Source organism: Babylonia areolata, chromosome 26, assembly GCF_041734735.1.
Source record: "Babylonia areolata isolate BAREFJ2019XMU chromosome 26, ASM4173473v1, whole genome shotgun sequence".
In the NCBI taxonomy this organism is placed as follows: domain Eukaryota; kingdom Metazoa; phylum Mollusca; class Gastropoda; order Neogastropoda; family Buccinidae; genus Babylonia; species Babylonia areolata.
Window position 1 is genome coordinate 34,638,352 of NC_134901.1, and position 69,620 is coordinate 34,707,971.

At 41.5% G+C, this 69,620-nt stretch overlaps 2 protein-coding genes across 3 annotated transcripts in view; one reads left to right on the plus strand and one right to left on the minus strand.

The window, feature by feature from the left end:
- Positions 1-10,512, minus strand: part of LOC143300652 (malonate--CoA ligase ACSF3, mitochondrial-like) — a 15,466-nt gene extending 4,954 nt beyond the window's left edge. The window contains exons 1-6 of one of the 2 annotated variants that reach the window (XM_076614479.1): positions 10,439-10,512; positions 8,167-9,049; positions 6,481-6,672; positions 5,062-5,240; positions 3,638-3,783; positions 23-142 (exon numbers count right to left, since the gene is read on the minus strand). In XM_076614479.1, the coding sequence (XP_076470594.1) occupies positions 23-142; positions 3,638-3,783; positions 5,062-5,240; positions 6,481-6,672; positions 8,167-9,049; positions 10,439-10,446 (1,528 nt within the window). In that variant the 5' untranslated portion in view covers positions 10,447-10,512. Of the gene's footprint in view, positions 1-22; positions 143-3,637; positions 3,784-5,061; positions 5,241-6,480; positions 6,673-8,084; positions 8,117-8,166; positions 9,050-10,438 lie in introns of those variants that run through there. The other variant, XM_076614480.1, reaches the window with a different exon arrangement.
- A 13,148-nt stretch (positions 10,513-23,660) lies between these two features.
- LOC143300597 (ubiquitin carboxyl-terminal hydrolase 10-A-like) lies at positions 23,661-60,672 on the plus strand. Its single transcript, XM_076614374.1, has 15 exons — positions 23,661-23,719; positions 25,191-25,561; positions 26,276-26,445; positions 30,238-30,326; positions 31,500-31,618; positions 32,855-32,898; positions 34,124-34,188; positions 35,424-35,502; positions 36,720-36,757; positions 43,961-44,041; positions 50,750-50,884; positions 52,776-52,847; positions 53,393-53,537; positions 54,509-54,574; positions 56,043-60,672. Exons 1-15 carry the CDS (start codon positions 23,717-23,719, stop codon positions 56,243-56,245), a joined length of 1,680 nt encoding a protein of 559 aa, XP_076470489.1. The 5' UTR covers positions 23,661-23,716; the 3' UTR covers positions 56,246-60,672.
- Positions 60,673-69,620: the final 8,948 nt, after the last annotated feature.

Sequence of the window (69,620 nt, forward strand, 5' to 3'; positions counted from 1 at the left end):
ATTCACACAACAGAAATCCTACCTGGGGTGACTGTAGTTCTCTTGGCATTCCCTGTCGCAATGACATCATAGCCATTCTTGGCGTACACGTTGGGTTTTGCAATGCGTACCTCCACAGAAGGAAATGGTTTGCCAACACAACCTGGGGAAACAGCACACTTTGTATACAGGTATGCTGTTCTGTTTACAGCCTCTACTTATATATATATATATATATATATATATATATATATATATATATATATATATATATATATATATATATATATAAACTTTGTATACAGGTATGCTGTTCTGTTTACAGCCTCTACTTATATACCGTGAGCAGAAAAGGTATGTGGGAGATCATGAAACGTCTAGGATGCCCCCCAAAATTCCTCAGCATGGTCATCCAACTACATGAGGAACAGCGTGGACAGGTCAGACACAGAAACGACCTTTCGGAGCCCTTCCTAATTGGAAATGGAGTGAAACAAGGTTGTGTCCTCGCGCCGACCCTCTTCACGATCTTCTTCAGCATGATGCTCCAACAGGCCACTGAAGATCTTGGCGACGACGACGGTATCTTCATCAGATACCGCACTGATGGCAGCCTATTCAACCTGAGGCGGCTACAGGCCCACACCAAGACACTGGAGCAACTCATCAGAGAGCTTCTGTTTGCCGACGATGCTGCCCTCGTCGCCCATACAGAAGCGGCCCTGCAGCGTATAACGTCCTGCTTCGCAGAGGCTGCGCAGCTCTTCGGCCTAGAAGTCAGTCTGAAAAAGACGGAAGTTCTCCACCAGCCTGCCCCACGGGAAGAATTCCACGCTCCTCACATCAACATCGGTGAGACAGAGCTGAAGTCGGTCCACCAGTTCAGCTACCTAGGCTGCACCATCTCGTCTGACGCCAAGATCGACAAGGAGATCGACAACAGACTTGCAAAGGCAAACAGCGCATTCGGCAGGCTGTACAAGAGAGTGTGGAACAACAAACACCTGAAGATAGACACAAAGATCAGCGTGTACAGAGCTGTTGTACTGCCCACCCTGTTGTATGGCTCCGAAACCTGGGTCACCTACCGGCACCACATACGACTGCTTGATCGCTTTCACCAGCGCTGCCTTCGCACCATCCTCAGCATCCACTGTAGTGACTACATCACAAATGTCGAGGTCCTGGAGCAGGCAAAGACTATCAGCATCGAGGCAGTGCTGCTAAAGACCCAGCTACGTTGGGCAGGGCACGTGTCCAGGATGGAGGACCACCGCCTGCCCAAGATCGCGCTGTATGGCGAACTGTCCACTGGCCACCGTGACAGAGGAGCACCCAAGAAGAGATACAAAGACTCCTTGAAGAAAGCTCTCGGTGCCTGTCACATTGACCATCGCCAGTGGTCCGCAGTAGCGGCTGATCGAGAGACCTGGCGACGCACCATCCACCAAGCTGTCTCCTCCTTCGAAAACAACCGCAGGGCCAGCTTTGAGGACAAACGCAGAAGGAGGAAGAACCACGACGCTGCAGCCGCGAACCCAGACCAGACTTTCCCTTGCAACCGCTGCGGCCGACTCTGCTTTTCCCACATTGGCCTTGTCAGCCATGAGCATGCCTGCATCAGACGTGGACAACGCCCTTCCTAGATCTTCGTCAGCGAAGCCAGGCCATGATGAATGATATATATATATATATATATATATATATATATATATATATATATATATATATACATAAAGCAGAGGCTGTAAACAGAACAGCATACCTGTATACAAAAAAAGAACCCATGTATATATGAATGAATGCATATCTATTTTCACACAGACAGTGTTAAAGGCACATAAATGTTGATGTTCATGTCATAATTGAATAAGGAATTTGTCTGAGATGCACTAGTTTTATTCTTCATGTATGTTTATCTATTTCTTACCAATTATCAACATACAAACACTTTCCTTATGTCAATAGTGTTTCTTTATAATATTTACTAAAATTATCTTTTTGATTTGGCATGAAGTTATCTACTATTTCATGATTTGTACCTTCTTTAGCTGGTTATCAGTCTGATAAAAAAAAAAAAAATAAAAAATCCTTTAAAAGTAGGACCATGGAGATGGCTGAGAGACTTGAGTGCTACTATTGCTGGAAGCACAAAACCAGACGAATGTTAAATTATCTTTTTGTGAAAATTTGCTTCAATCATATTTCTTTTTTTCTTTCTTTTCATCTCAGCCAAACAACTGATGACCCACTGTGCCACTGTGGGTCCGTGCAATGTAACTTGTGTGTTCAACCAACTGCGTAAAACATTACTGTGGGGTCAAGGTCAAAATCTAAAGCTGAGTTTCAGTTTCAGTTTCTGTTTCTCAAGGAGGCCTCACTGTGTTTTGACAACTTTATATACGCTACACAACATATGCCAGGCAAACGCCTGACTAGCAACATAACCCAATGATCAGGCCTTGAGTCCATGCATTTTTGCTTGTGTAACTATCAGAGTGAATTTCTGCTGCATAATTTGGCACATGTTGCCATGGGTTCTTTTTCAATGCACCAAGTTCATGCTGCACATGGGGATCTCAGTTTATCATCTCATCTGAATGACTAGACACTCAGTTTGAATTTTCCAGTCAAACTTGGGAGGAAAGGGCAGGACCAGGATTCAAACCCAGACCCTCAGGGACACAGTACTGGCAGAGAAGCATCTAAACCATTCGGCCACCTTCCTCTTGTAGTGGTGAGAACAATTCCGCTGGCCAGTCGTCACAGGCACTGAGGCTTCAGGTGCATTGAACCAGTCTCGCCAGTCATCCTACTTCAACGTTCTCCACAGACACCACCTTATGCAGTAAAGCCATGTACAAAATGCCAGTACCTACACACTGAAAATGACCACAGATGTACATACTGTGCGGTTTCACTCACACCAGCGATTCGGGGCCCCGACAAGGGGTTGGTCACAGTCATTCCTTACTTGTGCGATATCACTCATACCTGCAATGCGGGGCCCTGACAAGGGGTTGGTCACAGTCATTCCTTACTTGTGCGATATCACTCATACCTGCAATGCGGGGCCCCGACAAGGGGTTGGTCACAGTCATTCCTTACTTGTGCGCTATCACTCATACCTGCAATGCGGGGCCCCGACAAGGGGTTGGTCACAGTCATTCCTTACTTGTGCACTATCACTCATACCTGCAATGCGGGGCCCCGACATGGGGTTGGTCAGTCATTCCTTACTTGTGCACTATCACTCATACCTGCAATGCGGGGCCCCGACAAGGGGTTGGTCAGTCATTCCTTACTTGTGCACTATCACTCATACCTGCAATGCGGGGCCCCGACAAGGGGTTGGTCAGTCATTCCTTACTTGTGCACTATCACTCATACCTGCAATGCGGGGCCCCGACAAGGGGTTGGTCACAGTCATTCCTTACTTGTGCACTATCACTCATACCTGCAATGCGGGGCCCCGACAAGGGGTTGGTCACAGTCATTCCTTACTTGTGCACTATCACTCATACCTGCAATGCGGGGCCCCGACAAGGGGTTGGTCACAGTCATTCCTTACTTGTGCACTATCACTCATACCTGCAATGCGGGGCCCCGACAAGGGGTTGGTCACAGTCATTCCTTACTTGTGCACTATCACTCATACCTGCAATGCGGGGCCCCGACAAGGGGTTGGTCAGAGCCATTCCTATCTCAGTCATCCCGTAGCGCTCCAGGAGGCGATGGCCTGTGATGGACTCCCATTTCTCCATCACCGGCTGTGGAAGCGCTGATGAACCACTGACCATGAGTCTGGGGCAAAGACGGATGAGAGAAAATAATAATAATAATAATAATGGAATGAGAGAAGCAATGGGTAAACAGGAAACCAAATAAATAAGCAAATATACGAGTTTGTACATAAGCAAACAAATAAGTTGATGAATTAATCTAATGAGTCAACTGTTTATTTTTAAGCACTACATAAATGATAATAATGCAATGATCAAACTTTTTTTTGGTATCAGCTTAACCTCTTCAGTTCTTCATGACAGAAATTTCCGTCAAGTTCTGATGTACTTCAAAGTGCCCCACAATGGATAAATTAGTCTTCGACATAGCAGGAATTTTCCAACCTCATTCTCCTTTGTATACGTCACATACGTACCTAACATTTTAGCACTGCACAATACAACCCAGGAGATGTAACACAATACAGAACATATTGATGAGTTGAACAACGAATTGGTTCTCGCTCAAAGGTCATGTTGTCTGGTGCTTGGGTTTTGGAATGGCGAGGGTTTCCTTGTTCCAGGGAGTGGAAACAAAAACACAACACATCATCATATAATAATCATGTGCACAGGGTGTCATCTGAAAATTCAAAAACTTAGGACTTGTCCCAGATCAAAGAAAATCAACAGGACATTTTGAAAAACTAAAGGACAAAATGTCTGGATGCTTAGGAAAAAATCACTTCTTTTTTTTAATCTTAAACTTTTGAGTTACACACTCATTTGCAGAGCAACCAACAGTATGGATTGTTACTGGCAGAGTTTTGCAGAACTTAAATAAATAAAATACACTTTTTCCAAGTGGTATTTTGTAATTTAGGAGTCCGATCTGAACCTTAAAGAACCTCATGTTTCTGGCTTGATCAGCTGAAATGGACAGGACTTAATGAAATATGTGGTCTAGGCCACTGTGCTCTGCTGATTATTCTCTTTGTCCAGGTGTGTGACCATAGAGAAGTCTTTGTTTACTTCACTTTCACCAACCCCAAGCAATCAGAAACTTTTTCCCCACTTCCAACAGTGGCTTTTAAAACTGAGCTTATACTGCCCATGCAACAATTTGATTTTTAATTCAACAGCATGGTTATCGTATGGACGGTCATCAGAGTCAGTTGCTTTGAATGGGGATTCGCTGTCACAGTGCACTGTAAGCAATGTTCTTAAATCCATAAAAAAGCATATTACACAAATCCTTGCTGGTAAGATCGTAGACATGACTGCCGTTTCTGACTTGGCAAAAAATCATTCATATATGAGATACCAATTTGATTGAAAACGTTTCAGCCATGTTATATACCTGATGCGTTCCATGCAGACAGACTTGATGTACTCGCAGGCTAGTCTTGACCCCCGGCCCCTGTGCAGATGCTGGTCGTAATGCTCTATGAGTTTTGCATAAATGGTGGGCACTGCCATAAACACGTTGACACGTACCCCGTCTGTGTGACTCATTGGGTTCACCAGATTGTGCCACACCTGCAACACAGATACAAATTAAGTAAATAGGTCAACTGTGTGTAACATATAATGCATGCATGAACTACGATGAAGGAAGTATAGCAGATGGTTATTGGACGGGTGCAGTGGCCAGTTATTGTGCTGGATTCTCAACCAAGTTTCCTGAGTTTAATCCCCAGTTTCGGCGCACCTGGTGGGTCAAAAAGTGGAAATTTTTCCAATCTCCCAGATCAACATATGTGTAGATTTCTCAGTGCCTTGTGCCTGAATCCCCTTGTGTGTCTATGCAGAAGATCAAATAGGCATGTTGAAGAACCTGTCATCCATATGTCAGCGTTCAGTGGGTTATGGAAACACGAACATAACCAGCATGCACACCACTGAAAACAGAGTATGGCTGCCAACATGGTGGGGTAAATACTGTCATACATGTAAAAGCCCACCTGTGTATAGAAGTTGCAAGCCATGAATGCAGAAGAGTACTGTTGGAAATGTGTTTACTTCTGTTCCAGGTGACTGCTGAAATATATATGTATAAATTTAAAATACTTAATCATATACTTTTGTTCTTCCAGATAGGCTATTTTCTTTCAGGTTTTTTTTTTTTATAAATTAATAAACAATTTAACTGATTTTAACCTTCTGTTTTCATTAATGGTTTCATATATTTTGCTTTTTGTTGAACTGAATAAAAGTGTAGGTCAAGTGTCTGGCTTAGTTCTTTGAATTTACCATATTATCATTGTGATCTCTTATTCTGGGGTATCAATTCTTTCTCTCGTCTTTCATGGCCCTGAGCTAAAATATTGTTTAAGAAAAGTAAAAAGAAAGAAATGAGATGCCTATATTCTTCAGATTTTATTCAGATAACTTTTTATTACAAAATTATTAATACTCAGTTCAGTAACAAATAGTTATAAATCTTTCGATTGTAAAGTGGAAAAATCCTCTGAGACTGGCTCTTTAAGGGATGATATATAAAAATTTTTTTAAATGCTATGATGAGAAGAAAAGAAAAAATAAATGCCAGCCTATGAAAACAGACAGAGGAGAACATCAATATGTATGCTGGTGAACATGCTGGTGAAGGTGAGATGCCACTGACAGGGTAGCACTGACACTCTCTATAACAGCATTTGCGGAATTTCCGAAAGACAGACGGACTCGATAAGACAGATCATACAAATACACAAAGCAAATCCCAAACGCTTCCCTTTGAGAAGCAGGCGGTTATAGGACAGGACTCACAAATGCACACCTGTTGCGGGTCGAATTTGGGCAGCATAAGGCAAGAGGCTCCAACGTGCAGTGGCGTCATCAGTGCGTTGATGAGACCATGCACATGATGCAGGGGGAGCACATGGAGAATGACGTCCCTGGGTGACCACGTCCAGGCAGACACCATGTTGGCAATCATAGCTGACAGGTTGCCATAGGTGTGAACCACTCCCTGGACACACACACTGTTTACATGACACTGTTATTGCATGCATTTCCAGTGCTCGACTCATATATGCAATGAGACATAAAAATCGTAAATCTATTGATGGAAAAAGACTGGCTTTATGTTTGTTGCTGATCTGGACGTTCATACTGAAAAGGAAGAATTCAAACTACCATTGTCAATATGGACATCATACAGATAGCTTTACTGATCATCAAAGTTGCTGTTGTCAAAACTATACTTAAAGCAAGAAACAATGCAAAAAGAAAATAGACATTTTGTCTTTGCCAAGTGCAAACCAAAGTCAAGATCAAAGTCAGCCAAAGTTTTTAACCCTCAAAGTGCTGGATATAATAAAACATACATACAGAAATCATGCTTAAAACAAAGGGATAGTTTGCCTCCGCTACCTGTGTTCTGATTTGGGGCATTTGTATGCTTATCAGTAAGAATAAATAGGTAAACCTATACATTTTTGGAAAGTAGAGTGAATGAAGAATCAGATAAAAGTAAGAAAAAGGCTGTACCTTGTAAGTAGTTGGAGATATTCCACAGGATATAAACAACAAATTTTGCACACTTGTTTTCCAAAAACGTCAACCACAATGTTTATAGGTATTTTCACATCTTTTACAGAGTCAAAATCTCAAAATTGGCATTAAACTGTGCAGAAAATGTTCTGGCTGCAGAATCATGATATGAATATAACTGAAACAATGAAATTATAAGCATTGTATTATTTGTTTGAGACACACCCACCGACGCCACGCATGCGCACATCTACAATACTTTATGCAATCACAGGCAAAAACAGAAATAAATGTTTTCTTTTAGCTCATGTTGCTTTCAAAAGCAGCAAGAATGCTTTAAATCAAAATAATTTCCAGTTTTCTAGCTTGATTTGGTCAAGAAATCGCAACAGACCCATGCCTTACCCACTTTACCACCCCTCCCCACCCCCATCACCCACCCCCCAGTTTTTGTGGCTGGAGACACAAAACTGAATGAACAACAAGCAAGCCAGCATGCCCAAGTGTCAAAATAACAAAGCCGTTTTCACCAGATCCCTGTCAGCAAATGAATCATCACTGGTCACAAGGTCACTCAGTTCCTGAGCTTTGTCAACTTCAGTGTCACTCATTGTTTACAAAAAATACGAAGATCTGGACTTATAAACTCGGTCAAAGTTTGTGCAAACACAAGCAGGGAGGCAGTAACACCAGAACGAGGCAGTTTTACGAAGGCTGCCGAGTATAGCACGATCATGGCCCATCACACTTTACCGGGAAAGCCACGATCGTGGCTCATCGCGCTCTCCGGGTTAAAAGCCAATCTGCTTTCCATCTTTTAGATCTCCTCTTTAAACAGTCTACCTGCTTTTACCCTTTTTTGTTTTAAAAATTAAACAAATCAGTTACCTTTGGTCGACCTGTAGTTCCACTGGTATATATAATCTGAGCACCTGTTTTTACCCTTTTTTGTTTTAAACAAATCAGTTACCTTTGGTCGACCTGTAGTTCCACTGGTATATATAATCTGAGCAGGATCATTCTTGAAGTCATTGTTGAACTGATGCAGGTCATACCATCGTTTTGGTCTGGTCTTTTTTGCCTTACCAATCATTTTGCTGGTGGTTGCCTTATCAGAGACAAACCACTCATTGACCTCATAGTCCTTCAACAGCTCACTGTCATCAATCACACGGAAAGGAAGATTCAATTGCTCTGCGATAGGAAGCAGCCTGTCAGCAAAGCACTGTGATGCAACAAGTGCTGAACAAGCTGAGTCCTGTACAAAGTACTCCAGTTCAGACTCTGGGTGTGACTTGCACAAAGGTACTCCCACACCCCTGGACATCCCTACAGCAAACTGTGTCACAACACTGCTCACATCATTTTCACACAGATACCCAATCCGTGCATGCTCAAGAGTGTCTGACTCCACCCGGCAAAGGTCAGTCAGATCTTTTGACAAACGAATGCTGTGATGGAGAATGTCATCGTATGTGAAACATCCAAAGCGGTCCAGGATGGCAGTTCTGCCCAAGTGTTTTTCAGCTGACAAAAACACTGGGGTGGCAATCCCAGATTTGGAATGGTGTCCTGCGCGGACTAATGGCACTGTGGTTTTCGAAAATGTTCTGATCAATGTAAAGCAATGTGCTGGCTCCCATCCTGTTTTAGCAGTCACTGCAGATGACTTTGATTCAGGTGAAATAGTATTCCACAATGTTGGTGTTGACAGTGCTGTGGAGCTGCCTTTCTGGAATTTTCTCTTAACTCTGGAATGGATAAGGCAGGTGTGGAGTTTGGAAGATGACTGGTGATGACAAAGTCTTTTAGAGACTGCCAGACAGCCATGCTGGCTTCCCAATAACACCCACCTGGAACATTAAAACAAAATGTATGATATTACTATCGCTAGCAGAAGTACACCAGTAATAAAACTGTGCATTCTCATGATATAATAAAATCACTTACGTTTGTGCTCCAAATCAATCTCTCTCTCTGCCTTGGAAAAAACCTAGCAGTTTTGTCATCATGGTTCAGAATAATACTGTTTGTTGCTTTGACATTCTTCCTAACTGTAGGGTAAAAGATGCCACACATGTAAAAGCCCATTTGTCGTACATTCCAAATAAGTCAACACCAGTTGCTGCCTAGTTAAAACAATTTATATTACTCTCGTCTCCACATTCAATTTTGATTCAAGCATACATACATATATGGCAGATAAGTATCTTAACCATTCTGCCACCTTCTACCAGAGAGAGAGAGAGAGAGAGAGAGAGAGAGAGAGAGGTTTGATATTTTACCCGCATCTGAGGTTCCATCTCCTGAGTACATCCCAAATGATATTAACAGTGTGAGTATGACTAGAAAATAAAGAAGTAGTAATACTAATACTAATAAGTAATACTGTAATTATGTAATAGTAGCTAAAATATAAAGAACTAAAAACCCAAGCACAATACTAGCAAAGAACATGAACAAACACATATGCACACTCTTTATCAGTAATACTAATAGTAGCTAAAATAATCTGAGCTAAAATAATAACTTAAAACCAGTACATAAAACAAGCAAATGAGCATTAATAAACACTTATGGCAAGTTATGCACACTGTCCTATATTAATCCAAGTTTCAGAGTTGATTTTTCATCTTGGTCCACATAAATGATAATAGATAAGCAACAACAACAAACACTTAACAATCAACATTCATAAAATTAACTAACCACTCATTAGCTTAGCTAGAAACTTATGCAGGCATGCACGTTTCTGTCATTTCATTCGTCAAATATTTCCATGTTTTGTTTGTATCAAGCGTGACTGAAGTCAAGAGGACAATCTGTTCTTTTTTAGCGCATGATTTGGTCTGAAGGTTCTGCAGTGTGATTAGTGGGAGACGTTCAAATTTCTTCCTTTTCTGATGAAAACACTGCAACTGGATAGCAGTCATGTCTTGATGAGTTTCAACTGATACGCTACATCACATCTGCTCATTAAAGTATGAAAAAATATAAAAATAAAATAGAATGATATAAATATATAAATAAATAATAAAAAGAAGAAGAAACTGATTTGGTATTTGACACACGCAATAACCAAACTCGCTGCCATGCTGAAGCTGGGAATGAAAATTGCACCAGTGAATCATACCCTGACAGATGCTAGGTTACGCCGGTTTTTTGCATTTCTGTGGGGACAAGCTATGCCCTGCATACCTAAATACAATTTCTGAACGAATGTATGGAAAATAAAAACTTACAAACTCATTTGACGTTCAGGTTGTCGTTTGACTTTCGCGATGTCAAAGTTCAAAACATGCTAGAGTGGTGTCCCTTGAGCGAGTTGTACGGAGCACAGACACGTGTGTGTTCGTTCTCAGTTTAGTTTAACGTCTTTTCACTGAAAGTGATATTAGACGAGGGTAGGAAAAATAATCAAGGGGGGGATGGGAGGGTGTGTGTGTGTGGGGGGGGGGGGGGGGACGCATGCGAGTAAGTGAAAGTGTGCGTGCGTGCGTGCGTGTGTGTGTGTGTGTGTGTGTGTGTGTGCGTGTGTTACATATTGAAAATGATTGATTTAAGTTTGTTGTTGTTGTTTTTAAAAAGCATAACAATATCACATATTTCTCATGAAAAACTAACAAACTATACAGCGAACCAACTGGACTATTTAACAAGGAGCTGAAAAAGTCTTGCATTAGCAATGGACTGCTGAAGATTGTCAACATTGAAGATGAATTCAGTTCAGGGATGTGAGACTTTAACATATCGCAAATTAGTATATGATTGGCTGTTATGTGAGCACCACAGATGCAAGAAACATTACTGACATATTTGGCCTAAAAGCAATTCATTTTCCATCTGCAGATTAGAGAATGATTTGCCTCTTATGAAAATTATTTTGGTAATGTTTTCCCATGAAACCATTCTGTATATTCTTATGTAACTCCGAGTTACCGGTGTGTTTTTCTTCACACTGAAATTTTGACCATTCGACTTTTTCTACCATGGTGTAACATTCCTGTAGTGAAAGCGAAATATTTATTCCTTCAGTCTCGGGAACTTCTAGCTCCTTTTTTTTTTTTTTTTTTTTTTACCCAAAACGTCAACTTGGCTTTTTCATTATAGTAAAAACCATAATGAGAAGGAATCCAGCAAAAGGTTATGTAAGAACCTCTTAGTAAGAGTTCGTGAATCAGATCAGTGAATGATTTCAATAATGAGTTCATACCTAACCCGCGTTTATTTCGGCACTCACACACTGGCACCGTCACACACACCGGCACACACACGCACACACACGCGCACGCACGCACGCACGCACACGCACAGGAGAACTGAGATGAAGAATGATGAGTGCACAAAATACTCGGACTGCACAGCTTCTTTGTTTTTAATTATCACCGGCTTATGAACAAAACACACAAGATAGTGTTTTTGGCAAAACCCGTGATTGTTTTACAAATTGATAAGTCTGCATTCATTCACATCACACGCCCTACATAAACTGAAAAAAAACAAAAAAAACAAACAAACCGTGGCTCAGTGGCTCCATCTGTACCTCCATCTGCCTGATCTGTGCAACTCTCTCTCTCTCTCTCTCTCTCTCTCTCTCTCTCTCTCTCTCTCTCTGGCACATACACACACGCGCGCGCGCACACTGGCACACATGGTACACTGGCACGCACGGCACACACCCGGGCGCACGCGCGTGAAAACGACATCATGATTAAACACTGAGGAACAATAAACATATAAGTATTACATATAAAAAGCATATTACATATAAAAGCATTTCACATATTCGCTATAAAACACTGTAATACATAATCACTCAGTATAATTATGATGATTAGTATAATCAGAAATAATGTTGAAAGACATGAACGTAAACATTGCATATGTATTGCATATCAAGTTCATCCTGCACAGTTGGCACATTCACCAGTACTGCATATTGTCATACTTTTTCAGCTGAATAGATGAAAACTTAAAGTACAACTCAGTATCAAAAGTATTATTCATTATAGTTTCACACGTAGTCACATCAGTGGAAGCCGGCACAAACACACGCACGCGCGTACTGCACTCACAGAGAGAGAGAGAGAGAGAGAGAGAGAGAGAGAGAGCCAACACAAACAAAAAAGCCAGAATACAGCTACATGTTGTTGTTTTTTTTTTTGGGGGGGGGGGGGGGGTTAAAAATATGTTGCATTTTTTTCCCGTCTACATTCATGGGAAGGAAAGGAAGTGTTGGACCCCGCCAAACAAATTATTATTGTTTTCTTCTCTTACTTCCGGTATTGTGTTATTTCCATCCTCTCTGGGACAAAACTTATCTCCTACCTTGGACCTTGGAGTGAAATGCCCTTAGACCACTGAATTGCGAAACCAATCTTTGCTTCCACAATACCCTGTAGATAATTCAGTATCTCATCCCTGCGTTTTATGTGGTCGTTGTCCGGGACACACAGTCGCTGTCTCAGGTCTGGATCTTTCTCTCTGTTCTCGTAGTCATGCGAAATGCATGGCATCAGTGCTTCCGTAGAATGTATGATCACACGTGACATACGGAAACTGAATGTCTTCCACTGTCTAGAGTCTCTGGCGGGGGCAGTGATGTATTCGTAACTGATGTCAATGTCTCACACCAGGTGGTGTGTTCTGGGACAGGCCAAGACCATGTTCTTTAACTCTTTTTGGAGGCACTTGCTGAGCAGCTTCCGAAAAACGCGCTATGTTCTTTGCACAACTCAAACAACTCCAGAACACTCTTCTTGCCACCGAGACAAACGATTTTCAGTTTGACAAGAGGTGTCTGTGGCTTGATGGCATTAAACAGTGGGGAAAGACGGTCAACAATGACAACATTCCACTGACAAAGAGGGACACGATGATACAAGTTTGCCCCAAGCAGCTGATGATAACTAAGGGACTGATGTTCCTCTTTTGGATTTCCATTCCATTTGTCTGAGGACCAGACTTCGCAGTGGACACCGCCTGTCTGAGGTGTCAGCGAGTTCCAGTAACAAGGCATCACTCATACTGCCCATGCTCAACTCGAGCCCTTGAAGAGCAGGGAACTGGGAAACCAACACAGCAGTAGGTGCCTTGGAGAGTCGTGATGCTATCGTGATAAGTTCTTTGTCTGTTATTTGACACTCTAACAATGCCAGGCTTTATTTGACACTCTAGCAAAGCCAGGCTCTTCACCAATGAATAGCACTTCTTCCCCTTTGAGCATGAATAGAAGTGAATTATTCTGTGGCCTTCGTGTGGGTCTGAAGGATCCGAAGGCAGTTCAATAGTGAACTTAGTGTCTGGGGTCAGTCTGACTAACAAATCTGACACAGACAGACAACGTGTAGGACCTGACACGTGACAGGGCCTTTGATAAATCCTGAACAGTGCAGAGAACCACGTTTTTGAGAATCCCTCTTTCAGCAAACTCACATAGCACACTGAAGGCCTCACGTGCTACCCAAAAATGGTTCAGAAGGACTGTTACATGCCGGTAAAACCTGCTGTATCTTACGGCCATGACTGTGTCTCTGACACTGATGGCATTCAGTGTTCTGGCTGCATCACACGTCCAATAATCTTCAATCAAATTAAGGGTGACGTCATTCCACACAGTAGGACGGTGCATGGTGGCTGACAGTCGGGAACAGGTGGAGGCCAGGGCACCACGGTTGGCAACTGGAAGCACCTTGAACAGGTGCACTAACACCACGTCCGGTAAGCTGGTGAGGTTGAGTCCGCCATGCTTGGTCTGTCCACTGCTAGCAGCTGTGTTTCCACTAAAGGAGTCCGCCATTGGTGAACTGCACATGTGACGTCCTGCACATAGAAGGCTGACTCGTGTTAAGCTGCATGATTGTATGATAGGGTTAGGAAGAAAACGATTGTGTTATTTCCGTTGGCAGCACATTGATATGACAGGTGGACAAAGATTCTTGATTTTGAAACCTGCTGGTGTATTGGAAGGGAACAAGGTGATTTCAGGAGGGGTTTGACGCTATACTGACCTTGATGAATTTGACAGGAACAGATAGAGTCTACTGACCCACCAAAAACAAACAAACAGACAATAGAAAAGACATCAGTCTCTATTTCTGAGTAACAAGAAACAGTAATCACAAACTGAAGACAGTGAGAGTGAAATTAAAAAGAGTGGCTATTTACCCCTTGAAAGGACAGTAGAATCTAGGAAGGTGTTTGCTTCGGTTTGGCTTGCTAGCAACTGAGGTGGACATTTAAAACTTCAGACATATTTATGCAGTTCCCGAGGCGCTAAAGAAACAGGGTAAGAGAGAGGGAAAAACGAAACAGAGAAAGAAAGAGAGGAGAAAAAAAGATGAAATATTACAGTTTTAGGTCACTATAACAAATGAAAAACAAAGCATGGGCCATCATATGGATTCAGTACTTTGTCTAGTTGGGAAGAGCGAGAAAATATATTGTATTAGTGGTTTTTATAAGCGGGGCATGACTGGTAACACCATATCGAATCTTTACAACACACAAAAAAGCAACTACTACATAATTATGTTAACGAAACGTAAGACAGCTGAAAGCAGCAGTAGAAACAACAACAACAACAACAACAACAACAACAACAACAAAACAAAGAGAAAACTCCCTGTAAATTGTTCGAGTGTGACATTGCAAACAATGAGATGGTGTTTCTGGTGTGTAACTGCTGGAAATTTACTCAAACGTTTTCTTTGTTCTGCACACAAACCGTTTGGCAAAAATAACGTCTAGTATGTGGTATCTGAATAAATCACAAAAAAAGAAAGAAAAAAAAGGCATTTCTAAACAGAAGTACCCATTGGTTTTACTTTGCTTTTCTGTAATTTTCATGTTTAAAAATGTTATTCGCTATATGGACACAGCAAAGAAACTGCCATTTTTAGAACTGTCAGTGACACACTTGCTGCTATCGTCACATGCAAATGCATTGTTCAAGCAGTAAATGAAACAAGACAGTCCACATAAAGTAGATTAGCTAAATATGCCCGCCCCCAGCCCCCTCCCAACCCACACCATAGACACTAGAATTGATATTAGTGTCTATGCCCCACCCACTTCCTCTGGCTAAGAATCAAGCTTTAATTTTCTGTCCAGTTTGGGTGACTTTATACTATCGCCAGTCAAACACATTTCAGATACCACCTGTGCTCTGGCCGTAGTTCAACTGATCATTGAAGTCCAGTGTGCCGTTTATATAGCTATCATCTCACCACTACCACCACCACCATGTTGTTGTCATGTTTTCTATGGTTTGTAAGTGTCTCGTACAATTGAACGGGAAAAAAATATATAGGAAGCTGAGTGAACAGAGTGAGCGGAGTTATAGTGCTTCAAATGCTCATCGCCGGTTTGTCCCTAGCTTCACTCGAAGGGAGTCAGTCCTTGGAGAAGGACGGTGGTAGAACCAGCGCTTAGCGGCTGATGTTCGTTGTTCTTTTTCTTCTGTAAACGACTTTGTGTCCTCCAGTAGAACTGTTCTTCATGTGTGTTTCAATGTTAACACCCGTTGTTCGTTTACGGAACACTGTGCGGTGGCCAGTGGCTGACTTTTGTCTTGTCCCGTCAGTGTTTCTCCAGTTGCCTGGCGCGCGTCTTGAGGTGTTGTGCCTCCGTTCGAATCGTGGGGAAACGTCACGTTGCTCTAGGTAGGAGCTTGTGTTCCAGTCTTGTTTATGTATTGTTTTCCTCCGTCGTGGTTCATTGTTACGTTTGTATTTTCTGTTTCCTGTTTGTTGTGACCTTTCTCTTGTCACGGTTTATTGTGAAAGTTATGAGCCTGTGAAGGGGCGATGAGTTGTCACGTGTTGCTAAAATGTTATATTGGAAATGTAAGGAATAAATATTGAAATTTAAGAATTGAGGAGGAGCTACATTTTTTGACATGTCTGCCAAGTGGGAGTTTTTTCAATGGAAGGGGGTAATTTTAGATATCTTGCTTTTTACATGCTCAAGACAATTTTATTGGATATTTTTGTTAAGGTTTAAGGAGCTCGTCCAACTAGAGGCCACGAGTTAACATCGGGAGTGAATTTATGCTTGTGGATAACAGTACTGTTGTATATGGTAAATGATGATTTGTTTTATGACATGTGAAATACTGAAAGAAAGGGAGATAATTATTAGTCTATTTTTACGGCGTCGAGGCGGCGAGGCGTGCGGAAAAAGATGCCGGCAACCATTGATAATGTCATTCACTTTAAAATTAAAAAAAACAACAACCTATAAACGTATGTTTTCCATATTTGAAAAAAAGAAGAAGAAGATATCTCTCGAAACAACTATTCATCAATGGTTTTGGGCTGCCGATGCGTCTTCCTGTGCGCTCCTCGCTGGGTGCTGCCAGTTTTGTAGATGTTTTAGTTGTAACATGGTGGTTCCAGACCACCCGCCTCTCGGAGCCGGCGACGGATCCGCTGAGGTCTCCGCTGACGTTTCCATACTGGTGGCCTGTCTTCCGTCCGCCAGCATCACAAACACTCCTATGTTCATGTGTTTAATTTTTTTTTTTTTTTTTATCGTGGAAAACAAGACCATCCTGTGCTTATAGTGATGGTGGTTTGACATCTCATTTATCAGTGCCCTTGTGGAAAAAAAATGTGAAGACTAAAGCTGTAGTTCTGCTGCCGTTTTTTTTTTTAGTGGTTGTTATTGTTTGTTTTTGTATGCTCTTGATAATTTTTTTTTTTTTTTTATTTACATACATATACAGACATATACACACAACTTCATTAAATGCATTACATATTTCGTTTCTGTGTGGGCTTGTTGTGTTGTCGCGTCTGTAGTGGGGTATATTGGGGAGGGTGCACGTCCGCTTTAGCACGCGTGACAATCCTCTCTGCCCAGTCCAAACCAATCCATTATCCTATCTTCATTCTGGATAGTGTCATGTATGAAATATGCCCCCCACCCCCTCCCAACCCCCACCATAGACACTAGAATTCTATAGAAACTAGAATTGAGATATTAGTGTCTATGCCCCCACCAACTTCCTCTGGTTAAGCTTTAATTTTTTGTCCAGTGTGGGTGACTTCATACTATCGCCCGTCAAATTTCAGATACCACCTGTGCTCTGTCCATTACAACTGATATGTAGTAATTGAAGTCCAGTCTGCCGTTTATATAGCTATCATCTCACCACCCACCTCCACCAACGTCCATACTAATATCATTCCTCCACTCTACCCAGTCCAAACCAATCCATTATCCTATCTCCATCCCTGGATAGCGTCATGTGTGAAATATGCCCCCCCATACCCCCCCCCCCCCCCCACCCCACCCCCAGGCCTCCTTCAACTTCATCTGGCGAAGAATCAAGCTCTAATTTTCTGTCTAGTCTGGGTCGTGACTTTGTCCTATCGCCAGTCAAACGGATTTCAGATACTACCCAATCAACAGTACAAGGAGGAATGTGAATAAAAGACGCAAAAGCCATCGGCCAACAATCATGTATAATAAACAGTGTAACACTGGGCACGAGTGCTGGAAACCTTCAGGATCAATAAAAAAAAAAATATATATATATATATTTATAAACAAATATGCACACATACACACACACGCGCGCACACACACACACACACACACACACACACACACACGCGCGCGCGCGCGCACGCACGCACACGCACACTGACACAAACACGCACACATACACACAAATTCAAAAATTCTCTTTTGATTCACATTCATTTACGTACAGTCGAGCATGTTCTCATACACATACACATATACAGCACACATACTTTTTCATACTTTCCCCCTATCTTAAACGACTTTAATGAATATCATGTATGTTAAATATCTTACCACCACACACACACACACACACACACACACACACACACACACACCACCTGCAACTACGACATACCTGCCTGCAGGACGCAGTACAGACAGATGTCTTTCTTCCCCCGTACCATCCCGGAATGGAATACACTGCCCCAGGAGGTTGTCACAGCAGAGTCGCTGGACTGCTTACCAAGTCTAGACTCGCCTCCTGCCTATGACACAACAGAGTAGACTCAACCCCCCCCCCCCCAAACACCTCACGTCCCCCACCCCCACCCCTCCTCTCTCTACCCTCCAACACTTCTGTTTAGGTCCCCCCCCCCCTGCCCCCCCGAACCCCCATCCTCCACCAGCCAGCAAGTCCACCCACCCCCACTCTTTTTTTTTTCTTTTTTTCCCCACTGGTAAGTAGTGTCGAAGAAGGCCAGGGCTGTGCCGGTCGGGTGTACTGAGTGGGGGTAAGGGAAAGGAGGGCCGACAATGGAGTGTGAAATATTATGTGCTGGGAAAAACAAAACAAAATACACAAAGAACCCAAACAACTTATGTAAAAACATGAAAATAAAACAAAGCTGGGGTACGTAAAAGAAATGTTTGCATCTGGCGTCATAGTTAGTCAGGTACAATCTAAATATATCATGAACTGGACTGTCACAAAGAAAAACCGGCGCTAGCTGATCGCTGGTCAGTCCCTGAATAAATAGATATTTATGTCCGTGGGGCTGACCACGACCGTGACCTTCGAAAAAGGGCCATGGCCGGCGGGCTGACACAATGTACTGTGGAGTCTCCCGTCGGACCGACGGATGAGTAGGTAGGCAGGTTTATCTGTCGGTGTGTGTCCTCATATGGGAGAAGAGGCCGATTCTAGATGCGCACTACTTCCTACATGTGTTGCAAGGGAAAACGTCTCCGGAAGTTGAGCCCTGCTTCCTTCGCTCACGCTTCTCCTTAATAGCCAGCGTTCTCTTGTTTTCAAACGTTTTTATGCCACTAGAGCACAGCATCCTCCAGCGAGAGCGGTCAAGAGCATCAGTTTCCCAGGAAGCGAGGTCTATGTTACAGCTAGGCTTTGATGTTTGTCTTCAATGTGTCCTTGAAGCGTTTGCAGGGTCTTCCAAGTTCGCTGTGGCCTTCCTTCAGCTGGCCATACAAGAGCGTCTTCGGGATCCTGCTGTCTGTCATGCGGGCAATGTGTCCTGTCCAGCGTAGCTGGCACTGGATCAGCAGGCTTTCGATGCTGGGCAGGCCGCTCCTCTCTAGGACCTGGAGGTTGGAGACCCTGTCTTGCCACTTTATGCCGAGGATCTTTCGTAGGCATATCTGGTCAAACTGCTCAAGTTGTTGAATGTGACGGCGATACGTCGTTCATGTTTCACAGCAGTACAACAAGGTGGTCAGCACAACAGCTCTGTAGGTTTTGATTTTGGCGCTGAGCCTGATGCCTTTGTTGTTCCACAGCCTGTTGTTGAGTATGCCAAAGGCGGAGCTGGCCTTGGCGATGGGCAGCGTCACTTCTGCATCAAGGGCTCCGTTGCTGCATAGGGTGCTGCCCAGGTAGCAAAACTTGTCGACTGACATGATCTGTGTCATCGATCTTGATTGCAGGTGGGGGGGTGGGGGGGGGAGGCACTGGCGTTCCGTGTGAGCTAGCTGGTTGGTACATGGACTCGGTCTTGCTGAGGCTGATGGCGAGTCCAAATCGCCTGCAGGAGGTTGAGAACCTGTCCATAATGAACTGCATGTCCTCATGGGGGTGTGCAGCAAGCGCGCAGTCATCAGCGAAGAGGTACTCTCTCAACAGTGCCTCAAACACCCTGGACCTGGTGTGGAGTCGCCGCAAGTTGAAAAGTTTGCCATCTGTGTGAAACTGAATGTAGATGTCCCGGTCACAATCGTGGAAGGCGTCAATCAGCATGGCAGAGAAGAGAATGGAGAAAAGTTCCAGGACGCAGCCCTGCTTCACTCCATTTACCACAGAGAACGGATCCGACATGTTAGTATTTTCCTGTACTCTCGCCTGCATGCCATCGTGGAATGATGCAATCAGCTGGATTAGGATCTCTGGGCAGCCGAACTTTAGGAGGATCTTCCACAGACCAAGGCGGTTCACCATGTCGAAGGCCTTAGTCAGGTCTACAAAGACCATGTGGAGCTCCTTGTTCTGCTCACGGCACTTCTCTTGCATCTGGCGTACGGCAAACACCATGTCACATGAGCGGAAGCCGCACTGTGCTTCAGGGATGACTGTGTTGGAGACATGGTCAACCAATCTGGTCAGTATGATGCGGGCGAAGATCTTGCTGGCGATGCAGAGGAGAGAGATTCTACAGTGGTTATCGCAGGATGTTTTGTCTCCCTTCCGTTTGTAAATGTGGACAATTGAAGCATCCTTGAAATCCTAGGGGACCTCCCCTCTCTTCCAGATAGACTGGAACAGAGCGGTCAGCTTGTCTGTCAGCACCTTGCCTCCATACTTGTAGATGTCAGCCTGGATTCCATCCCTTCCTGTTGCTTTTCCTGACGTTGTCATCTTCAGGGCCTTCCGTGTCTCGGCCTTGGTGGGAGGGGCAGCTAGCAAGTCATTGACTGGTAGCTGTGGGAGGGCTGACACACTGCTGGTATAAATGACACAGACCACAGCCGACAGCGAGACGAAATCCATTCTCAAAGTTATCGGAGTGTTCCAAACCAAAATTGTACCCTGGTGTAAATAAATAAGTGAGGTAATTTTAAGTTATTTAAAAACTCCATCGCTTTTCTCAACAAAATATACAATATACAGGCTAAAAAATCATCAGCTGTGTAAACTGCATGTCTCTGATTGATATAACCTACATTCAAAATGGAAAAGGACACCCCCAAAGTCACAATGGTTTAATTCAAGACCATGTCGCACGTCAGTGTGATATTGGTTTGATGATCTAGCCCGGCCGGCGACCCAAAATGAGTCCAGGTGATTGGCGTAAGTTGATTTATCGACTGAAAAGTTCTAGATGCCCAATTTGTTCGTGAGTATCAGTATTATATGTATGTCATAGATTACCAACTTGTGGGAAAAGAAGTGTGTTGAGGATGTGTGTGTTTAGTAACATGCGAGCTCTCCAACCCCCCCCCCCCCCCCCCTCTCTTTTTCACCTTGTACCTCAGTCTGTCATCATTGTCTTTGCTCATCTTCATTTGATAGTTTGAATGGTATTTTGTTCAAGTTTCTTTCATGTATATCTACGTGTTATATATATATATATATATATATATATATATATATATATATATATATATAACACGTAGATACACATGATTATACTCTGTGTGTGTGTGTGTGTGTGTGAGAGAGAGAGAGAGAGAGAGAGAGAGAGAGAGAGAGAGAGAAGGATGTTACTGCGACTAGTATATAGGATACTGAAAACAACAATAAAGAGTAGTGACTCTTTCCACTGATTTACAAGATACACTACTTCAAGTCAATGCTGCTTATGCTACCGATTCAGCTCGCACACGGGCAAGTAAAACTGAGGTACATTAAAATTCCTGGAGCAAACCTACTACACTTCCTCAAAAAAAGACACAGTTCCCGGATTGTCTTTTGACTCAGTAATCACTTGACATGCGCACACACCAGCAATATCGTTACACTGGAGGAATGTGCAAACACAAATTAGCTTTTATTCAAAACTGGCATAGCCTTTTAGTCCTGAATATGCTACACCTACTGGAGAATATACGGACAAAACGAAACAACGCCAGCACAAGCAGCATTGACATTAACTACTGAGTAATGGGTCTGAATTTTAAACTGCCTTTTGAACTTTTCATGCGAAGAGAGAGAGAGAGAGAGAGAGAGAGAGAGAGAGAGAGAGAGAGAGAGAGAGAGAGAGAGAGAAACAATAAAAAAACAAACAAAAAAAAAAACAGCACGGCGCAACACACACACACACACACACACACACACACACACACACACACACACACACACACACACACACACACACGGCCGGTACACACAAAAGTCTGTACCCGTAATGAAAATAGATTCTCCCCTTCAATCTATGTTCAAAGAGGAGTACTACAGGGAAATACACTGAGCCCCACATTATTTAATAGATTTATTTATGATATTGTTGACTGGCTCCCAGATACCGATTCGCCAAAGGTTAGTCATTCTCAAAACAATAGTATCTCTTGTATTTTATATGCTGATGACTTATTACTTTCAAAATCTAAACATGGCCTACAGCTGAAACTAAACCAGTTATATTTATATTGTAAACAATGGGGTATTGAAATCAATAGAGGCAAAACAAAAGTTGTCATATTTTCGAGATCAGAACCATGACGAGTTCAAATATTTTTAAAATGTGGAACAGAAGTTATACAAACAACTGAACAATACTAAACACCTGGGAATAATGTTCCATAGATAGGCAATTTTGAAAAGGCTACGGAACATCTGGAAAAACAAGGTAACAAAGCTTCTCATATTCTTAAAAGATCTTTCAAGAATGAAAACATAAGCATACATATAATATCAAAATTATTTGATAGTCTCGTTTCACCAATACTAACGTATGGAGCAGAAATATGGTTCCCCACTTGTGAAAAGCAGATGATACTTTTACCTTTGACAAACGTTTTAGCCATTGTCTCATGAACAAATTTCCTCATGAGCATGTTCATTTAAACAAATATTGGGAGTCAGTCCACAAAAAAGCCACAAATTTAACAGTATTCGGTGAAATAGGTAATTACCCCTTTAGTTTAAAAGTGATTTGTCAAATAATAAAAATTTGGTTTCACATAACACAGGCACGAGAAAATTCGTATATCAAAATTGTGTATGACGACATGCTTACAGAGGAAACAAAACAGCGAACGCGGATTAATTTCGTTGAAATTATATTTCTGAATCTTGGTTTAAGACACGTTTGGAATAATCAGTCAACATTCAATATTCACAGACTTAGCCACGTTATAATGAATAACCTGAACTAGAATATGGATATGTTTTATCATAGTTCTGGAAAATTAATAAATCTAAACTACTATTTCATAACAAAATTACCCATGAATACAGAACCGAACCTTATTCAGTGCGTGAAGGATATCTTAATTATAATTAAAAAAAATTATCATTGTGCAAATTAAGAATATCCCGTCATGATTTAGCAATAGAAAAAGGCCGATATTTCAACATCCCAAAAGAAAGGAGACTATGTTCACAATGTCAAACAATAGAGGATGAATATCATTTCTTAGATGACTGCAAATTATACTGACAAAGAAATTAGATTAGAATTGTGTGTGGTTTCATGTAACTTTAAATGCATGTCTTATAAATTTTGTTCAGGTTTAATTGACATTAAAATTGATTCTGATTCTGATTCACACACACACACACACACACACACACACACACGCACGTGCTCACAGTTAGATGCATTTTCCCTCATCAGTAGTGGTATTTCTTTTTTCCCCTTCTTATCTCTGATTTCGGTAAAACTTATAAGAAGTTTATGCCAAAAAACGAACGGAAGCACGTGTTTACCGGAACATTCTGTGGTTATTGTTAACATTTCTCCTTGTTCCGGTAAATAGATCCATCTTATGTCGAACGGAAGTTGCATGAAAATGCGACCATGCCGGCTGGCAGTATGTATATGATCGTTCGTTCCCGTCGTTCTCACTAACTGCCACGAGTTGCTCTCAACAGGATGGTAATTTTTTTTGTTAATCCAATTTTAATGTTACCCGACTAGCTGCCCACTATACTGAATGACTGTGAATGTGATTTGAATCTGTGCAGGGCTCTAAATTGTGCTATGTTCTTTTGTCATCTGGGTACGACCGACCTCGTCATTTCACATCACCACCAAATCCACATGGGTTCAGTTTGTCAGTTTGTGAAGTTTGTGTCTGTGTACGCACGGTTTTAATCCTCGACTTTTCGTGGAGAGCAGATATCCAGAGAGCGTGAGGTAATCTTCCCAATTAGCGAAACTCAATACGTTATTAATATTAGGGTGTTTGATTAATTTCTTAATGGTGTTACAATCTTCCCCAAAGGGGACTTCCCTAACAAAGGAAATGGACATTTGGCAGAATGGCGGTCATCATTAATTTGTGTGGTCTTCAAAACTGACAAAGATAAAAAGACATTTTCATCTGCAGTAATAAACTGACACAGTCCTGATTTTTTTATTTTTTTTATTTTTTTTAAATTGAATATAATGTTTTAAAACAAGTTGGAAATGTAATGAAGTATGATAGGGGTCATATTAACTTTTTCTTCACTTAACCTAGGTCAGTGGAAAACTGACATGCCAGGATCTGAAGATGGATTATGAACAGCTGTATCCACATTTCTTCCCTCCACTCATTTATGTCAATGGTGGAGTGAATGTCTATGCTTTGTTGTGAACATTCATTGTCTTATTATGGGAACAAATTGGATGTTGCCAGAATGTTTCCATTGTAAAAATGTATGCCAGAGTGTATACTGTATGTATGTGGAATTTGACAACTTAACTCAAAACAGTTGAATTGCATATTGTTATAATAAAAATGTCCACTTTTAGAATTTTATTTTATGCCTATCCTTTAATTGTGATTATTATTGCACATGTATGACTGTGTAAAATTCATTTGTGCAATCACAGTTTCAAACGTTTATAATTTTAATTGTTTTGGCTGACTTGTATTTCATTATTGAGCAAATTAGTAAACAGAAAATTGAAACATATAAATGATATCATGTTAAAAAAAAGGAAATGAATAGTCTGTACCTAAAGTGTGTACCATAGATGCTGGTGGAATATACCCCATGGGGACAAGTTATCTAATTTTGAATGCCTGTTCTCAAAACAACTAAACATTTTCTGGGAATTTCTAGTCCTGCACTAATGCTATTAAAAGGAAACCTATGACTCAGTTCCAAAACTGAAAACAGCTGGAATTTCTTCAAAGTCTGCAAACTGGATCTTTTTGAATCTGAGACATTTCAGTGTTTGCTGGTTGAACCTCACATATGATTAATCTTACTTAATCAATTTGATTTCAACGACTCCATGCTAAGTACAGCGATTGCAGTACTTTTGTGTACAACACTTGGTTACTGAGTTCTGTGTTTACAGTTCCTACCTTCAGACTGAACTCAGATTTGAAAATGCTTTTTCATTTTTGTTTCAGAGCCAGTTGGGACGGAAGATGGAGTTCGCCTTCATTGACATCGCGGGTACACATGGCGAAGGAAGAGAAGCACTCCTGAAATTGATCAAGAAAATAGGGTGCACGTATTACGAGAGTGGAGTAAGAACACTTAACTGCCAGCCAAATGGCCAGGAGCATGACACAAAACCCAAAACAGACGACATATGTTCTGAGAAACATTCATCGAACAGTCCATCAGAGCATCACTCAGAGAAAGCTCAAAAGACATTGAATGCCAATGGGCCTTTAGAGGATCTCTCAGAGAAGGCTCAAAAGCCGCTGAATGTTCACGCTCCAGTGTTCATGCCTAAGGCCCAGGGGATTAATTCTTTTCCCAAAATGGATGCACGGTAAGCTTGATACAAATAATAGACTTGATATTATCATATTCGATATTGTGTTTTGTATCTAATGTCACAGACATGCATACAGATCTCTATCAGTATGTGTACATGCACGCACATGCATGCATGCATCCCCTAATTGCTTGCATTTATGATCTTTGTTCTCCGAAACCACAATTGCACTGATTGATAATTTTATAATATTCAGTCAAGTAAAACTTGGGGAAGGATGGTGGGGTATGCAAAATCCTGTACCCGAAGCAGTGTAGCGCTCTCTGAAATAATTATATTCAGCTTAGAATTTATAGTCTGACGTGTTGCTCACATGAATCCATGGAAAATGGCTCTGAATTCATAATGATCAACTTCTCTTTGTGCTGCATTCGAGGAGTTCATTGGTCTCTTGGGGTGACTTGTACCAGGGAGGTGTTCTTGGTCTGTTTAACATCTAATTTAGTTACAGTAGATACAGTAAACTTTAAAGCCATTGGTCACTTGATGAATAACATATTTATGTCCTATGTGTACTTTCACTGTGTTTCAGAGAACTAGATTTTATTTCTTCATGAGTTCCATCTCATGTAAAGTTGATGTGTGGCTCTGTGGAGTTCTTTATGCTCTCTCTCTCTGGTTCCTTTTTTTTTTTTCATCTTTTTTCTCGGTACACAATCATCACATTGTTTTGTGCCATTTAATTTGTTCATGCATTGTTTGTTTTAGGCCTCCCAAGCCTGCAGCAATGAACTTTGCCAGTTTATTTAAAAGCAACGGCAATGGAAACACTCAGAGTCAGGGGCAGAGAGCTGAAGATTTCTCTGCTAACACTCAAAAGGCAAAAAGACCTACTGAAAAAGATGGAGAGAAGCTGCGCGTTGCACTTGCAGTCCAAAGTAAGCTATTTACTTATTCATAATTTGTCTGTGTATGTGTATATATTATGTGTGTCTGTGCATGATGCCTGGGAGTGAGGGTTGCACCTGTACATGTGTGTGTACATGACAGTTCATTTAACTCTCTCCAGACAATGGGCCCTTGTCAAGGCCCTACTATCAACTGTTTACATGTTTCACTTTCAAAGGAACCAAATCGTTGGTTTAATAAAGTTTTGAATTACCAGCCACTGTGGCAAAGTGGTTAGTGTCACGGACTGATGGCTGGGAGGATGCGGGTTCAAATCCCAGCGGAGGTGGGTTTTTCAGCCCATGGCCGGCTTCTACCTAGAGTTGAGTGTGCTGTGGGCTTAAATGGGGAGACTGGGACTACAGTCGAGTGTCATCCACTTCACGGATGCATCTTTGGGTGTGTTGCTCTAATTACCTGACTAACACTGCAAGTATCTGTATCTCTCAGGCCTGGTTAATGCCGGGATGATATTATGACAGGAAGCGTAGAGTACAGCCTTGTCACGCAGTCCCAAACCGAAATGGACCTCCATAGCAACATCGTCATTGTCCTCCTCCTCCTCCATCATCATCAGTATTAAGTCTTAAGATTTTTTTTTACTGACCCATACAAATGGGCTGTCTGTGGTGAAAGTCAGGAGGATGAACTGGCAGTGCTGAGTTAAACTACAAGCATTTATTATTTTTATATGCACGTAAATTGATAGGACTTCTGGTCTTTATCACTAATTAATATAAAGTAATGTCAGATTTGTGTTTTACTTTTAGTGTGAGAAAGACAGACGATCTGTGTGGTAAGAGAGATTATATATATATTATATATATATAATTATTATGTTCATAAATATGTGAATATGATCCAAAGCATAAAAGATGATTTTAGAATTATGTCAAGGAAATTTCACTTTGATTTGTAACTGTAAGATTATTGTCTTCCGCTGAATCAGTGAATGGCACATGAATGTGACATTGATGTCAAGTTAAAAAAAAGGTACTCAGTTCCAATAATTCTTGTGCGCTGTTACTTCAGTAATTGAAGGTGTTCATAACTTCCAGTCTTTAGAGTCTGCTTTTAGCATTCCAAACAATTTCTTTTTAAAAGCTTATTTTTGAGAAACACAGAAGCACATGCATGATAGATATTTATTCACTAACCCTGTCTTTGTATGTAACTTCATATTGCCATGTAAAAAATGACAAAACATTGCTCTTAGTTTTACTTAACAAGCCTTTGGATATTGTAAAAAAAACACACAAAAAAACCCCCCAAAACCCAAACAATAAAAAAAAAAATTTTTTTTATTAAAAAATTAACACACACACACACAAAAACCCGACCCTATTTCATTAACTTTAAAGTCTAACCTGCAGTTTGAAGCACTACCAAAACTATATGCTCACAAGAAATACAGTAAATAACAAACATGTGGTTTTGCCCAGAACTTCACAAAAATATTAGTCATTTAGTGTGTCTGAGCGCTTGTCCGAAATCCTGTGAGCTTGACCCTGTCCCGTCTTCTTTGTTGGTTGAATGTATTGATGTTCTATTGCCACATATTACTCATGTCATCAATTCTTCCTTACTGTCTGGTTGTTTCCCTGAAAGCTTCAAACCTGCTGTTGTACGTCCACTCATCAAGAAACCATCTTTGGATCATAATTGTTTGAAAAATTATCGACCTGTCTCTAATCTGTCATTTTTATCAATAGTGAATGATTTGCTTTCGGGATTTGATGAGGATAAGATATCTGTTCTCGCTCTCTTAGATTTGTCAGCAGCTTTTGACACTATCGACCACTCTATCCTCTTGAACAGACTTAAAACTTCCTTTGGTATTCGTGACACTGCACTAGCATGGATCACATCTGACCTGTCAGATCATACACAGAAAGTGTGTGTAAATGGTAGATACTCTAGAGTATCTGCCTTGAAATATGGTGTCCCACAAGGGTCCGTCCTAGGTCCTGTTCTTTTCGTGCTGTATACGGCTCCTGTGTCGGATGTCATCAGTCATCATGTGATGTCGCATGAGAGCTTTGCTGATGACACACAACTTTATCAGTCAGCTTCCATAGCTGAATTTGATGCACTGGTGACTCAAACACAGGAGTGCATTGCTGGCCTGAAGGACTGGATGACTCTCAACAAGCTGCAATTAAATGATGATAAGACTGAATTTATGATAACCTGTCCAAAGAAGTTTCGTCAACATCCTTCCTTTCCTGACTCTGTTCTGATCAGTAGCACACCTGTTTCACTTTCTCCCTCTGTTCGCGGTCTTGGTGTAATCCTGGACCAGTCTCTTTCCTTCCAACAGCACATTTCGAATATCTATAAAGTTGCCTATTTGGAACTGCGTAGAATCAGCTCTATCCGCCACTATCTCTCAACCGATGCAACCAAGACACTTGTATGCTCTCTGGTTCTCTCAAGATTGGATTACTGCAACTCTCTTTTGGCCGGCCTTCCCAAATATCTGTTAGACAGACTCCAACGAATTCAGAATAACGCTGCCAGACTCATTTGCAGAGCTTCTAAATTTGACCATGTTTCTCCTCTCCTTCAGTCTCTCCACTGGTTGCCTGTTTCTGATCGAATAGACTATAAGCTATCCACTCTGACCTTTTCTGCAGTCAACGGATCTGGCCCCAAGTATCTTTCTGAATTCATCCATATCTATACCGCGTCTCGCCAGCTCCGTTCTTCCTCTGATACTCGACTTCTCAGGATACCTCACGTCAGAAGTAAGACCTATGGACACAGATCGTTTTCTTTTCAATCGCCAAAGACGTGGAACAAGCTCCCTGATAACCTCCGTCATTCTGATTCCCTCGCATCTTTTAAATCTCGTCTCAAAACTCACCTTTTCCCTCAGCAATAAGTTCAATTGTGGCAGGCCCACTTCCTTTTCGTTAGGTGTGCTTGACTATGTGTGTATACATATGTATGTGTACATAACTATATGCATGTATATGAATGTGTATTGTGTGTGCGTGTGTTTATGTAAGTTTGTGCCTGCCTATGTGTGCTTATGTGTTAGGGTAGCTGTTAGGTACACATGTATGTTAAAATGTATGTAGTGTGTGTGTGTGTGCGTGCGTGTGTGTGTGTGTGTGGTCACATTTTGGTGTGTGTATGTAACATAGATATAATGTTTTATGTTAACAAAGGCGTTTTTGTAAAGCACCTAGAGCAGATTTCTGGATAGTGTGCTATATAAGTATTCATTATAATGATTATTATTTTGACCTTTAAAAGATTGGGGGGGGGGAGGGGGGTTCTTTTTATTTTTATTTTTTTTATTTTATTTTTTTTTACCTTATTACAGACAAAATCCTTAGAAAAAAAATATTTATGGAGTGTTCAACTCACATGAGCCATAAGATCAGTGTTTTCATTATCTAAAGAAAACAACATTTTAAGTGTAGGCATATTTTAGCCAAGTTATCCTTTCACAATTATTTTATGAAATTTAAAATGAATAATGTCTTTGATTAATTAGAATCTAACAGCATTGAAAACTTGCAGATAATGAATTATCATAACATTAATTTTGTAAGATTACTAAAAGTTTCAGTCAAGTTACAGAAGGCTTTACCTCCATTTTTTGTTTGTTTTTTGTTTTAAAAGGAAGTTTTGTAACTGCGTTATACAGTTTGAAATCATGAATACAAGTTTGAATATTGACAGTCTGAAAGTAGTGATATGATTTGTAAAAGAGGACGGTGAACTTAACAAAAAAGGATTTTGCATTTAGATCTAATTCAATCTGTTGACAGGTTTCCTGTCGAGGCAAGTGGACTCTTGTGTGAAGCTGCCACAACCTAAGGGAATGAAGAACTCTGGAACTCTCTGCTATTTACTTTGCGTATCCTTACCTGCTTGTCATCATCATGTGGCTAATTTTACTGGGACTTATCCATATTGTTGTTGTGTCTGCCTATTTCTGATGACAGTATGCTAAATTGATTATTTTATCATTTTGGTCTACATTGGTCTGATTTTGGCTGTGTTTTTGTTTCTGTAACTCACTAAATGCTGACAGGGATTTGCGTTTCTTTAATCTGTTCAATCATCTGCATAGTCATGGACAAGAAGAAGATGGAGGTACAAAACTTGACCTAGAGGATGAGGACAAAAAAGGAAAAGAAAAGATGCCCACCCTTAAGATACCAGGTGCCAGCTGATTCTGGGTCCCTCACTGGGTAGCATGCATGTCAGTCACACTTAAAGAGCCTACCTCTCTCCAAAGCTGTCAGCATGTATTTCACACCAACTGTTATTATTAAATATTTGATATGAAATGCGTTTTTTTTCTGTTTGTAAATGTTTTTTATTTGGGCTTCTGCACCTAAACCCCAGTTTTTAAGTTTTTCTTCATTTTTTTTTTTTTTATTCAGCAGTTCGTCAGTATACTTTATAATATCAACAAAAATCTAATTACTCGGAAAAATAAAGGATCCTGTTCACACACAAAGAAAAGAACAGCCTAATCTGCAAACTTATCTGTGAGAAGATGACTTCAACACTCTCCAGGAGATTAGTTTTAGTGCTTGGCATGATCCACAGGGATACCTAAAATATTTGTCTTATTTATTTTCCGTGTCATATGTTTAATGGTACATATATTTGCAAGGTCCTGTTTCAGGTCAGCAGTCTCTGTCTCTCAGTTCACGTGGAGTCTGCCCAAAGACCTCCTTCTGTACTAAATCTTTACATCTGTTACCTAAGTTTTACTTCAGAATGTTTTAAAAAGCCCTGGCTTTTGTCTCCTCATCTGCATTGTTTTGTGTAGAGAAAGTGTATGGGTACAGGTGTGTTGTGTGTTTGATGACTGTATTTCAGGTCCAGTCAGAAGTGACTTCCCTCCTTCACACACGTACACACACACACCTCTGGCACTGCTGTCAAGGGTCTAGGAATTGGGACAGTGGGCTGTTTGTTTTCAACTACTACAGTCATGTCTGTCCTTGCAACGTGGTAGTACTTGTAGTATGTGTGTTGGTTTTCTTGATGTGCATGATCCTTGACAGATGTGTAGGTCTTGCAAAGTATGTTTGGTATCCAGGAGTTCGTCAGCTTCATGACGACGTTGAGCAGGTCCTTGGAGGGCCACAATTTGGATGTGCTGGAGGAGCAGGCTCCCTTTTGTGGAGGGATGTGAGTATTCTGTGTGTGTGTGTGTGTGTGTGTAGTAACAGTATGTGTATGTGTGTGTGTGTGTCAATCAGAATCAGAATCAGAATCAATTTTTATGTCAGTTAAACCTTAACAAGGTTTATAAGCATATAACCATGTGTTTGTTCAATATTGTCCATGTGCTCTGTGTGGCTTGTTCAGGATGAAAGAGGCTATGCCAGTCTTGAATAAAAGCTTATTTGTGTTTGCACATTTCTTCTGTCTTTGCTGCTGTGTGCACATGTCAAATAATTGGTATAAGGATGGGCCTAGTGCTTCCTTTTTTGAGGAAGTGTCTGGGTTTGTTCCATTGTACTTTTTATTTACCTGTGTGCTAGCTGAATCGTTAGCATAAGCAGCACTAACTTGAAGTTGTGTACCTTGTGAATGGAGAGAGTTACCACTCTTTACTATTTGTTTATCATTTCATCTCCTGGCCTCATTATTTGTTTATGTTAATTTCCAGTTGAAAAACCGCAAAGGCAACCATGTATTTGTTCTGTATTGTTCATGTGTTCTGTGGGCTTGTTCAGGATTAAAGAGGCTATGCCAGTCTTGAATAAAAGCTTATTTGTGTTTGTACATTTCTTCTGTCTTTGCTGCTGTGTGCACATGTCAAATTATCAGTATTAGGACAGGCCCGGCACTTCCTTTTGTACCTTTTATTTACTTGTGTGCTAGCTGAATTGGTAGCGTAAGCAGCACTGACTTAAGTTGTGTACCTTGTGAATGGAGAGAGTTACCACTCTTTACTATTTGTTTATAAGACACACATGCAAAGTTACATGTACCACACACAAAAAAACAAACAAAATCATCTTTCTTAGTCGAAAATGAGCATGAAAGATGTGTAAGGAGAAATGTATGTTTTGTATACAGTTGTGGGAGTAACAGAGCATTTTAGGCTGAAACTCCGGCCTCGCTCTTGTGTGTGTGTGTGTGTGTGTGTGTGTGTGCGTGACAGCGTGTGTGTGTGTCTGCCTTTCTGTCTGTCACTGTATGTGTGTGCAAGCTTGCATTTGTTTTGATTTTTATCCTCCTGTGGCATGTATTTATGCGAGAGAGAAGAGAAAAGGCTGTAACTCTAACATCCTGAAGAACAACCAAAAGAGATGTCATTCTTGTTTATATTGTTAATGTAACAACATTGACTGGTAAAGAAAGACCTGATCCATTTGAACATAGCGTCACTACTTCTGTTTGTCTGAACTTTCACAGTGTGAGACTTTGGAGAGATTACATCAGGCGCCCTTCAGAAGAACGTAAGTACCAAAGTTTTGTTTTTTGCATGGTTAGGTTACACACACACACACACACACACACACATATATATATATGTATATATATATGTATATATATACATGATTATTTCAATTCTTCACACAAATCAGAGTGTAATTTATGTTATTATAAGGTCATGTGTGCATATCTTCCATATATTGTGATATACAAGCCAAAGAAGGGTATTGGTATTGGAAAGGGAGGGGGGGTTGGGGGGGGGGGTGGTCACAATGATGGGGTTGGGGGGAAGACAGTAAGAAAAGCCTGCATATCAACATTCTGTGAAATTTTCAGATGGGTTGCTGGGGAGGGATAAAAAGAGAACAGCAGTTGTTTTGCACCCTCCCCTCAGAGTGAACTTTGGTGTGAGCTGTTTTTTGATCAGTGGAGTTGAAAGCATTCACAATGTGGAGACTGGCAGTTTCTTACAATTATACTGATCATGTATGCTCTGTTGATAGCAGAGAAAATTTAATATAAGATAATTAGTTATTAATTTTGTTTGTTTGTTTGTTTCTTGTGTGTGTGTGTGTGTGTGTGTTTAACTTTTAAGTGAATTGAGAATTTCAGGCATGAGCTTTTCAGAGTTTTCCAGAATACACCTTGGTCTAAAATGAGCATGAAAGATGTGGAAGTAGAAATGTGTGTTCTGTGTACAGTTGTGGGGGTAACATAGCATTTTAGGCTGAAAGTCAACCCTAGCCTCGCTCTTGAGAATGGAACATTTGCACTAGTTCTCTTGAAATTCTGCTAGTTTAAGGGGCTCCTAGATGAATGGGAATTTTATGCATTCAGTTCAAAAGCGTTACACTTTCACCCTTACCTGGTTGTGTGTACACATATTAATGCAGTCTTGCAATCGCAGGCATACAGACACCTTGTCTTATTGAGACGTAATTAGCATCTATGTCTGTACAGTGAAATACAGTGGTTGAACATTGGTGCTCTTTTTTTTATTTTAGTTTACTCCTTAAAGGAGCAAGAGATGTTAAGTGGTAAAAATTTACATTCAGATTCTTCTTGGATATAAATTTCATGTGATTTGCATGTGATGACAAAAGTGGCCTGCATGTCTAATGTAATTTAAAAACATGGGAAAAAAGAAAGAAATATTTTAGAATTAGTTGGGTTTCACCCCACATTATTTTTATTTTAGTGGTTCTGTCTGTTGATAAAACCATCGCCCCTGTTTTTGTTTTGGAACAGAGCCTTTCCTGGATGATGTGTACATCGTCAGACATTTGCCGAAACTGAACAACAACGCCATTAAGGTAAGTAGTATTTTTGATAAATGATTTGTGTGCTGATCCTTCTGCAGTTGAATAATTGTGATTTTATATGATTTGGGAAAGTTGACACTCACCCAATGCTTGCATGTCTTTCTACCTCTCTGTTGCTAGTCTATTTCAGTGTATGTCTGTTTTAAAGCCATGGGAATATGATTTGAATGAAACAGTTTGTCCAGCTGGCATAGGCAGTATACTGCCACCAGCTTCTTTTCTCTGCCTTTGACATGACAGACTTAGTGAAAAATGAAAAACATACTGGTCAGCAGGAACTTGAAATACTCACCCATCCAGTTGTCTGGGACAACTGAACCTTCTGGCAGACTAGTGGAATTGTTCTCTCCACTTGCATGTTGTGCAACCAGTTTTGGACTCTCAGTGAAAGGGTGACTGAGCAATTCCCTCTTTCCTTTTCATTAAAGCACCCCTACACCCTCCTACCCATGTGCCTATGAATAGGATGTGTCAGCATGGAAATGATAGATCAACTCCCTTTACTTCTCTCTGTCAGGTGGGCCTGTCATTGTGCATTTTTTTATCAACTTTACCTTAGGCTCAGTTAAGCCTTTCACTTCTCAGCATGGATAATATCTGGTCTTAAGGGAAACTGCATCGTCAACAGTCCAGCCGGTCATGCAAGTTAACATTGAACATATGCTAAATATGATTATGTTCTCCATTCATTTTCCTTCAAGAGACATACTTTTACATATATTTGAAAGTTTTTACATTATTTGTTTCTTTGTTTGTTTTTCCTCTTTTTTCTTTTTAAGAGGTTCTTGATATTTTTGCAAAAATGATAAATATTTTTAGAAGTGAAAGGGTTTAGACCAGTCAGCAACATGTTGCTGTTGAAGTTTTGGTTTTACAGCCCTGGAAATTATGCACCTTTGTAATCAACAAATAATTCATTGGAAACTAGTGTGACCAAGAGACAAAGAAAAGAATGGTAATCATGTAGCAGAAGCCTTGAATGGCTGTTGTACATTGTCTGATAAAGAGAGTTTTGGAATATACAACTGGTAGAGACTTGTATTCACTCTCTCTTTACTTAGGGAGGGCAAGCAGAAATTTTGGGTTGACAAGTAAAAAGAAGTACATTATTTTTCATCTACTAGTCCCAAGGACAACAGAAAGTATTATGTGAATTTCTAGCCCATGGCAGGTATAACCATCTAACTTCCTCATGTCATCTTTTTTCTTTCTTTTTTTTTTTTCAGGCCGACCGTCAAGGGGATGCGACCGAATTTTTTCACGCGTTTGTGACCAGAGTTCAAGATGAACTAAAGTTATTTAAAGGTGGTGAGACATGTGTAAATTACAGTATTAGTTTGATATGTGGACATTTTTTTCTTTTAAAGATGACGAGTTTTGTAGAAAATGTTATTTTATTAGGTCTTATTGAGAGATATGGAGAAAGTGCATGTGCATGTGTGCACCTTAAGTGTTGTAATGATTAGAAAGTTGATTTACAGCAGACACAAATTAGTATTACTTGTGAGCCATGGAGACTTTGCCTCAGTTGTTTGGCCTGTTTCAGAATGTTTAGTTGGAAATTTGTAGACAGACTGTTGTATTCATTTTGAGAGTTTGTATCCAGACTCTGTTCAAGGATATTTAGCATTTTGTTTTAAAATTATCGTAAAGTTTGGTCTATTGAGCGCACTGGTATATAAGCTGCACCCACTAAATTTTGGAAAAAAATGAATTTTATACATACATAAGCTGCACTGGCTTATAAGCCGCACTTATTTCCGGTACCGGAACACATACAAATACTACAGAAAAGCTGTCAATACTGTAGGTTATGAAATAAACACAAGTGGGAACAACACAAAGAAAAGCAAGCGAAAATACTGCTAGTGCCACACACACAAAAAATGTAAAAAATAAAAAAATAAACACAACGAAAATAAGATCCATAATTTAGGGATAGTCACATTTATTGAACGTCATCCTGCTCACTGAATCCACTGAAATCTTCGTCTTCAGTGTCTGAGTTGAAGAGAACCAGCACAGCTTCCTCCACCATCTTGTCACTGACTTCAGCCTTGCTTTCACTTCATGAACATGAATGCAAAGTGGAGGTCGCTGCTGGTTCGCCGCTTGCACTGTCGTCTGCTAGGTTGATCGCCTTCAATTTGAAGGCTGCATCATAGGCATTACGTCACGTTTTCGGCATGATGAGGGTGTACGCTTGAGCAGAGTAGAACTGAATGCTGATCTGAAGGCTTTAATGTGTGGGGATTTGATTTATAAAATGTGAACAGTTAGCACACTATCCTGAAGCTCATCCAAAAATTCATGGACAGAAATCATGATTTTGGTGAGTTGAAGGGCAGCTAAGAATAGACGAGAACGTGACACTCTCGGGATCGTTAAAATCCTCAAATAAACTGCATCATTGTATAAGCCGCAGAGGTTGAAGCTGGAGTAAAAAGTCGCAGCTTATAGACCGAACTTTACAGTAGTTGAAGTTTAGGGATATTTATATGTGCATTTTTGTTTGTTTCCAGACAAACAACAGGTCACCAATGGCCCCATTGACTACTTTGTAAGTATTGTTGTGGTTGTATGATAAATCTCTGCTCTACTGCCTTATTCACTGAAGGCTCCCTGTGCTGTATTTCTGTCTCACCTGCCTTTCAGTTTGCAGTCCAAGATCCCAAGAGCCATGTTCTGCCACAGATATGACAGAAATGTTTTATTTAGTTACGTGTGGACTTAGGCAGTGCTGTGTGTGTGTGTGTACACGCATGTGTGTGAGTGTGTGTGTGTGTGTGTTGCAGGTTGTAGTATGGATGTGTCTGGTTTTGTGTGAAACGAAGAGGGATGCACAGTCTGAAAAAGATTTACAGTTCTTGTTTTCAGTGGCATTACCTACATGCTGCTCAACTGGAATCCTTCCTACATGGCTACATCCTGTTGTATCACTCCCTGTGCTTTTTGTCATCAAAGTTAGATCGCCGTTCGAGCCACGCACCAGAGCAGATCCCAGTCTGTCTCTTTATGGTGCTGCTCACTGATCCTGCTCTGATTGAAAACACAGGACATCTCAGATTGATTCTGCTGATGATGACAGCAGTGACTTGTTTATGGTGCCTGGCCGCCAGCTTGGCTGACCAACAACAATTTCTGTCGACCTCAAAGACTTGGACACAAACTCACTACAGTGATGGGGGAAAATTGAGGTCACCACGAGAGCAGGGCATGGAGAGCCACAATGTAGAGGATGACAAATCTGAGACAAATGACAGATGTAGAGAAAGACAAATAAGACAAATGTAGAGCATGACGACTGTATATTAAGACATGTAGAAAATAAGCCAAATGAGAAAGATGAAGAGTAAGACAAGTATAAAGTAAGACAAATGTAAAGACAAATAAGGCAGATGAAGAGTAAGAAAAATGAAGAAAGAAAGGCAAATGCAGGACATGGGTGGATGACACTTGCCATTGTGGTCCCGATCTTTGATTTGAACCCACTGCGATGGGTCAGTGGCTGAATGGTTAAAGCACTGGATTCTCACCCCAGTTTCCTGAAACTGTTCCCATTTTTCTCATCTCCCAGGTCAACATATGTGAAGACCTGCTAGTGCCTGAACCCCCTTCATGTGTATACACATGCAGAAGATCAAATTAAAAATCCTGTTGTCCATGTTGGTGTTCAGTGGGTTCTGGAAACAAGAATGTACCCAGCATGCGCTGTGACAGGTAGATGGCTGCCTTTATGGCAGGGTAAAAATGGTCATACACATTAAAGCCCACTTGTACATGCAAGCTTCGGTGCAACTCTTCCATCTGAGTGTGGAAATCCGTTTAGAGATTTTCATAAAAAATGGAGCGTGTTTTTTGACCAAAAATAAAAGCCAGTGGTCCGTTCAAAATCGTTTGCTGATGACCTGGCAAAAATGAAAATGGAAGTACTCTTTTGAGAGTGTTGGTCTATGTTCTTTGTTTGAAAACCCTGTACTATAGTGAAAAGACCTTGAGAAGAGAGTGATTTGTCAGAGCACCAAAAGCAAAGTCACAGGTTTCCTTTCCATGGACTGAAGTTGAGGCCAGCTTTTGTCGAAATGACAGATCATGACAGGGGGCGATCTGTACATGGCACATGTTGATACCTCCGTGAAAAGCAAATACCACCCCCCCCCCCCCCCCCCCACACACATGCACAACTACTAACTACTACACACACTCTACTAAACATCAAATCATGCATTCATTCACACTCTACTGAATAGTCTTTCTATGTTCTGGAGATCAATATTCTTCAACGAAGCGGAGAGGCTTCTTCTTGCGTCCTTCACTTCGTCTCGGCATTGGAGTTGAAGGTGGACTGGAGTCTGGTCTCCGACTCGAACATGTTGTAAGCAGTTGGTGTTGAGCTTGAGCTGAAGGCAGTGGATCAGTTTGGCTTGAAGTTCCTGGTGTTGGCTCATCCGGTACAAAGACATCTTCATGATCACGTTCATGATGGAAGACTGTGATCTTCTGAATGTCCTTCCTGTTCTGACGCAGTTCACCTTGTGGAGTGTCAATCCTGTATGACCGCCCACTGTTATCAGCTGGACCAATAACCTTGCCCTTGACATTCCATTTCTTGTTGACATTCTTGATCAGCACAGTTGTGCCAGGTGTCAATTCTGGTAGTGGCCGTGCACCACGTCTGTGGTCAAAGTTGTTCTTGTATTGCTGCTTTGCCACAGCATCATGGGCACGGACCTCTCTGTCTTCCACCTTCACTGGTTGCAGCTTGTGGGACATCACCAGGATCTTTGTACGTAACTGATGTCCCATCAACGTGACAGATGGACTGATTCCAGTGAGGTGTCACTCTATAGTTCAGCATTGCGATGTCTGGATCTTTCTGTCCCGTCATCTTCTTCACTGTCTGCACAGCACGCTCGGCTTCCCCATTGGCTTGTGGGAAGTATGGGCTGCTTGTGTGGTGTCTGAAACCGTAGTTTTTGGCAAAGTCGGCAAATTCTCGTGATGTGAACTGGGGGCCATTGTCCGACACGAGTTCTTCCGGGATTCCATGATCAGCAAACACTTGCTTGAACTTCTGAATCAGAGTTGCACTGTTCATGGAGTACAAGTGTTTCACTTCAGTCCAGCGAGAGTAGTAGTCAACAATGACCAGAAAGTCTTTGCTTTTGAATTTGAAAATATCAGCCTCCAACTTCTCCCATGGTCTGCCTGGAAGCTCAGTAGGTTTCAGTGGCTCAGAACGTTGTGCAGAATAGTTCTGTCAGCAGGTCATGCAATTTTCAACAGTGCGACTCAGGTCTCGACCAATACCTAGCCACCAAACAGTTTGTTTCGCATTGTCTCTGCATTTAGTCAGTCCCTGGTGACTCTCATGTAATTTCTCAAGGATCTCTTTCCTCTGACTCTGTGGTACAACAAGTCTGTCTTGATACACCAGCAGTCCATCAGACACTGACAGATCAGACTGGTTAGCCTGGTAACCACTGAGAGGTGCTGGTACTTGGTCTGGCCATCCTTGGTGTATACTATGACCTTTTGAAGGTCTTGATCACGAGCTGTTGCCTCATGTAGTGACTGTAGTCGAGTGTCATTCATTGGTCTCGAAGACTCAAGCAAGTTCATGAAAACTTCAACCTCTGCTGAATCTGTGTTGTCCTGCTCATCATGTTGCAGAGGACTTTGTGACAGAGTATCAGCTATGATGAGCTCTTTCTCTGGCACATGGTGTACGTCAGCATTAAAACACATCATGCGAATTAACATTCGCTGACATCTTGGAGGGCACTGCTCCAGATCTTTGCTCTTGATGAGAGGAACCAGTGGCTTATGATCCGTCAGAAGCTCAAATGCCTCAAGTCCCACCAGGTACTTTTCAAATTTCTTGCCTGCCCAGACAGATCCCAAACACTCTTTTTCTGTCTGTCCATATCACTGCTCTGCTGCTGTGAGAGTGCATGAAGCAAAGGCGATTGGATGCTGTTGACCCTTGTCATCTGTCTGGAGAAGTGTTGCTCCGAGTCCGTAACTACTAGCATCTGCGCTCACTGTAGTTGGTCGGTCAGATCTGTAAAAGGCCAAAGAAGGAAGATCTGCGATCTTCTCTTTCACAGCTTTGAAAGCTTTTTCCTGATGAGGACCCCAATGCCAGTGTGCATCCTTCTGCAGCAGATCTTTCATGGGCTTGAGTATGGCAGACAAACCCTCTGTGAAGCGCCCCAGGTAGTTGATTATACCCAGTATACGCCGCAGATCACCAACATTCTTGGGAGCGCTCAGCTTGGTTATAGCTTCAACTTTTTGTGGATCAGGTTGAATTCCACTATCACTGATCACGTGACCAAAGAACGTAACCTTTCCCTGCATGATGTGACACTTGGTTTTGTTCATTTTCAAACCAGATTCCTTGATCGCATTCATGACTTGGGATATTTGCTGGTCATGCTCTTCAGCTGTTGCCCCATGCACAAGAATGTCATCAATGATGATCTCACATCCTTCTAGATGACCTAGCGTTTCTTCCATCTTGCATTGAAACTCATCAGATCCAACATTGATGCCCATGGCTAGTCTGTTCATGCAATTACGTCCAAAGGGTGTAATGAACGTGGTGAGCAACTTGCTTTCTTTGTTTAGAGGTACTTGAAAATACCCTCCAGAAACATCCAGTGTTGAGAACACTTTAGAGCCTGCTAGCTTTGGTGCAATGTCTTCAAGGTTAGGTACCATAAGGTGTGGTCTTTTCACACTCCTATTCAGTTTCTTGAAGTCGACGCAAATTCTGATGCCGCCATTCTTCTTTTTGACTGGCACAACTGGAGCACCCCAGTTAGTTGGTGTTGTCACTCTCTCTATGATGCCGTTTTTCTCCATCCTGTCAAGTTCCTGCTTCACCTTGTCACAGATAGGAAAGGGAATGCGTCGAGCAGTAGTAACACAGTACAGTTTGGCATCATCTCAAAGCACAAGTTTGACAGGTGTTTTCATTAGCCTTGTATTGCCATAGACTTCTTCATCCTTGACCTCATTTAGTCGTTTGACTAGTCCCATTGACTCACACTCTGCCCTGCTGAGCAAGTTACTGCCTGCGGACTGAGGTACCACTAGAATCTGGAAAGTGAACTCATTGCTGTTGTGTGTAACTTCTGCAGTGAACTCACCTAATCTTTTCCCTTTTCCACCAGGTGATTTCAAGTATGCGATGGATGAAGGGTGAAGTCTGGGTCAATTTGGTAATTTCTTGTACTCCGCCTCTTTCATGATTGTGACATCAGCTCCAGTGTCTATTTTAAAGACTGTGATGTAGCCTTCTCCACACACATCTAGTTCAACTGACCATGCTTCAGTGTGTCTGACAGTTGTTGAATCCAGCCAGTACATGTCCGCCTCCACTTCTCGGACTGAGCCTGGCTTATTCATGGTGCAGCATCTGCTAAAATGGTTCTCGCACTGGCATGTTCTACACTTTTGACCCTTAGCTGGGCATGGCTTGTCAGTGTGTACATACTCGCAGTGTGTACATGCATCCCTTGGTCTTCCTGCAGTCACATATTCATCAGACTGGTGCCTAGAGCCTTTTCTGCACTGTGGAATTCTGTTTTCATGGTCACGACCTCGACCACGGCCATGATGATAAATGTGCACCTCGTTGACATTAGCCTCACCACTAGCTGCTTCACGTTGCTCCTGCATTTGTTGCTTAATCATCTCATGTTGTCTCGCAGCTTCTGTGGCACAGTCAAGTGTGAGATTAGGTGTAAGCTGAAGCTTTTCTTTCACTCGCTGATCACGCAAACCAATGACTAGCCTGTCTCTCACCTGATCATCTGGATCCTGATAGTCACAGTTCAAGACCAGTGCCTGCAATGTGCGGACAAACTCTTCAACACTCTCAGAAGATGACTGTGTTCTGGAATTGAATGAACTTCTGTCATGGATGATGTTTCTCTTTGGTACGAAGTACTTAGTGAACTTTTTCACCAAACAGTCAAAGTCTGTGTCTGATTCAGGAGGATCCGCTTCAGCACTGAACTTGAGATTTCTCAGAATCTTCACGGCTTCTCTAGTGCCCATAGCATTAAGAAGAGAATCTCTCTGGATATCTCTGTCTTCCTCATGAAGTTTAGTTGCCCTTCTAAACCGCTGGAAATCTTCTATCCAATCCTCCCACTCGCTGGGCTTGAAGGAAAATTTTGGTGGTGGATCGTATCAGATTGCCATTCTCGTTGTTCAGTATCATCCAAGTTTCAGTATCTGACACTTTCTCAAGCTAGATCGTACACATCTGACACACTTGTGACACCATCTCACTCTGCCTGTTGGCGCTTGTAATGAAACCAATCATTCCAAGACTAGAAACACAGCCTAAACACAGTAACAGATTGGGAGAGACACATTCGTAAGTCCGACTGTTGATTCTGTTGTCAAGCAACTAACTGAAGGAAGGGAAGCTACTCCTGAACCAGTACGTCATTCTCTACAGCGGTCGCTTCCCTTTTCACAGCCTATGAACAAAGAAGAAGACAAGCATGGCACACTTATCTCTGGGAAGAATCCAGCAGCAGATTGGATTTAAAAAATACTTCCCAGTGATATGCCTGGCTGGATGTGTTCTTGTCTGCTTAGATGAAGCCCGGGTGTGTCTGTGTTGGTGAAGCAGAAGGGAGCAGAGGTGTGTTAAATGCTGAGAGAACAGTGAGAGCATGGGAACTGATTAGGAAAACAGCGTTAACAGCAACAAAATCAACACATACGTGCACAAAAAGAAAAACCCTACACCAAATGAAAAAAAAAGAAGAAAAAAGTAAAAAAGAGTAGGGTGATGAAAGGGGAAAAAAAAGAATGCAAGAGACCATCTCAAAACGTGCATTGCTAGTTGGGTGTAACACAGTGAGGGTGTGAATAAAACAGATAGATGTAAAAGAGGGCAAGAGCATTCAGTAGTATGTATTCCACTTCAGACCTATGCTGCTTGGTGCTTACTGTCAACAACAGCTGTCAGTTTAGTATGGATACAGTAAGGAAGCAGTACTAGTAGGGAAGCATTACTAGTTTAGTATGGATACAGTAAGGAAGCAGTACTAGTAGGGAAGCATTACTAGTTTAGTATGGATACAGTAAGGAAGCAGTACTAGGAGGGAAGCATTACTAGTTTAGTATGGATACAGTAAGGAGTACTAATAGGGAAGCATTACTTACTAGTTTAGTATGGATACAGTAAGGAGTACTAGTAGGGAAGCATTACTTACTAGTTTAGTATGGATACAGTAAGGAAGCAGTAGTGACTAACTGTACCCACCCGGCCCCCCCCCTACAGTTGTCAGTCTAGTGTGGGTATTTGTATTTGTTTTTTGTTGTTGTTTTTTATCACAACAGATTTCTCTGTGTGAAATTTGGGCTGCTCTTCCCAGGGAGAGCGTGTTGCTACACTACAGCGTCACCCGGGTTTTTAAATTTTTTCCTGCGTGCAGTTTTTTTAATTTGTTTTTCCTATCGAAGTGGATTTTTCTACAGGATTTTGCCAGGAACAACCTTTTTGTTTCCGTGGGTTCTTTTACGTGCGCTAAGTGCATGCTGCACACGGGACCTCGGTTTATCGTCTCCAGACCACCACTCAAGGTCTAGTGGAGGGGGAGAAAATATCGGCGACTGAGCCGTGATTCGAACCAGCACGCTCAGATTCTCTTGCTTCCTAAGCGAACGCATTACCTATGGGCCATCACTCCACATATCGAGTGGAGAACAAACACATAATGGCCTGTTGCAGGCTGAGAATGGGCAGGAAGAGGAGAAGGAAGAGGGAGGTTGGCAGCAGGTGAAAGTGGGCCGCAGGGCAGGGCGTCGACAGGTAAATACGCACGTTTGGTTGCGCACATTTTCATTGTTTGCATTCATCCACAATTTTGAATTCCTGTTTGGTGTCATATACTGTACCATGTCAAACTGATGTAAACTGGGCCTATCGGTTTGCTCTGCTTGGCCAGATTTCGCGCAGCTAATTGTGAAAAGACAACCCGTCTTTGCCCTGTCCGCTCTTAGCCAATCAAACGCCTCTAAAAGCTACAGGCACTGAATCGTTCCTTTGGCCAAGGCTCTCAACACCATCTTGTCAGGTTTATGCTCTGTCTCATATTACACTTTTTTTTGGCTATTAAACATGTTCATTTGGCCTTACTTTGCTGCATGCGGCTTGATTTTATTGTATTCTTAGCTTTTGTGTACTCGATTTGACTCTGCCCCCTCAGGTCGTACCTTTTTCTCTACCTCTTAGGTAGGGTCACAGGATGGCTGGCACCACTTGTGGTTTCCCCCATTCTACCTGTACTGGGGCGCACCTATGGTGCACGCTGGGTTGCCGGGAGGACCAGGGGCCAACCCTTGTCCTCTCCCCCCCGGATCCAACCCAGCACATCTCACAGGGTGACACACACAGCCTCGACTCCAGTCGCAGACCCTGTGCCAGAGGCATACGGCCAGATTTCTAGACCTTTGATTCTAACTGGGCTTCCTCACAAACCAGGAGAAATGCGATCGGTCCCCAAGTCAGCCCTTTGACTTCTTAGGGATGAGATTCAACATGCGGTCCATGATAGTCTCTCCGATGCCAGATCGCTGGGACCAACTGGCAGGCCTCCTCAGCCACTTGCACAATTCCTGCCAAGCAACAGCATGGACACTTTCATCTCTCCTGGGCATGATGGAGTCCATGGCATCTCTCATCCCCCGGGCAGGGTTCTCAAGCGCCTTCTTCAGAGGGCACTGAGGTGATATCAGAGTGGCTAACCACCCCTCTTCGGACACAGGGGGTGCCTCCTCCCTAGGCTGGGGAGCCCACATGGACTCACTCCATGCAGCAAGGACTTGGTCCCTAGAGGAGCGCCTATGCCACATCAATGTTCTGGAACTGGAGGCTGTTTGCAGGGCTCTCCTGCACTTCACGGGGGAGGTCACTGGCAGGACCATCTGCTTGTTCACAGACAACACGATGGTTTCATGTTATGTGAACAAAGGGGGTGCATTCGGCAGACCTCTCCCTGCGGACTGAGGCTCTCCATTGGTGCCACAACAAGGGCATTGCACTTTCAGCAAGACACATAGCAGGAAAAGCCAACATCTTGGCAGATACACTCAGCAGGTCCAAGAGTGTCATCTACACAGAGTGGACCCTGGACAAGGACACCCTTCAGGGAGTGTGGGAGCGGTGGTTTCAGCTGATGGTGGACCTCTTTGCCACAAAGTTCAAAATGAGACTTCCCACTTATGCCTCTGTGTCGGCAACACTTGCAGAGGGGGGCGTCTCCTCTGACCTCCTCTCCATAGTCTCCAAAGCAAGAATGGTGGGGACTGAGGCTTTGTTTGACTTTCGCTGGATGGAATGGTTGTGGTGTACGGCTAAGGACGTTCCCCCTATTAACCCTACAAGCATGCAGCTGGCCAACATTCTGGCTCACTGCTCCTCGATTATCAACCTGTCTGCTAGTTCTGTGCGAGGGTACAGGTTTGCCATCAGTACCACCATCAGACAGCTGGGTGGTCCTTCCTTTGAAGCAGATTTCCTGCTCAGAGAGGTGGCTAGGGGCACTGAAGGAAGCTAGAAACCCCAGAAGAGTGCCCCTGTGGGACTTGTTCCTGGTGCTGGATTTAATTCGAAAGCAACCCTTCAAGCCTTTGGGTACTATTCCTTTCGACTTACTCACCCTCAAGACCACTTTCCTTCTGTTGCTGGCCACGGGCCATTGTAGAAGCGAGATTCATGGTCTTAGTGGAATGCCACAAGATCTGGCCTTCCACAGAGATGGTTCCATCACCCTCCATTTCCCTCCAGAGTTCCTGGCTAAGAATCAAGACCCGGATGTCCCTTCCTCCTCTCTGAGGGTCAGACCTTTGATATTCTTGCCCAAGACCATGAGGATAGGCATTTCTGCCCTGTTCGGTGCCTCAAATACTATTCAGATAGGTCTCGCCACAGGCGTTCTTCTCAGAGACGTCTTCTCATCTCCCTCAATGAGAATGACAAGAAAGACCTTGCTGCAGGCACCATTTCCCGCTGGGTTTCCCAAGTCATTCTTAGAGCCTACTCTCATTCTCACAGGGATATCAGCTGTCAGAGCACACAAAGTGCAGGCCATAGCCATTTCGGCTGCTTTCCAGCACTCGATGCCACTGCAGCATGTCTTGGAGGCAGCCTTCTGGCAGAGTGAGAATCCCTTTATCAACTTCTACCTCAGGGATTTCCGTATGACCAGAGCTGACGGTTCCAAGGGGATTTCTTTTGTCACATCTCGGTTACAAGGGCTCCCCATGTGAACCAGTAGGCATTGCCCTCCTCCATTTGCTTTAAATTCTTTTCACTGTTAGCCGTGCGAAATTTGGCCAAGCAGAGCAAACTGATGGGCCTAGTTTGTATCAGTTTGACATGTTAAGTATATGTATCACCAAACATGGAGTATAATACAATTTGGCCAAGCAGAGCAAACTGATAGGCCTAGTTTGCATCAGTTTGACATGGTAAGTATATGTATCACCAAACATGGAGTATAATACAAACTCCTCCTTTTTCCTCTTTGTGAATCACAGTCATCGGTTTCTTATAGTGAATCCTTTTGTCTAATGTTTTTTCAGACTCGATACCCCCCTCCCTCTCCTACCCCCAAAAGTATTCTGCTTCGATTTCTGTTTGCTGTGTATGAGTGTAACTTCTGTGCTTCTTTCATATTATCCTTTGGCTCAAAAGAACCAGTACATTTCATTTTGAGACCAAAGGAAAAGGTGATCAGTAAGTTTGCTTACATTTTTATCATAAATTTGCTGCTGAATGAGATTGGATCAGTGGCATGATTTGGTCGGTGAAAGTAGTTCAGTGACACTCCAGAAATCAGGACTGGAAAACTTTTGGGACAGTCCTTTGAGGATTTGACTTAAACCCTAGGCTGCCTATTTGACGAGATAACTCATCAGCACAAGCATGTACGCTTCGCTGCCACAATGACGAGATTACTCATCATCAAGACATTCTGACTTTTCCCTGGTTTGCATTCAGTGCATTGACAAAAATACTGGTAGCTTTAGGTTGGGGAATCTTTCTAGATTCTATTTATAGCTAGAAACACCATCTACATCATGAGGCAGTCCTTTATTTGAACGTTTTGGTTGGGTTACTGGCCGCAGTGTTATCCAGACTCGTCTCCTCGCTTGCTTAACAAAATGTTGGACTGACACCGTGCTCAACAGAATGGCCAAGATACTAGTATCACAACTATCAGTAAGTGATGACGGCTGCACAGCTGTAGCAGAAGATAGAAAGTGACCGAATTATTAGCAGGACACATTGTGCGCGATTTTCTTGGCACTCACCCAACGCAGTCTGATGAGAACTGGATAAAGTGACCGTGTGAGAGGGGTGAAGAGGAGGAGGGGGCTGAGGCAGGGAGGAGACTGAGGGGGCGTGGCCTTACATCCATATTATCACTTGGAGAAGTCACAATGCATTGTGTATGTCTTTTTTTCTTTTTTTTTTTGTCTTTTAAAAAAAATTTAAAAAAAAAATAATTGTGATTGCTCTAGCATGATTTTGTGTATGCAGATATCCATTTGTCCAGAAAATATGATATTTTAGTGCAAATTACCTGACTGATGTTTGTAACGAACAAGTTGAAAATGTGACAAAAAACAAAACACTGATTTCAAAACAACAGCATGTCACTGAAAATATATAAAATGGGAAAAGATCACATGTTTTATATCATTTATTCATTTACCTTTCAGAAAATATATACTTTTATGGGTCTTTTTCCAATAATAAAGAGCACAGATTTTTTGATAATTTATACCCTTTTTGACTCACTTGTGTAAACAAAGTGAGTCTATGTTTTAACCCGGTGTTCAGTTGTCTGTGTGTGTGTGTGTGTGTCCGTGGTAAACTTTAACATTGACATTTTCTCTGCAAATACTTTGTCAGTTGACACCAAATTTGGCATAAAAATAGGAAAAATTCAGTTCTTTCCAGTCATCTTGTTTAAAACAATATTGCACCTCTGGGATGGGCACAAAAAAATAAAAAAAAGAAGCCTAATTATATGCAAACTGCATTTACTGTTATATTTATATTTTTTGTATTCTCTAAACTTGGCACTATGACCTCTTATTCTGACACAACAACAAGAGGAGTCATTATTATCATTTTTTGTTCAAACAGGAACCTCTTTTGCTAAGCATGGAATTTTTATTTTGCAAACGTTTTGGTGCAGATAGTAAAAAAGGGAAATTACTCTGTAATGCTAGGGGACTTAATTTATCACAAGTGAGTCTTGAAGGCCTTGCCTCTCTTGTTTTTTTTGTGAAAAAACCCTGGCAAATAGATTTCACTTAAATCTTAATCTCCTGGCAGCGAAAGGGTTAAATTCAGTCCAGGAATGCTCTCCTAATTTCTAAAGAAAAAACAATCTGTGATTTAGCACCTGCCTATTGATATTATCTGCGATATGTGTGCAGCCAATGGAAATGACTGTAATATCAGAAGCATTCCTGATTTCTGTGTTTCTGTGTTGTGCAGTTACAAAAGTAATCAAACAAAACCGAAGTTACATGTCTCTCTCTCTCAGTCAGTGACAGAGACTTATCGTTTATGACAGATTTTGCCTGGAAACTTTTTTTATGTGACTTTATTAGATGTAAGATATTTCATACACAAGGCTTGCTGCTGCAGTTCCCCCAGCCCTCCAGATTGCCCCCCCCCCCTCCCCTCCCAAAGCTTCCAGTGCTGCTTTCATATTCATCATGCTTGGTGCCATCTTTTTCTCCCCTGCTTTTTGCTGAACAGTTATTAATATGAATCATGCTTTTGCTGTGGAATGCTTGTCCTGACTATCAGGGGCTGGGATTTTCTTGTGTGTTCTTTGTGGTGTATGCTTGTGTTCTTTTGTCTGCTGCAGTGTGTGTGTGTGTGTGTGTGTGTGTGTGTGTGTGATGATTTTTGGTTAGCTTCTCTGTGTGTTCATGTGTACGAGATCACAGTATTACAGTGTACTCACTCCTTGATACTCTTGCCTCTTATTTCTTTTTCTTTTTCTTTTTTATTATTTTTTTTTTAAGGATTTGTTTTCATTTGTTGCTGTACTTTCTAAACACGACACTTGATTCATCACTGTTTCATCCTCATATACTACTGATACTTTATTTTAGTTTTCAGAGTTTGTTTTTCACTAAATTTCAGTTTGATTTCCTTCGAAAATTTACTTTTGAAGCATGAACACTTGATTCATCACGGTTTCATCCTCAAAGTATCACTGTTTCAGTTCATGTTATTTATAGCCCAACTGCCATTCAGGGTAATCTCTCAGCTAAATGCTTGTACATGTATACCAGTGTCACTTCTGCTGCTACTTAGAACTACTAAATCTCTTCTAGCGCTGACTGTTAAGCCAGATTTTTCTGCTTGCATGTCTGGTGCCTTTTACAGTTTTAGCTGTTGTTCTGAATGCTGAAGATTGAAGCTTTGCACTTTTCTAATCAGAACTGTGACTGAAACATGAAGTTTACTTGATTTAAGAAAAAAAAGAAGAAAAGTAGCTGAAACGGTGTACTTTGCAAAAAAAAAAAAAAAGAAAAAAAAAGTTGTTCTTGATTTTGTATCTTTTTTATGTTAAAACACACACACACACACACACACACACACACACACACACACACATATATATTATAATTTGTGTGCCTATATTTATAATTGAGTGTAGTGCTGATGGATGTGTGTGGTGTTGTATACTATAGGTTATATGTGTAAGTGTATGGTTCTGGTTTTGGCATGCAAAAGCGTGTGCCCTTTGTTGTGTGCATGTGAATTGCTGTGCACTTTTTAGCAGAGGCCAGGGTCCATGTGTCTAGATAGCAGATACAGTCCAAGGTGACATGATCAGATTAACTTCATTCAGTGACAATTTGTCAGCCAGTAAAATCAGAATAGTTGTGTTCCTTTCAGTATTTCATGAGTTAAGATTTTGTTATTCACAATCTAGAAGCCGGTTTATACTATAGCTAGGTCCTTTCATTTTTACGGTCAGAGTGATCTGAGTCTGAGATGCCCAAAGAAATCTCTCTCATTACTGTCACTAGCATCACTGAAAATGTGGCAGGATTTCAATATTAAAAATCAGAACATGGCCTCATATGAGGTTTGAAATGTGGCTTGACCTTGACATCTTCAGTAACTTTATTGCTAGTAGCATGTTGCTGTTGTAATGTGTGGGTACGTTGATTATAGTTGACATTAGTAACATGTTTACATGCATCGTGAATGACAGTGCTATTGATAGTAGATCAGAATGTCTCTGTCTCTCACAGGCTTTTGTCAGAGTTGGACACTTACATACTCACCACACACACACACACACACACTCTCTCTCTTTTTCTTCATGTCATGAATCTTCATTTTCTCAATTTTATAAGTGTTTATTCTCACAGTGTCATAATTGTTACAGTGTTTATTCTTGTTAGGATTTCCTCTTCTTAGGTTAAAAAAGAAATTTGTTATTAACTGCCGTTGCTGTTTATTTGCTTGTAGCTCCATGTGGACAGAAACTGTCCTCTTCAGAAGATATTTGGGGGTGTTATGACCCATGTGAAGTTGAACGCCAGTGGGAAGGTCCTGTCCAACTCAAAGCCAGAGCCCTTCATTTGCTTGACTGTGGTTGTCATGGTGAGTACTGCCTCTAAAACCGTCTTGCTCACTAAGAGTCCCCCTGTGGGGATGCCGGGGGTCTTTCAGTATAAATAGCATCCCCGCCTTATGAAAATTCTGTGTTAGAAATTTCCTCTTCTCTGTCACTGTCTTTGTTTCTGCCATTTTTCTGTCTTCAGTATTGTCTCCTTTTTCTGCCTTCCCAGTCCATTCGCCTTTCTGTTTTCAAGCAAGCCTTGACACTTTTTTGTCTTTTCCACAGTCTATGATGTACTGTCTGTGCTGTTTTGCTCTGGCAATTAGGTAGTGAGATGTAAACACTGGGATGGGCACTAGCTGCCCATTCTGCAGTGTTGTTTGCCTTTTTGGCCTTTGAAGTATTGGGTTTTTTTTTCCTTTTTTACGATTTTGTAATCTGGGGATGATAAATTAAGCGGAATGGCTGGCATCCTCAGCATGGCCTAGTCTTATTTGCCATAAGGAGCTAAATGGTTGGGATACTGTGTCATGAACTGTTATGTGGGTTTGTCTTAGTGGGTTTTTTTTGTTGTTGTTTTTTGTAGATGTGACAGTTTTGTGTTGACGCAGTTGAGCAATTGTATGGTTTGACAGTCCTGATATGGCCCTGTGCGGTTGGCTTTACTATAAGCAACAACAACAAAAACAATCACAAAGAGTGAAATGGTCCCACTAAGAGTAAAGGTGAAAAGGCCATACTGAAAGGAGAAAAAAAGCATTATTATATACTGTCATGGTTCATACAGGTGTTTAATTTTGTTGTTGTTGAATTATTATAAGTTTGTTTTAAGATTTTGTAAAAGTTTTATTTTGGCTATCTTCATTAGGGAGAAAAAAAGGTGATAAGTAAAGCAGCAAAAGAGAGTATGGCTGCCTACGTGGCAGGGTATGAAAACAGTCATACATGAAAAGCCCCATTCGTACTTGCATGTGAATGAGGGAGTAGCGGCCCACAAACATAGAAAAAGAAGAAAATAAATGTGTTTTTAAGGATGACCACACTTTGTCCTCTACATTCATTCACACTTCCACAGTCTGTTATTGTCTGCATTTTGATAAAAGTTGCATATATTTTGACTGCTTACACAGTTGCCAGCTTAATTCTCAGCATATCTGGAATATACGTTCCAGGCAGGAATGAACTCCCCATTTTGATGTTTCTGAAATGAAAGTTTCTTTTCTCCCAGATGCAGTGGCATCATGACCTGAGTGTTGCTTGCACTGTCAGATCACATAACCCATAGGATTCACATTATGATTACATGGTTGTGTAGTCTGTTTTTCTAATGTTTGCTCAGATGGGATGGTAGACATATGCCGCTTTGTCAGCCGGGGTTGGTGGGTCTGTCATGCTGATCTTGTGCTAGCCATGTTTCTTCTTCATCTCTGTATGAGTGTATCTCTGTTTCTTTCTTTTCTGCCTCAGGTTCATTCACTTTACTTTTTTTCTTTCTTTTTTTTTTTCACTCTGTGTATATTTTTAGTTCAGTTTTGTCGAAGTTCTCATGTGGCCAGTTTCAAACTTCTAGCTGTGAAGACATTTGTCATGTACTTAAAATGCACTTGTGTCAGAACAGGACGTAAAGATTTTCTGGTTGTCCTGTACATCTATCACTGTGGTGTATTATGATATTTTCCAAATAGAATACTGTGTTAAACCAACCCATAGGATGCAGACCATGTGTGCTCAGTGGGAAAGTGCGGGTAGAAAGTAAGACCCACAGAGAGAGACAGAGGGAGAGTGCTTGTGTGAAAGAGAGAGAGAGAGAGAGCATTTGCTTTTATAGCTGTAGATACCATTCAGAAATAGATTGCAGTCGCTTATATTTTGATTGCAGTTGTCTGCCTTTTTGAACTTAAGGTTTGAAAATATGATTTTTGTTCTCCCCAGGATGACAGTGTTAGAACTGTGCATGATGCACTGCAGAAATTCTTTGCTGCAGAAGTGATCACAACAGATCCAGTAAGTACTCTTACTTTGATTTGCTAAACTTGTCGGATGTTCCTTCGGTTGGGACACTGACTTTTTGACAACACTGTACAATTTCATGCTGTTTCTATAACAGTTATGTGAACAGCATGAGACTGAATTGTTTGCCTGACCATTGCTTTGGCTTAAAAATTCATCTCGGTGAAATGATTTTTCACATTCCTACTTATGCATAAAATGCAAGGAAAGGGAACTGACTTCAGCAGTATTTCTGGATATGCCCACACATAATTTTGGGGAAAAACAGTATATTCTCTGTGTTTTTTTTGTGTGTTTTTTTTCACATTAATACGACCTGTGAACTGCCTAGAGTGGGTTAAACTGGACCAGTGAAAAAGGGAAGGGGATGGGGCAAAGGGGAGAGGGAATGAAGAACCGAGTCATGTCAGGAAAAAAAACAATGGCTGGTCAAACTCCAAGAAGGACAAAGATGTTGAGATTGATGGTTTTGTGATACAAGAGGCCCTGCTGCCCCCAGCAGACAGACAAACACTGGAACCTTTGTTGTTGCTTGGCAGCAGACGGAGTACAGGAAGACGGTGCTGTGTGAACTGCCCAGGACCCTGGTGGTCACCTTCGAAAACATCTGTGTCGATGAGAACTCCAGGTTGCGGAAAGTGACCAAGCAGATTGTCTTGGAGGAGACTATTACGCTCCAGCCAGGTAAGAGTTTGCAGTTAAAAAAAAAAAAAAAAAGTTCTTTTTATTGCTTCGCCCCCACACCCCCCTCCTTTCCTCATTTAAGTCATGAATGACATTACAGAGCTTAAGGCCAAAAATGGCAGCTATTTTAAAAACAGTTTTTTTTTCTAAATTCTGATTATTATTATGGGTGGATATTGTTAGGTATCACCCAGAATTCACAAAAATGTATTAAAAAAAAAAAAAAAAAAATATATATATATATATATATATATATATGTATATATATATATATATATATACACTCTTCATGCACCGGTTGCCATGGAAATGATTCAAAATGGCCTACAAACAAAAAAATTAAAACTCTGTAACTTCAAAACCATTATGGGTACTTCTGTTTTTCTTGTTTGTGTTTGATTAATTATTACCTGAACTCACTCTCTACGTTGGGACAGCCGAGTAAGAGTGAGAGTTCTTTTGTCACAGCTGTTTATTTAAAAAAATTCAAGAAGAGAAAGTGTCATTCAAAAAAATATCCCAACTTAGAAAGTGAGTTCAGGTAATAAATCAAAAAGAAAAAGAAAAATTGAAGTACCTATAATAGTTTTGCAGCTGTAGAGCTTTAATTTTTTTTTGTCGGCCATTTTGAATTGTTTCCATGGCAACCGTTGCATGAAGAGTGTAATTTTTTGTGAATCCTGGGTGATTCCTAACAATGTCCACCTATAATAATAATCAGAATTTAGAATGAGACTGTTTTGAAAATAGCTGCCATGTCTGGCCTTAACAAACATATTACTTCGGGTGTTTTTGTGTGAATACGCTTGTTTTTGTATATATTTTTTTTCCTAATGCTTTATTGTTATATGATATTATTTATATGAACAGTGGAGATGTTTGGGAAAGGCAGAGGGGCTCATGAATAGCATACTTTTGATTTGTTTCAAAAAGATTTTTGCCGCACAAAAATTTTTTTCATTGTTTTTCAGATTGGTTGTCAGCATCTCTCAACACGAAGGTGACAAAAGAGAAGTTGAGCTACAGTCTGATGTCCGGTGAGTTAATTGCTCGTGTTTGTGTATGTGTGTTGATGGTCATGCATGCGTCTGCAAGGGGAGATCAGTCATGTTTCGCCCATTTTTTCAGCCTGTTGGCTTTGTTTCCCATGGAACACCAACCATTCATGTGAGCCGGGCTTCACGGCTGTGAAAACAGGGAGTTTCTCATTAGGCACTTCAAAGATAGGGGGTGTAGAACCCTCTGTTATGATGAATTATAGATTTTTAAAAAGTTTGTATTCAGGGGTGCAGGTGTGTCTAGATATTCATAAAATTAGCTGGGTTAGTGATATTTGAGTTCTTTCCTGACGGCAATTAACATTGCTCAAGCGTTGAGTCGGTGTGGGTTATTAGCTGTGATAGTAATAGCAAATGCTGGAATTCAGTTTGTGTTACGGAGCTTTATTTGTTTACAGCAGGTGGGACGATAGAAAAAAAAAGACTGCAGTTTGATTGGTTGTGTGTGTCAGATTGTGTGACAATGAAGTGTGATGCTGTGTTCAGGTTAGTTGTGTGTCAGATTGTGTGATGATGAAGTGTGATGTGATCAGGTTGTGTGATGATGAAGTGTGATGCTGTGTTCAGGTTAGTTGTGTGTCAGATTGTGTGATGATGAAGTGTGATGTGATCAGGTTGTGTGATGATGAAGTGTGATGCTGTGTTCAGGTTAGTTGTGTGTCAGATTGTGTGATGATGAAGTGTGATGTGATCAGGTTGTGTGTGTCAGATTGTGTGACAATGAAGTGTGATGCTGTGTTCAGGTTAGTTGTGTGTCAGATTGTGTGATGATGAAGTGTGATGTGATCAGGTTGTGTGATGATGAAGTGTGATCTGATCAGGTTGTGTGTGTCAGATTGTGTGATGATGAAGTGTGATGTGATCAGATTGTGTGATGATGAAGTGTGATGCTGTGATCAGGTTGTGTGTGTCAGATTGTGTGATGATGAAGTGTGATGTGATCAGGTTGTGTGTGTCAGATTGTGTGATGATGAAGTGTGATGTGATCAGGTTGTGTGTGTCAGATTGTGTGATGATGAAGTGTGATGTGATCAGGTTGTATGTGTCAGATTGTGTGATGATGAAGTGTGATGTGATCAGGTTGTGTGTGTCAGATTGTGTGACGATGAAGTGTGATGCTGTGATCAGGTTGTGTGTGTCAGATTGTGTGATGATGAAGTGTGATGCTGTGATCAGGTTGTGTGTGTCAGATTGTGTGATGATGAAGTGTGATGCTGTGATCAGGTTGTGTGTGTCAGATTGTGTGACGATGAAGTGTGATGCTGTGATCAGGTTGTGTGTGTCAGATTGTGTGATGATGAAGTGTGATGATGTGATCAGGTTGTGTGTGTCAGATTGTGTGACGAAGTGTGATCAGGTAGTGTGTCAGATTGTGTGACGATGAAGTGTGTTCAGGTTGGTTGTGTGTGTCAGACTGTGTGACAATGAAGTGTGATGCTGTGTTCAGGGTTTTTCCACAAGGGAGAGTCATACTCGGCAGGGCATTACGTGGCCTTCACCAAGAGACTGGGAACGGAGGAGTGGAACATCATCAGCGACGACAAACTGACCTCCATGTCCACGAAAGAGATCATGAACTATCAGAACTCCCCCTTCCACGGCACCACCGTGCCCCATGGACTCCTGTTCAGACTGCACTCAGGATCGTGAAAATGAGTCAGCACCAGATTGTGCTCGTGAATTGTGAATGTTTTTTTTTTTCTTTCTGTTTTTTTCTTTTCTTTTTTCTTTCTGTTTTTTTCTTTTCTTTTCTTTTTGTTTCTTTTCTTTTATGCAGTGCTCTCTTCTCCTTGTGTGGGAAGAGAGAGAGAGAGCATGAGTGAAATGAGTGCTGCAGTGATTCCTGAAATACGATCTGCTGTGCTCTTGTGTGGTTGGCGGAGAGACAGTGTCACGGTCAGTGACGACACCAACCTGAGCAGTCCAGTTTCAGCATGGAGTACTCCCCTTTCCATCAAGTTGATAATCATGAAAGAAAAAGAAAAAAACATTTTCCCATTATGGCTGTTGGTGTTTACTAACGTGAATATTCTGTGAATGATTTATCTTGACACTTCACCTTTTTTTTTTTTTATTGAAATTTTGATGGCTTTGGTGCAAATGCCTTTTTTTTTTTTCTTTTTCTTTTTCTCCGTTTGTGTGTGTATATATGTGATTAACACTTGAAGAATTTAGCAGGGAAAAGCACCCTGCCTGTCATAGGGTTGCTTAGATAAGTTTGTAATAACCAAGAACTTCGTTTGACTGATTGTTTTATAGTTTGAAACCAATTGCTGATTTAAAACGATTTTTGGGGTTTTTTAGAGCCATTTTCATGACCAAAAAGAAATGGGGTTAGGCGCAGGTAAGAGAGCTTTGTGGTCTGTCACCATTATCCAGTTTTCTGTGAAGACCTTCCTCCCACGCCCCAGGGTGGCCTGTACACCCGAAATCATGGCTCTGGTTTAACATTTACCCGATGGAAGGGTTTGCACAGGTGTTCAGTGCTTGACGTTTAGTTCATCTGAGGAGCGAACTTGACCCTGCATTCAACTCGGGAGGGAAAGGAACCACCTAAAAATAACGCGCTACCACCGGAAGGGTTAGAGCTTTAACTTGGAAGAACTGAGAGCACAAAACGCTACGAGTTCTCTTTCACGTTGCACCTCCAGCCGTTATCAGCTGTTGGGAGGGAGAAAGACCAGTGTGCTGTTCCGCGCGATGGCAGCGGCCACAGGGAGAAAACAACACCTCCTCGTTAACTTTTGATAACACACTGCTTGTCAACGCAATCGCTTAATGAATAGTATGGTTTGAAAGAGCACAGTCTTAGCTTTAAAACGATAGGAAACTCAAATGTGAACATCCGATTATTTTTCTCAGGATAACTGTTTGAAAAAAGCAGGTATGCTTACCACCAGTTTGTTAACATGCATTTTGACACATTTTTAACACACTGAATCTAATCTCACAAAATTCGCTCAACACAGACAATACATTCCATGCACAGCATTACACATCAGCATGCCTCTCACTAACCTGTGTTGATAGCTGGAAATTCTGAAGGAAGCTGTGGCGTGTTAAAGATCACAACTGTTTTGCAGCTTGTACAAGTACTCCACAGGCACACTGATTCAGTCATTCACGCACATTGAAGAAAAGAGAGAGAAGGAAACAGAACGAAAGAAAGGAAGGGATAAAGGAGAGAAAGAGAGGGAAGGAAACAGCATGAAAGAAAGACAGGGAAGAAAGCAGAATGAAAGAAAGGAATGGAAGAAAGAAATGTGAGAGAACAGAATGTGAAGGAAAACCAAACTCACGGTACTTCTGCTATGAAAAAAACCCACACCACTGCCAGTCACAATTGTCAGCACAGTTCTGTCAAGTAAATACTGCTATCTTAAAAAATATTTTCCAGCCAAGGAAAGTACTACCACCAACAAAAAGAAAAGTGTCCACTCTTTCCAACAGTGCAAACATTAATGCCACAGATATAGGAGTATGCTCACCAGCCCGCTCAAAAGAGGCGTGCAAATTGCCACGCTTTAATAGAAGACAAAGAAGGGTCAGTGACGGGTTAGCAGGCACAGCAGCTGACCTACTTATCAGTGTCTGGCACTATCAGGCCTGTCAGTCAGCTAAGTGTGTGGTTCTGCTTATAGCCTAGACAGCAGTGTTTGGTTCATGCTGGCTACTTTGGCAAAAAAGGTCTGTTTTTCTTGTGTGTAGTTTAGTCATCTCTACATACGAGGTATCCAGCAGTTGTTCTGCTGTCCAAGGGAACCAGGTGGAATTTAAAAGTTACCAGCGATATTTTATGTCTGCCATTATGTAGAAAGAATGTGCTGTCATTAATATTGTTGGTAGATTTTAAATCGGTTTGTGACATGGCATTGTCCCTTTTGTCATCTGGAGTACATCAGTCTGTGAAGAAGTTTGGGACAGGTGTAAAAAGCTCTGTCTCTGCCGTGGTGTGATTGGCTCTTTTCTTTTCTTTCTTTTTTTTTTTTCTTTTTTTTGTTGTAATTGGGTGGGTACAGTCTTTAATAATTGTGTATAATGTTTGGATAACTCTGGCAGTTGATCTCAACATTTCTGGAGCAGCACACTTTGCTTCAGGGGGTGAAGGGCAGTTTCTTCACAGGAAGGTCTGGAGAGGACTGGAAAAGTTGGTGACAGATGGTGCTCTCTGTGATTGCAGGTAACGCTTCCGGCGCTTGACTTCTTTTCTGAGAACTGTCAAACTAGCAAATGGTTTCCGGGCATGTTTGGGAGGAAATCTTTTAAAACACAACACAGGGCATTTTGTCAAGCCAAGATCGTGGCTCCCTCCCTATTGTTAGTCCATGTAAATATGACCCTCCACTTCTCAGTGATCTCATCACTTCTTGATCCGTTTCATTAAAAAAAAATATATATATATATATATATATTGCATGTTTTAATGCTCATTATAACTAATAGGTTTGAAATCAAACAACACTGGAGTAAATTCACCCAGGAACTGTTCTCTTTCACAAACTCTGTTGATAAGATTTGATGTAGACAACTAATATGTGTTCAGAGGTAGTTAAAATGGAAAGCTTTAAAAGAAATAGGGAGGTGTGTAGAATTCATATTTTCTGCAGCAGTATTTCATAGAAACAGATGACTTGGAGAATTGACCTGATTTATGTCCCCTGGGCTAATTTCTTGCACTTGGGCACAGCTGTGGGAGGTGAATTTGGATGCATTTTTTGGACTGTTTTCGTGTTTAATGACTTGGTCTGTGATGGGCTGAACCAGAAGTGTGAGAGATCGTTAACAGAGAGAGAGAGTGTGTGTGTGTGTGAGAGAGAGAGAGGGAGAGAGGATTTTCTGCCATTTAATGTGGTGGTGATGGTTATTTGTCTTTCCCAGTGCCTTCAAAGCCAACAGCTCTGAACGTGTTTTGTGTGTTTGTGACATTCATTAACCAGGGATGGCTTGGGGTGCCTTCATGATAAACAGATGTTTTAACCACTGTGGTGGTTTTTAATAGATGTCAGGGTGTTTCTTTTTTTTTTTTTTTTTTTTTAAAGATTTTAAACATTGATAAATTTTAAATTTCATTTGTGGTGATCCCTCTTTCATTGCCATCTACCCATTCCTTGTGTTTAACATTTTAGTAGGGTATGCAGTTGTTTTGTTGTGGTTTTTTGGGTTTTGTTTTTTTATAATTGAAGAGTTTACATGTTGTATATTTTGAGTAAGGTATGCAGTTGTTTTTGGTTTTTTTGTTTGTTTGGTTGTTTTTTTTATCTTGTTTTTTCTAATTGAAGAGTTTACATGTTGCACTCTTCCCTTCCAACCCCCCTCCCCTCTCTTTGACAGTTGTCAATAATCCTGATACCATCATTGAACTGTTCAGTGCTGCAGTTCTGTTTGCATTTCCTCTGATTACCAGTATTCTTGTGGATTCTTGCTGCTAAAATTCCATCGGCCTTGAGTCCTGCATTGCCACAGGCTGTGGAGAGTATTTTCCAGGTCAGTTAGGGTAGGCAGTCCTGTAAGATTTAAAGTTGTTTTTTTTTTTTAATTTAATGTCAAAAAAGGAGAAATTTAGATTTGGGGGAAATGGTGTGAAGAAAAAAAAAGTGTGGGTAAATGATTTAAAATGCCTTGAGTTTTCATTTTTATTTAGAATATCAGTTTTGTATTGTTTTTTGTAATTATTATTCATAATATGTTTAAGATTAGTATATTTGTTGGGAAACTATTGATACTATTATGTGCATGCAGGGAAAGAAGAGAGAAAAAAAACCAAAGGATCAATGTGTCAGAGACTCATGTTAAATGTTGTGCGTGATCTCTGTCCTTGATTTGCTTTGGTTTCAGATGGTTGATAAATGATTGTATTGAGATTAGATATGATGACCGTGTTGTGTGAGAGAGCTGTGGGGTGGTGTGTACAAAGACTACACAAGTTAATGTCATGGCCCGGAGTCACATGTTTCCATCTCCCCCTTGCCACCCATACCCATTCCTTTCACTCCAGGAGTGAACTTTTTCTTCTTTTTTTTCATAAATTGTGAAGGATCAAGTTTTTGTGTATGTGTCACTGTGTGTGTGTACTTTGTTTCTTTTCTTTTCTTCAGGGTGTACATTTTATTTCTAACAAGCATCTTGCTATGTGATGTCGTTTTGGGATGTATGTTGTGCTGTTGGCAGCATGGCTTTTTTTTTTCTTATATTTATTTTAAATAATTTTTTCTGATGTTTGTAATGTAAGGATATCATCATTGGTGTCTTTTTTGTAATCATGGATGAGGGGGAATTGATTTACTGTTGTAAAATTTATGGCTGCTATTGCATTAAAAAAAAACCCAACTGATTGTCTAAATCCTATGTTTATAGCAGTCTGGGGTTATGGTGGGATTGGGTTAGCATATTGCATTTGTCTCAGAATGTTGGTCTTTTTATTCATTTTATCACTTAGTAACGTGTCAGTTGTCTCAGACTGTTTTTCTTTTTATTCATTTTATCACTTAGTAACGTGTCAATTGTCTCAGACTGTTTTTCTTTTTATTCATTTTATCACTTAGTAACGTGTCAATTGTCTCAGAGTGTTTGTCTTTTTATTCATTTTATCACTTAGTAACGTGTCAGTTTGATTTTTTTTCTTTCCTTTTTTTAAATAAAAGCTTGATAAGGGTTGTGGTAAAGTAGATACTATTTTGCCATTTAGGATGAATTCAGTTGCTACTATGACTATAAATCAGGTAGTTTTTATGCAACTGGGATATGGTAATGGGATGTGGCGCCAAATCTCTTTTCTCCTTCCCCTCCTGCAAAAACAAAACAAGCAAACAAAAATGACGAACTTAAAATCAAATGTTGCAGATAAGCATGTTTAATTTCACTACCTTGTGCCATGTCAGACAGTTAAATAAGCTTGAGGACTACAGATCCAGACACGTCTCCAGGACCACCTGTTAAAACACATGGCTCGCGCATGTCTGTCACGCTGCTTATGGGTCAAGTTTTCTGAGGTTATCTTGTGTGAGATGGGCCTGTAAAATCAGCTTGCTAATTTTAATTTTTATGTTTTTTTGGTTTTGTTTTTTTTAAATGTTCTTGTTACTTGCACTTACTGGTTCAGAAGATTGATTTGTGAGACTCATGCAGCCAGGTTTGATTCCCAAAGCTAAAAATTGTGTGTCGTTTTGCTTCTGTGTGGATCGGCATTATCGCCAGTGTGACACCCACTGACACCAACCCTGCCCTGTGCAGTGCTGTGTGACGCACAAGATTTGGTTCCTACTGAAGACTGTTCTCAGGTGGGCAGGAAGTTGGGATACTGTCCATATACCACTGTAGGCAATAGTTTTCTGGCATAAGCAGTTTGAGATTTAATTTGGGGTTCAAGTGGTTTGAGGCTAGGGAGAAAGAATCTTTGGTTTCCGGGGAAATGCTTTGTTTATACGCTTACCCAAGTTAATTCATGGAAAGAAACTGCTTAAAACTGTCTGTCAGCTTTGCGTGTCTACACCACCAAGTATAGAGAAATCTTTTTACACAGTGGATCATTTTTTTTTTCTTTGCATTTGATGATGTCTTTATGCAATTTGAATGGGGACACTGCTTTTCCAACTGCACTTGAATACATATATGTTAATTGTTATCCACTACTTTTGCATACTCTTTTTTTTTTTTTTTTTTTTGGTGGTGCCAATAGAATGAATTAATTCAGGAAGGAAAGATATGGTTTACACAGGAGCTGCTGTTGGTTGTTCCTGACAGAAATTGGAATATAGTGACCTGCATGGTATACTGGGTTGATGCAGGATCTGCTTTTGTTCCAGTCCTCAAAAATGAATGCTTTTGAAATCATGTTCTTAGTCATTTTGGTGGTGGGACTGTGAGTTGTGAAAAGCTGCAGTGTATTGTCAACTAGATGATCATTTGTTGCCCCCAGTCAACAAAGTTATGAAGAGTTTCTTTTTTTTGTCTTCTTTTTTTTTTCTGAATGCACACACATTTGTTTTCCCCAGTCGATTGTGAATAAAGAGTTTCTTCTTTTTAATGCAGACAAGAAGTTCACATTAACTATAACATTTGCGTGTTACAATCAAGCGCAAAATCATGAAATCTTGGTTTTTTTTGTTGTTTTTTTAAAAACAAAAAAAAACAAGAACAAAAGCCTCTTGCGTTGTCACATTTTACTCTCTGATGCCTGCAACTGCAGAAAGCCTTGATCACATGTCTGGCCGAGACAACATGGAACCAATTGGGAATGTGCTACACATGCACATGCACACGCACACACACACACACACACACACATGCACATGCAGTGACACACACACTCATCGCTTGCACAAATCAGTCAACATCTCTTCAAGAGTTCAAATTCTTTTAGAGCAGTAATGCTGTCAGTTAAATACTTTGAAAATGAAAGCATGCCTAAGTGACACACAGTACAAGATAGTGAAATTGACTTGAAACCTGACTGTGACATAATACATAGTTGTTCCTCATCACCCTGCTTGTTGTGATAATGTCTGTTGCTTGAAACTGTTGACTTCTGTAAAAATTTGTACATACATAATTTGTTTAGTGTGTGCTTGTATGATATACAAGCAGATGTGGAAAAATTTTTTTTTAAATTACAAAAAAAACCCAACAACATAAAAACCAGTGATGAAAACTTTTAAATACTAAAGATAAACATATGGAACACTTAAAAGTATTTCATGTGGATCTTTATTAAGTTTTGTGGGTTTTGTCAAGTTAACACTTCTGTTTACTTCTTTGTTCTTTCCTCTTGCACACACACCCTTTGTACTTTGTTCCATGGGGGTTTTCCATGTGAGTGCATCAACCACAGTGGTTAAATGCAATGTAAACGGTGCAAAAAAGAATTATCATGCACATTTTAACAATTGAATGCACAGTGCAAACAACCGTCTACATTTAACAATTGAATGCATGATAAAAATGCTTTGTATGTGTGCAGGAAAACTTACGTGAATGGCATTGTGTGTGTGTGTGTGTGTGTGCATATGGATTGAAATTAAATTAAGGTGTAAATAAATGAAAGAGAAACTTTTTGCCTTTGACCTTATGCTTTCAACTGCATCTCTCACCTGTGTGATTCACAATGGTTTGTCCATGGGGCACAGTACAGCACTGAGAATAACATGCCTTGCCTTCCACCCTGTGTCACTGATCACTGTCCACATGGAGATGGAAGGCCAGACAAGAAACTTTTTTTTTTTTTTTTAATTCCTATTATTTTTTTACCATAATTTTAGTATAAATATGTCTTCTGACCAAACATACTGACTGGCGCTGCTGCAAGTGAAGTGGATACATTGCTGGACTCTTAATCTGAGGTTCGTGGGTCTGACTGAGTCCTGCTGGCGCCTTGCGCAGAGAAAAAATTATCTCCCTGGTCAGTATGTATGTACAACCCTGATAGCAAGTTAGTGCCTTAGCCTCCATGGTGTGTACAGGAGGTGAAGTACATTAATGAGTGCACGGAAGGAGAGGTGGAGGAGGAAATGGAAATCTGCCAAACGAGGAGAGGAATAAGGCGTGAGTCTGCCAAAGGAAGATGTGGTGCTTCCAAAATAATAAAGGAAGATGTGGCCAGTCCACCAAGATAATAAAGGAAGATGTGGCCAGTCTGTCAAGAGACATGGGAAGATGTGGCCAGTCTGTCAAGACACAAGGGAAGATGTGCCAGTCTGTCAAGAGACAAAACAAGGGAAGATGTGGCCAGTCTGTCAAGAGACAGGATATGGGAAGATGTGGCCAGTCTGTCAAGACACGAGGGAAGATGTGGCGAATGACCAGGCAGATGTGAGCACATGACACTTACATAAAGGACTGTCCTTTTGCCAACAGAATGATCCTCCCCCTTCAACACAGCCTGACCTGACGCACCCTTATGGTGGTCGCTGTTCTGTGCTGTGCTGTGCTGTGGGGGTACCAGGCCTGACAGTCTCTTTCACAGGCTTTTGGGTCAGCCGCTCTTTAGGTAGGGCCTCTCACCCCTCCCCCACTCTTTCCCTGTGGTGGTCCGGAAGTCCCATTCCCAATACTACTGAGGCAGCAGAAGTTCTATCCCATTGTCGGTGGCTGAGTTTGGTTTGGCTTCAACCCTCATGACAAAGAGTGAACTGGTGCTGCTCGGTATACCATAGAGAGAATGTCATGTGTGGTCCGGACCATTATTATTATTATCACTATTATTAGTGGTAGTGGTAGTAGTATTCAAGGAGTGAGGGCTGACGAGCGGGTGACCCAAACGCCTGTGAAATATTGTTTACACTGTAAATTACAAGCCTTGGACATAACGGCACAATTATTCAGCAACTGTTTAGTAGCTGTGCCAAACAATTGCTTCTTGTGCTGTGACAGTCAATGACAGGTGCTGTTGGTTGGGGGATCTGTCATCTTGCCTGTTGTCTGAAGGTTCAAATCCTACTCACTGACACAAGTAACAGGATAAGCGCTCAATATACCCATTCACGTACTCATGTTTAACAAAGACGCACAGGTTTGTACACAAACAGAAAAAAAAAATCCCCTCTCGTATTCTTAACAAGAACAGATAATCTGCATGTCAATGAGCAAAGATAATACAGCTTATCAGCATACTTCTTGTTGTATCCTTTTGTTTCACAACACACGGGGATGAGCCCACGAGAGAAAACAAAACAAAACAACAACAACAACCCCAGCACATCCACAGGGGTTGACGGGCAAACAAATCAACCGTATTTTCAACCAGTCGGTCACACCTATGGACAAAGTTTTTCCGACCATCCACCCAACCCCCCCGGTCCCCCCCGCCCCCTCCCCCCTTCAACACACAGAAACATCAATTTAAAACACAAATTTTAAATGCATGCTGTCATGTCTTCATGTAGAGAGAGAGAGACAACGCGCGCACAACCCCGACTCAAAAACCACACAGAGAAGAACAGTGCACAGAAAAGAACTGCACCAGAGGGAAGTAACGTGAATCAAATACGATGGTGGGTAACCTTTGAAAATAAAACGTGACTTGTCCAACATCACTCCAAAGGACGAAAATGGTTTAAACACGATACTGACAAGATCGGTTTACTTTTCTGGCAGCTATTGTTCAACGTCACCTGAGGAAAAAAATGGTTTTATATCATTCACACACACACACACACACACACACACACACACACACACCGCAATCAGCCAGTACAGATTCAGCAGGGAAACTCCAAGGTTGTTCCTCAGTGTTATCGTTTCTGAACAGCTGACGTGTATCAACTGTCATCCGTGGAAATGGGGTGGATGGGTGAAAGAGAGGTTAGGGGTGGGTGCAAAGGGACAAGACATTGAAACACAGACAGTGAAATAACTGACAGGAAGAGACAGACTGGAAGAAACAGACCGAGCATGGGTCACAATCACTCAACTAACCAACTCGCTGTCTCTGAACACACACACACACACACACACACCGCGTCTAATATCACTGATAGTAAAAAGACGCTAAACTAAATAATGAACGAACACACACACACACACACACACACACACACACACACACCCCACCTTTAAACAATCAAAATCAAAGTTAGTACCCTTCTCTCTACCACCCACCAAACCCCCACCCCCACCTCTCCTTCCCAGTAACCCCCCACCCCCTCATTCTTTCCGACTGCATCCGTGGTGGCACCGCCCTTCTAAATTTAATTCTTGCACACAATAGATTCCCCTCCGCAGAGAATAATTGAGAACACCCCACCCCACCCACATTTCCGGTGGTGATTCCTCTGCCATCGCATTGTCTCTGGGACAAGACCAGAAATAGAAACAGAAACAAGAAGAAGAAAAGAACAAAAAAAGAAAAGAAAAAAAAAAAAGGACCAAGCAATCCGAAAATAGAAACAAATACTCATCTTCCCATAGCCACCTGTCTGTCATCCATAAAAGGCAGTTTTCTCTCTGGCAGAAGAGAATGCCACTGGATATGCTTTCAGTAGGATTTCCCTTCCCGTCTCTCTCTCCTCTCTCTCTGTATGTACTCTACTTGGCACTATTTTTTCCCCTCCGTTTCTAGGACACTAACCCCAACAGGGCCCCACCTTCTGTCGCCCAAACTCACCAGCAGCAGCAGCAGCAACTGGTGAAGGGGAGAGGCTGAAAATAGAAACACGCGCCATCCTTCCCTCTTGCCATACTTCATATGGGCAAGTAGGGGTGGTGGTGGTGGTGGTGATAGTTGTGGAGGGAGGAGGAGGAGGCCGAGTTTTAGGGGGGTTCCTATCGTTGCCATGGCAGCAAAGACGTCATCGCGATGGCCGGAGCATTCCGATTGATTTAAATGTCGGTGCGTGACGTGGTGGAGAGAGAGAGAGAGAGAGAGAGAGAGAGAGACTGCTGTAAGCAGTGGAGGATTCTGGAGGTTTCCCCTCTGTACAATCCATACTGTTCTTCACGGGGTCTCGATGTGGGAACAGTGCCGCGAGCTCTAATTTTAGCTGCCCTCCTACAAAACGAGATGCAAGTGCTTGCTCGATAGCACAGCGGTATCACGATGTGTCGAAAGATTCCTCTATTTATTTAGAATAATAATAATAATAATAATAATAATAATGATGATGATGATGATATTATTATTATCATTGTTATTAGCCTTTGTTTAGATCAAGGGAAAAAAGAAAAGAAAGAAGGTTTGTTATTTCGTCCCGTCCACTGGGCAGCCGATGCTAAGCGACTGAGGTCGTGAATGGATGCTGTTGTCATCGCTGCATTTCTCTCACTATAAATAAATAAATGAATAAATAAATACACACACACACACACACACACACACACACACACATATATATATCTATCTATATATATATATATACATGTTCGTCCGTCCGTCCGTCCACTATCTGTGTCTGTCTGTCTCTCGCTCTGTACAATGTGTTTTTCTGTGTGTCTTTCTCTGACCTCAATCCCACTGCGTTCTTCTCTCTCTCTCTCTCTCTCTCTCTCTCTCTCTCTCTCTTCCTCCTCCCCTCTCTGTCTCTATTCCTTACAAACACACGCACGCCCGGCCGGCACACACAGTGATATCAGTTCGGCGCCGACTAGTATCACATCCTAGTATTTGAGAAAACACACAAAAAAACGATACATGAAACTACTACTTCTGCAACACACACACACACATACACACACGCGCATACACACATGCACGCCCACCCACACACATACACACACACGCACACACATGACACACACACGCACGCACACACACACACACACACCGTGAGATGACCCCTTCACCCTGGCAAATGCCCAACCACTCTACTGGTTGTCAGCCGCTTTCCGTTGTTGTTGCCATGTTTTCTTTATAACTCCCCACCCCCCTCCACCCACAAATCCCCATACCCCCTCCCCCCCCCCCACCCCCCCTCCGCACCCATTCCCTCTACCAATGTCTACATCAGTTTGTACTGAATAGACAATGAACCAACCGAGAATAACACACACACACACACACACACGCACGCACGCACGCACGCACGCACACACAGACACACACACACACACACACACACACACACACACTGTCACACACACACACACACACACACACACACACACACACACAGTCGAGTCTCATCTTTCACGACAAATTCAATACCAACTTGCTGATGCTAGAATTAATGATCAGCGGTTAAACCTGAACGTCTGTGGTGGGGGGAAAAAAAAGATCACAAGTGCTAACCTTTCTCCCGTGAGTGCCAAGTAAACATCTCTCTCTCTCTCTCTCTCTCTCTCTCTCTCTCTCTCTGACAGCGTGTACTATTGTACCTGTGCCAAGAATATGCAACACATAGGTGCCAAGACTCAGTGATAAAAACAAAAACAAACTCAACAAGTGTTCTTGAAACTGGTTTTGTTTGTTTGCTTGCCTTTGTTTAATGTGGCATGGGTAGCCGTAGCAGCAGTTGTTGTAGACAGTAGTACAAGTAGCAGCAGCAGTAGTAGTAGTGGTAGTAGTCATAACAGCAGTAGTAGTAGTAGTGGTAGTCGTAACAGCAGCAGCAGTAGTAGTGGTAGTCGTAACAGCAGTAGTAGTAGTAGTGGTAGTCATAACAGCAGTAGTAGTAGTGGTAGTCATAACAGCAGCAGTAGTAGCAGTAGTGGTAGTCATAACAGCAGCAGTAGCAGTAGTGGTAGTCATAACAGCAGTAGTAGTAGTAGTAGTAGTGGTAGTCGTAACAGCAGCAGTAGTAGTAGTAGTAGTGGTAGTCATAACAGCAGCAGTAGTAGTAGTGGTAGTCATAACAGCAGCAGTAGTAGTAGTAGTGGTAGTCATAACAGCAGTAGTAGTAGTAGTAGTAGTGGTAGTCATAACAGCAGCAGCAGTAGTAGTGGTAGTCATAACAGCAGCAGTAGCAGTAGTGGTAGTCGTAACAGCAGCAGCAGTAGTGGTAGTCATAACAGCAGCAGTAGCAGTAGTGGTAGTCGTAACAGCAGCAGCAGTAGTGGTAGTCATAACAGCAGTAGTAGTAGTGGTAGTCATAACAGCAGCAGTAGTAGTAGTGGTAGTCATAACAGCAGCAGCAGTAGTAGTGGTAGTCATAACAGCAGCAGTAGTAGTAGTAGTGGTAGTCGTAACAGCAGCAGTAGTAGTAGTAGTGGTAGTCATAACAGCAGCAGCAGTAGTAGTGGTAGTCATAACAGCAGCAGTAGTAGTAATGGTAGTCATAACAGCAGTAGTAATAGTAGTAGTGGTAGTCATAACAGCAGCAGTAGTAGTAGTAGTGGTAGTCGTAACAGCAGTAGTAGTAGTAGTAGTGGTAGTCATAACAGCAGTAGTAGTAGTAGTAGTGGTAGTCATAACAGCAGTAGTAGTAGTAGTAGTGGTAGTCATAACAGCAGCAGTAGTAGTAGTAGTGGTAGTCGTAACAGCAGCAGTAGTAGTAGTAGTGGTAGTCATAACAGCAGCAGTAGTAGTAGTGGTAGTCATAACAGCAGCAGTAGTAGTAGTGGTAGTCGTAACAGCAGCAGCAGTAGTAGTGGTAGTCAT

Excerpts from the sequence above, each read along its gene's own strand:
- LOC143300597 (XM_076614374.1), top strand. Across the intron at positions 31,619-32,854 it reads GCTCCCTTTTGTGGAGGGAT|TGTGAGACTTTGGAGAGATT; the intron begins GTGAGTATTCTG and ends GAACTTTCACAG. Across the intron at positions 54,575-56,042 it reads GAGCTACAGTCTGATGTCCG|GGTTTTTCCACAAGGGAGAG; the intron begins GTGAGTTAATTG and ends TGCTGTGTTCAG.